This window comes from Pristiophorus japonicus, chromosome 10 (assembly GCF_044704955.1).
Source record: "Pristiophorus japonicus isolate sPriJap1 chromosome 10, sPriJap1.hap1, whole genome shotgun sequence".
Classification (NCBI taxonomy): Eukaryota; Metazoa; Chordata; class Chondrichthyes; family Pristiophoridae; genus Pristiophorus; species Pristiophorus japonicus.
In genome coordinates, this window is record NC_091986.1 from 211,114,171 (window position 1) to 211,186,259 (window position 72,089).

A 72,089-nucleotide genomic window follows, 5' to 3' on the forward strand; every position below is an offset into this window, starting at 1 on the left:
CCACCCCGAAAGTGGCACTGGGCGGACCTTCAGGAGGAATGTCGGCGGCAGTCGGCGGCAGCCGGCGGTGGGCTGATCAATTTCGTCCCCCAAAAGTTATCATGAAACTGTATAAAACACTGGTTCGGCCTCAACTGGAGTATTGTGTCCAATTCTGGGCATCGCACTTTAGGAAGGATGTGAAGGCTTTAGAGGGGGGGGTGCATAAAAGATTTACGAGAATGATTCCAGGGATGAGGGACTTCAGCTACGCGGATAGACTGGAGAGGCTGGAGTTGTTCTCCTTAGAGCAAAGAAGGTTTGATCGAGGTGTTCAAAATCATGAGGGGTCTGGACAGAGTAGACAGAGAGAAACTGTTCCTATTGATAGAAGGATCGAGAACCAGAGGACACAGATTTAAGGTGATTGGCAGAAGAACCAAAGGCGACATGAGGAAAAACGTTTTTACACAACCAGTGGTTAGGATCTGGAATGCGCTGCCTGAGAGGGTGGTGGAGGCAGACTCAATTGTGGCTTTCAAAAGGGAATCAGATAAGTACACTGAAGGAAAAGAAATTGCAGGGCTACGGGGAAAGGGCGGGGGGAGTGGGACTAGCTGAGGTGCTGTTGCAGAGAGCCGGCACGGGCTCGAGGGGCCGAATGGCCTCCTTCTGTGCTGTAACCCATTCTATGATTCTATAACAGCGTCAAAAGATGACTAAAAAGTCAGAGAGGGATCCCAGGCGGGCGCGTCAAGAGTTCGTGAGCAGGAACCCCGCGGAATAATTCCGGAGGCCAGGCAAGCGGCTTTTACCCAAACCAAGGAGATCCTCTCCCAAAATGGTTTGCCCCTGCAGCCACAAAACTTAGCAGCTGGACCCTGAGTGTGGGGCGGGGTGCTGAGGGAGGCGTTGCACACCTCTCTCGGGGCACTAGGCCAACTTAGCGACTGAAAATCCCGAGCGAAAGAAGCCGGCCTTGGAGCGGCCTAACAGAGGCTTCCCTGGGGGGAAAAAAATTGCCACAAAATACACAAAAAAGCATTCCCAATACCTTTGCGTTCAAAAAAAAGAACTTGGGGGAAGTCAAGGAAAAAAATCCCAACTTTGAAAGAAAGAAATGACTTTCACAAAGACGTGCGATTGGCAGAAAGAGAATAGTTTTGTTTATTTAACGTGTTTACAAATGACGTGCGCGTGTGTGCGTGAGTGTGATCGGTCTCTGACTGTAATCACATTTTGTCCTTGGTTGGTGTCAGTTTAATCCATTTCACAGCGTGATGTGACAGGAGCCAACTGCACTAGCAAGCTGGGGCGCCTGGCTCTGCAAATCATCATCATACTCTTTGATATCAGCGGTATTTATTTTTTGTTTCTATTTGGGAGGGAGCTGTGATTATGTTCGTCTTCTGGGCAAAAGCCACGCTGCTCCACAAGCGTGATGCTGAGCAGAAGGCTTCTTCGGCTGGAGACAGAAGGAAAGTGAACGGTGCTGTAATTTTTGACAGCTGTACCATTGCACGGTGATGACATTCGGGAAGCGTTTCAAAATAGGAAATGAGAACTGATGAAGAATGAGTTGAGTGGGTTCGCTGTATAAACTGTGCCGGAAGCGCTTGATGGAATGCAGGAACCTTGATGGACTTTCTTATTTTGGCTTATTGTTCCGTGTGCTTCGCTGTCCACAAGATCCTGCGAATCCCCTGGGAGGACAGACGCACCAACGGCAGTGTTCTCGATCAGGCCAACATCCCCAGCATCGAAGCACTGAACACACTCGACCAGCTCCGTTGGGCGGGCCACATAGTTCGCATGCCCGACACGAGACTCCCAAAGCAAGCGCTCTACTCGGAACTCCTTCACGGCAAGCAAGCCCCAGGTGGGCAGAGGAAACATTTCAAGGACACCCTCAAAGCCTCCCTGATAAAGTGCAACATCCCCACCCGACACCTGGGAGTCCCTGGCCAAAGACCGCCCTAAGTGCAGGAAGAGCATCCGGGAGAGCGCTTAGCACCTCGAGTCTCATCGCCGAGAACATGCAGAAATCAAGCGCAGGCAGCGGAAGGAGCGTGCGGCAAACCAGACTCCCCACCCACCCTTTCCTTCAACCACTGTCTGTCCCACCTGTGACAGAGACTGTAATTCCCGTATTGGACTGTTCAGTCACTTGCGAACTCACTTTTGGAGTGGAAGCAAGTCTTCCTCGATTTTGAGGGTCTGCCTATGATGATGATGGTGATGCTGAAGAGACTTTGTCACCCTCCCCCTCTCACCCCCCCCACTCAACACGCTGCTATCATTAAGACAGCTGATTTTAGAATCATAGAATCATAGAAATTTACAGCACCGAAAGAGGCCATTTCGGCCCATCGTATCCACGCCAGCCGACCGACCAAGAGCTATCCAGCCTAATCTCACTTTCCAGCTCTTGGTCCGTAGCCCTGTCGGTTATGGCACTTAAATGTGGTGAGGGTTTCTGCCTCTACCACCCTTTCAGGCAGTGAGTTCCAGACCCCCACCACCCTCTGGGTGAAGACATTTCCCCTCATATCTCCTCTAAACTTCCCCCCAACTACTTTAAAGCTATGCCCCCTGGTTGTTGAGCCCTCTGCCAAGGGAAACGGGTCCTCCCTATCCACTCTATCCACTCTTAACCAACTATTTACGGCTCGTAAAAATTCACAGGAGAACTAAGGCCCCTCTTCGTCGGACCGACAAGGTTGGTATGGTCATGCTCTCTCAGTCAGAATCAGGAGGTTGTGGGTTCAAGACCCATTCCGGAGTCTTGAGCGCATCATCTAAGCTTGAGCGGAGTACTGAGGGAGTGCTACGCTGTCAGAGGTGCCGTCTTTAGGATGGGACGTGAAAACTGAGCCTCCGTCTGCTCTCTCAAGTGAACGTAAAAGATCCCATCATGCTATTCAAAGTGGAGCAGGGGAGTTCACCCAGGTGTCCTGGCCAACAATTATGCCTTAACTATCACTGGTACAACTGATTATCTGGTCACTTATTGCGTTGGTCATTGTGGGAGCTTGCTGTGCGCAAATTGACTGCTGGTGTTTCCAGTACAAACGTGACTACACTTCAAAACCACCTCATTGTCTGTGATAAGAACAGAAAATGTTGGAAACACTCAGCAGGTCAGGCAGCATCTGTGGAGAGAGAAAGAGAGTTAACGTTTCGAGTCGATGACCTCTCATCAGAACTGGAAACGGTTAGAGATGTTAGAGGTTTTAAGCAAGTGCAGGGGCAGGGAAAGCGGGGAGGGAAGGAAAGAACAGGGGGAAGGTCTGTGATGGGGTGGAAGGCAGGAGAGATTAGAGAGACAAAAGGTGTGATGGTGCGAGGCAAAAGGAGCTGGTAATGGGACAAGTAAAGGAACAAGAGATGGGCCTAGAGGAGGTGTAAGTGGGAATGGGGCAGAGGTTATGGGCTGTTTCTTTATTGGTCCCATTACCATCTCCTTTTGCTTCTGCTCTTCTTTGAAATAATGCCTTGGGAACTTTTACGTCCACCTAAGCGGGCTTGGTGTAACAATCAAAAAACGTCAACACCGACAGTGCAGCACTCCATCAGCACTGCACTGGGAGTGTCAGCCTAGATGTTTAAGCTAGAAACAGAAAATGCTGGCAGTCACAACGGGTCAGGCAGCACCTGTGGGGAGAAACAGAGTTAACGTTTCAGGTCGATGACACTTCGCCAGAACTGGAAAATGTTTGCAATGAACAGATTCTTAAGGGGCACTGAAAGGGGGAGGGGAAGAAAGAACAAAAGGGAAGGCCTGTGATAGGGTGGAAGACAGGAGAGATTAGAGAGACAAAAGGCCGACTTAAAATGTTAATGGCAGAAGTTAGAAAAGGGTTATTCTAGATAGGGTGTGAATGGCAGAATAATTACCAGCTGCCATGGGAAACAGAGAAAAAAATACATAAGATCTGGGGATGTGGGGTGGGTGGGGGGAGGAAAGAGAACCAAATAGGGGCAGAGGTTACGCTCTGAAATTGTTGAACTCGATGTTGAGTCCAGAAGGCTATAAAGTACCTAAACGAAAGATGAGGTGCTGTTCCTCGAGCTTGCGTTGAGCTTCGTTGGAACAGTGTAAGAGGCCAACGACTGAGAAGACAGAATGGGAGTGGAATGGAGAATTAAAGTGAGAGGCGACCGGAAGCTCGGGGTCACACTTATGGACTGAACGGAGGTGTTCCACAAAGCGATCACCCAATCTACGCTTGGTCTCCCCAATGTAGAGGAGACCCACATCGTCAGCAGCGAATACAGTGTGCTAAATTGAAAGAAGTACAAGTAAATCGCTGTTTCACCTGGATAGTGGGAAGGAAGGAGGTGAAAAGGGCAGGTGTTGCATCTCATGCGCTTGCACGGGACGGTGCCATGGGAAAGGGAGGGGGTGCGGAATGGCGGAGGGAGCAGTCCCTGAGAGGGGAGGGGAGAAGAAGATGTGATTGGTGATGGGATCACACTGGAGGTGGCGGAAATGGCGGAGGATGAACTGTTAACTGTGGAGGCTGGTGGGGTGTGTAGTGGAGTATTTAAAATAGACACTCGACACCAGGTCTGTGTTTGAAGACTCGAGCAGTCTTTATTCGCACCAGCTATGGGTCTAGCCAGGTCATGGCCCAACGATACGTAGTTCAAACAACCTTTCATACACTTAAATGTACAAGCTCAACCTCCTTTGGCACAATTTGATTAGTTTAAAGGCAGCGTGCACAGTGACTGATTGGATCATTTCCTTCCGCATCACATAATCACTTGCAAGGTCAGCGACCATTTTCGGTCGGCAGTACATCTGTTCAAAGTTCGCATGAAGTTTGTGGTGTGTACATTCAAAGCCGTTATTGCTTTTGGACTAAGCTGTTTACAAACCACATCCCGTGATCGCGCTCAGACGTTATTTCAGGGGATTTACTTTAGCTAAAGCGTGTCTGCGGTTTATGCGTTTGTGCTGTCTCAGCTAGAGTGCTGGTTGCATTGTTAACCCCTTATTTCCTGAAGGACGCGAAGTCCCGCTTCAGGTGAAAGGTGAGGACAAGGGGAATTCTGTCATGGTTCTGAGAGGGAGGGGAAGGGGTGAGAGTAGAGGTGTGGGAAATAGAATGGACACGGTCGAGGGCCATGTTAACCAAGGCGGAGGGAAATCCTCGATTGAGGAAAAGGGAAGACATATCAGAGGCACTAGTGTGAAAGGTGGCGTCATCAGAGCAGATGAGATGGAGAGGGGAGAAACTGGGAGAATGGAATGGAGTCCTTACAGGATGAGGGGAGGGAGGAAGTGTAGACCAGGTATCTGTGGGAGTCAGTGGGCTTGTAGTGGATACTGGTCGAAAATCTATCCACAGAGATGGAGACAGAGAAATCGAGGAAGGGAAGGGAAGGATCGGAGATGGACCGTAAAGGGAAGGGTGGAAATTGGATGCAAAGTGAAGGACATTTTCTAGTTCAGGGCGAGAGCAGGAAATAGCACCGATACAGTCATCAATGTACTGGAAAAAGAGGTGAGGGAGGGGACCCGAGAAGGAGAGGAATTTTGAGCTCAAGTCTCTGGAGTGGGACTTGAACCCACAACCTTCTGACTCAGAGCCGAGAATGCTGCCCACTGTGTATGTGATTTTCTGATACATGCTAGCTGTAAAAGAGAAGGACTGCTGGCAGTATGGAAATTAACAACATTCACCCATGTATCTGTACGGTAAAACCTTTTATACTTCCCCACCCTTCCCCTTTGCTTCCACCAATATCGCAGGCAACACACTGAGGTGGAGTTTTCCCCCTTGTGAATTTGCCAATTTATCTCACGGTACTTCCAAGCAGTAGTCGATGGTCTAGAAATATGTTTAGGCCTCAACTGGGGTATTGTGTCCGATTCTGGGCAATACACTTTAGGAAGGGTATCCAGAACTTGCAAAGGAGAGTTACCAGAATGCTGCGAGGGATAAGGATTTCAGTTATGTGGAAAGACGAGATAATCTGGGACTGTTCTCCTTCGGAGAAGGTTAAGGGGTGATATAATAGAGGTGTTCAAAACTAGAAAGGGTTTTGATAGAGTAAATAAGGAGGCAGTAGGCTTATAGTGTTTCCACTGGAGGCCGTTCAGAGAAGGTTCACTCGGTTGATTCATGAGATGAAGGGGTTGCCTTATGAAGAAAGGTTGAGCAGGTTGAGCCTATACTCATTGGAGTTTAGAAGAATGAGAGGTGATCATATTGAAACATATAATATTCTGAGGGAGCTTGACAGGGTAGATGCAGAGAGGATGTTTCCCCTCGTGGGGGAATCTAGAACATGGTTTCAGAATAAGGAGTCACCCATTTAAAACAGAGATGAGGAGGAATTTCTTCTCTGAATCTTTGGAATTCTCTACCCCAGAGAGCTGTGGAGGCTGGGTCATTGAATACATTCAAGGTGGAGATAGACAAATTTTTGAGCAATAAGGGAGTAAAGGGTTATGGGAAACGGGCAGGGAAGTGGAACTGAGTCCATGATCAGATCAGCCATGATCTTATTGAATGGCGGAGCAGGCTCGAGGGGCCAAATGGCCTACTCCTGCTCCTATTTCTTATGTTCTTATGTTCTTATCTTCTTATGAAGGTCGGTAACCAGAGGACACCGACTTAAGGAAATTGGCCAAAAGAACCGGAGGGGGAGATGAGGAGAATATTATTTTTTACGCAGCGAGTTGTTATGATCTGAAACGCGCTGCCTGAAAGGGTGGTGGAAGCAGATTCAATGGCAACTTTCGAAAGAGAATTGTTAAATACTTGAAAAGGAAAATTTTGTAAGGCTATGGGGAAAGAGCAGTGGGGGTAACTGGGTAGCTCTTTCAAAGTGATGGCACAGGCACAAAGGGCCAAGTGGCCTCCTTCTGTGCCATAAAATGCTGCGATTTGTGGAAACACGACATAATAAAAGCAAAGAGGCAACGCCTTTCTATTCAAGCTCTGTAATTAACATTACTCATTCGTCGATACTGTTGGTTTAGTTTTGGTTCACATCTGTTAAGAGGTAAGACTTAATTTCAAACATTGCATCGCTAACCCTGCGAGGATACAGAGGAGTTGGGAGTATGAAACGGAGCTTCGCAAGTTGTCTCGCTATTAGTGGCAGGCTGTATGTGTCTGTGTTATTGCGCTGCATAATAATGAATGTTCCTCAGCTTCGCTACCTCAGGGTGTCAAGGGCAAAGCATAATCAACATATTTCTTAATAGCTTTCTTACCAGGAGGAAAATATATTTTCAGTCACAAAAATGGGGGCAGGCCTGTTATCCGTAGGGTCAAAGGTGGATGGCAAAGGCACTTATATTCATCTCACTAATTAACAGAATGAATATAGTGGCAGATGCATCCTGTTTTCTTCATAGCAACAACAGGTTGAAGAGTTTTTTCCAGCAATTTAAGTCCGTAGATCTTGGCTTTGAAGGACTCTTTCATAGAATCATGGAACCACAGAAACTAACAGCACGGACGGAGGCCATTTCAGCCCATCGTGTCCGCGCCGACCGACCAAGAGCTACCCAGCCTAATCTCACTTTCCAGCTCTTGCTCCGTAGCCCTGCAGGTTACGGCACTTCAGGTGCACATCCAAGTACTTTTTAAATGTGGTGAGGGTTTCTGCCTCCATCACCCTTTCAGGCAGCGAGTTCCAGACCCCCACCACCCTCTGGGTTTCAAGTCCAGCCATGCTAGGATTGATAAAATATCTACTTACAGGCGTGCCACTGGAGCTTCCTAATGACCGGCTTGCAATTATGCATGCAAAGCGTGTGTGGTAATATTATACAGCGCAAAAATCTAGGCTGACACTGCCAGTGCAGTACTGAGGGAGTGCTACACTGTTGGAAGTGCTGTCCTTTGGATGAGACGATAATCCGAGACCCTCTTCTGCCCTCTCTCAGTTGGACGCAAAATCTCTCACAGCCACTACTTGAAGAAGAGCAGTGGAGTTCTCCCCGGGTGTCCTGCTTATCTGCTCATTACCACATTGCTGTCTGTGGGATCTTGCTGTGCGCAAATTGCCTGCAGCATTTCCCACATTACAACAGTGACTACACTTCAAAAAATGTATAGGGTGGATTCTGATAGGTCCTTACGATACAGTATAAATGCACACGAGGCCCATGCTTGAGAGGTCAGTCTGTGACCTGTCCTTTATTCCTTAGCACTCAAGTGCAGGGTGGAGCTTCCCCTTTCATATCTGAAGGTCCAGGTTAGGAGTGTCTCCCACAAGTTCACCACCTAGTGGTCATTGTTCTCACAGTGTACAACTTAGGTCAGATTATACATGGGTTACATTGCTGGTTGAATTCATGACATCACCTCCCCCCCCAAAGTCTTATTGGGATCACAGGTTGAGTCTCTCTGGTGGTTTACGCTCCCTTGTAGAGCGCCTGAGTTGGGGCTCCAGTTGTTGGGTGCTGGCCTGAGTGTTTGCTGTTTGCGGTGCCTCAGGCCTGTCCGGACTGCCCACAGTGACTGAGCTCTCCTCCCTTTGGTCCCTGTGTTGGAGGAGTGAACTCTATATTGTGTTCTTCCTCTGCTTCTTCTATGGGGTTGCTGAACCTCCTTTTTGTTTGATCCACATGTTTGCGGCAGATTTGTCCATTGGTAAGTTTAACTACCAGAATCCTATTTCCCTGTTTGGCAATCACAGTGCCTGCGAGCCATTTGGACCCTGCAGCATAGTTGAGGACAAAAACAGGGTCATTTACATCAATACATCGCGCCCTCACATTCCTGTCATGGTAGTCATATTATGACTGGCGCCTGCTCTCGGCAATTTCTTTCATGGTGGGGTGTATATGGGATAACCAGGTTTTGAGCGTCTTTTTCATTAGCAGCTTTGCGGGTGGAACCCCTGTAAGCGAGTGTGGTCGGGATCTGTAGGCCAACAGGAAGCATGATAAGCGGCATTGTAGGGAACCCCCTTGGATTCTGAGCATCCCCTGTTTGATTATCTGCACTGCTCGTTCTGCCTGGCCGTTTGAGGCCGGTTTGAACGGTGCTGTTCTGACATGGTTAATTCCATTGCCTGCCATGAAGTCCTGGAATTCAGTGCTTGTGAAGCACGGGCCATTGTCGCTGACCAAGATGTCCGGTAGACCGTGGGTGGCGAACATTGCCCGTAGATTTTTCTATTAGTGGCAGAGGACGTGCTTGAATTTAAAATGTCACACTCGATCCATTTGGAGTAGGCGTCTACTACAACCAAAAACATTTTTCCCATGAAAGGACCTGCATAGTCCAAGGCTTGGCGAGCCATGGCCAAGGGCTAAGGGGGGCTTCCCTGGGCGCATTGCCCAGCTGGGCACACGTGTTGCACCTGCGAACGCAAAGTTCCAGATCTGCGTCTATCCCTGGCCACCAAACATGTGACCTGGCAATTGCCTTCATTATAACAATGCCCGGGTGCTCATTGTGAAGTTCTCTGATGAACACCTCTCTGCCCATCTGGGGCATGACTACGCGGTTTCCCCACAGCAGGAATCGAGAGTTAATTCCTGTGCCCGTGAAATGGTTTAAATTCCTCAGGGCATGCCCCATACGTGGCTACCCAGTCCCCATTCAGGACACATTTCTTGACTAGAGACAATAGTGGGTCTCTATTTGTCCAGACTTTAATCTGACGGGCTGTCACGGGTGAGCCTTTACTTCAGAAAGCTTCAACAGCCATGACCATCTCAGCAGCATGCTCGGTAGCCCCCCTCAGTGGTGGCTAGTGGGAACCTGCTGAGTGCATTGGCGCAGTTTTCGGTGCCCGGTCTGTGCCGAATTGTATAGTCATCGGCGGCTAATGTGAGTGCCCACCTCTGTATGCGGGCCGATGCGTTTGCATTTATGTCCTTGTTGTCGGCCAAAAGGGACGATAGGGGTTTGTGATCTGTCTCCAGCTCGAAATTGCCTGCCAAATAGGTACTGGTGCATTTTCTTTACTGCATATACACATGTGAGCGCCTCCTTTTCTACCATCCCGTAGCCCCTTTCTGCCTGGGACAGACTTCTGGAGGCATAAGCTACCGGCTGTAACTGACCCTTGGCATTGACATGCTGCAACACACACCCAACACCATAGGACGACGCATCGCAAGTTAACACAAGTTTCTTACATGGGTCATATAGCGTTAACAGATTGTTGGAACATAACAAATTGCGTGCTCTATTAAAAGCCCTTTCCTGGCTGTCCCCCCAGACCCATTCGCGACCTTTGCGTAGGAGCACGTGTAGCGGCTCTTGCAGCGTGCTCAATTTGGGAAGAAAGTTACCAAAATAGGTCAGGAGCCCCAGGAACGAATACAGCTCCGTCGTGTTACGGGGTCTGGGTGCTCTCTGGATCGCTTCCGTCTTGGACGCAGTAGGGCTGATCCCGTCTGCTGCTACCCTCCTCCCCAGGAATTCTACCTCTGGAGCTAGGAAGACACACTTTGCCTTTTTCAGTCGCAGCCCTACCCGGTCCAGTCTGCGTAGCACCTCCTCCAGGTTGTGGGGGTATTCTTCAGTATCGTAACCCGTGATAGGATGTCGTCCTGAAAAACCACCGTCCCTGGAATCGACTTGAGGAGGCTTTCCATATTTCATTGGAAGATCGCGGCGGCCGAGCGAATCCCGAACGGACATCTGTTATAGGCAAACAACCTCTTGTGTGTCGTGATGGTGGTCAGCTTCTTCGACTCACTCGCCAGCTCCTGGGTCATTTTAGCTGAGGTCAGATCCAATTTTGAAAAAAGTTTGCCACCAGATAGCGTCGCAAAGAGGTCCTCCGCTCTCGGTAGTGGGTACTGGTCTTGGAGTGACATCCGATTGATGGTGGCCTTGTAATCACCACATATCCTGACCGACCCATCCCCCTTGAGTACCGGGTGCACAATCGGGCTCGCCCAGTCACTGAATTCGACTGGCAAGATGATGCCTTCCCTCAGCAGGCGGTCCAATTCGCCTTCTGTCTTTTCCCGCATCACGTACGGCACCGCTCTGGCCTTGTGGTGTACTGGCCTGGCGTCCGGGTTTATGTGAATCATTATCTTGGCCCCCATGAAAGTGCCAATGCCGGGTTGAAATAATGAGTCAAATTTGTCCAGGATCTGTGAGCATGATACTAGCTCCACAGAGGAAATTGCATTTCATGACAGCAAGCCAATTCTTTCCCAGTAGTGCGGGACCATCCCCCGGGACAACCCAGAGTGGCAACCTGTTCTCCGAATCTTTGTGGGTCACGACTACCGTGACGCTGCCTAGCACCGGACTGATCTCCTTTGTGTATGTCCGTAGCTGTGCGTCAATCGGCGATAATTTTGGCCTCCTGGCCTTGGATGCCCACAACTTTTCGAACTGTTTGATACCCATTAGAGACTGGCTGGCCCCCTTGTCTAGCTCCATTAATACTGGGATGCCATTGAGGAGCACTTTCATCATTATCGGTGGCGTCCTGGTGTATGAACTGTATACGTGCTCCACATGAACTCGCTGAACTTCAGCTTCCAGCGATTTCCCCCAGCGTTCATTTCTGCAATTTCTGCGGGTATTTTGCTCATCTCTGCAAACTCCGGCTGAGTGTGTGCCTCCACGCCCCCAACATGAGCTGCTGTTTGAAACAAAAGGTCCCTTGCCAGTCGATCGTCCCTGACTGCCCCTGTTATTGTCCTTGAGTGCGTCATTAACAGGTGTTGATGGCCTCATTACTGGCCGCATTGTCCCTTGCAATGGCGTGAATCGCCGTTCAGCTTGCCATTTTCTCTGTCGAACTCTCCCTCTGGGTTCGACTACATGTTGGGGCATGTCCGATTGCCCTTGTCTGCCTGGAGAACTGTGTGCTGCTTTAACAATGTTGAATCTCTGTCCCAACCATTCCTTAACACAGTACCTCTCGTCTGTTCTGCTAGTGGCCATGCTCGCGTGGTTTAAATCCCAGTTTCTTGTCGCCATTGATAGGTCCTTACTATACAGTATAAATGCACACGAGGCCCATGCTTGAGAGAAGGTCAGTTTGTGACCTGTCCTTTATTCCTTAGCACTCAAGTGCAGGAAGTGGGTGGAGCTTCCCCTTTTATATCTGAAGGTCCAGGTTAGGGGTGTCTCCCACAAGTTCACCACCTAGTGGTCATTGTTCTCACAGTGTACAACTTAGGTCAGATTATACATGGGTTACATTGCTGGTTGAATACATGACAGATTCAAAGAGGATGTTTCCACTGATGGGCGGGACTCGAACTAGAGGGCATGATCTTGAATAAGGGGCCGCCCATTTAAAACAGAGATGAGGAGAAATTTCTTCTCTCAGAGGGTTGTGAATCTGTGGAATTCGCTGCCTCAGAGAGCTGTGGAAGCTGGGACATTGAATAAATTTAAGACAGAAAGTGAAGGTTTCTTAATCGATAAGGGGATAAGAGGATATGGGGAGTGGGCAGGGAAGTGGAGCTGAGTCCATGATCAAATCAGCCATGATATTATTGAATGGTGGAGCAGACTCGAGGGGCCGTATGGCCTACTCCTGTTTCTATTTCTTATGTTCTTATGTTCTTATATGAGGAAGAAATTTCTTCACCCAGAGGTTGGTGGGAGTCTGGAACTCACTGTCTGAAAGGGTGATAGAGGCAGAAACACCACATTTAAAAAGTACTTGGATGTGCACTTGAAGTGCAGTAACCTACAGGGCTACGGACCGAGAGCTGGAAAGTGGGATTAGGCTGGATAGCTCCTTGATGGCCGGCGCGGACACGATGGACCAAATGGCCTACTTCCGTGCTGTAAATTTCTATGGTTCTATGATTCTATGAAAAAGTATTACATTGGCTGTGATGTACTTTGGGACATCCTGATTTTGTGAAAGGTGCAAAACTTTCTTTCTTTACACATATATATATATATAGTCCCCATCACTTACCCCATCCCCACTTATCCTGGACAGCTGCCTATATTGAGAAAATGGTGCTAACCATTTGTCATCAACATTGTTGTATATTTGCTCCATGGGTTCTTTGCTTAAGACTTCACAGCTGCACATTTGCTGTAAAGAACTAGTTGGTATATTAACATCATGCCAACCCTTTTATCGATCTTCCTCACTGCAATGCTTCATCTCACACTCACAAGCTCCCCACTGGAGTGGAACTAAACTATAGAACCAGTGGCAACCTGTTCAAACTTCGTTGCCTCCAGGCTAGATCCAAGGCCGTCCCATCCTCTTTTGTCGAACGACAGTACGTGGATGGCACTTACGTCTGCACACATTCAGAGGCTGAACTCCAAGCCATTGTCAACATCTTCACCGAGACGTACAAGAGCATGGGCCTTACACTAAACATCCGTAAGACAAAGGTCCTCCACCAACCTGACCTCGCCACACAGCACTGTGCCCGGTCATCACAATCTACGGTGCAGCCTTGGACAACATGGACCACTTTCCATACCTCAGGAAACTACTATCAGCAAGGGCAGACATTGATGACGAGGACCAACACTGCCTCCAGTGCACCAACACAACCTTTGTTCACCTGAGGAAGAGAGTGTTCAAGGATCAGGCCCTCAAATCTGGCACCAAGCTCATGGTCTACAGGGCTGTAGTGATACCCGCCCTCCTGTATGGCTCAGAGACATGGACCATGTACAGTAGACACCTCAAATCACTGAAGAAATGCCACCAACGACGTCTCCGAAAGATCCTACAAATCCCCTGGGAGGACAGATGCACCGACGTCAGTGTTCTCGATCAGGCCAACATCCCCAGCATCGAAGCACTGACCACACTCGACCAGCTCCATTGGGCGGGCCACATTGTCCGCATGCCCGACACAAGACTCCCAAAGCAAACGCTCTATTCGGAATTCCTACATGGCAAGCGAGCCGCAGGTGGCAGAGGAAACATTTCAAGTACACCCTCAAAGCCTCCTTGATAAAGTGTAACATCTCCACCGACACCTGGGAATCCCTGGCCAAAGACCGCCCTAAGTGGAGGAAGAGCATCCGGGAGCGTGCTGAGCACCTCGAGTCTCGTCGCCGAGAGCATGCAGAAACCAAGCGCAGGCAGCGGAAGGAGTGTGCGGCAAAACAGACTCCCCACCCACCCTTTCCTTCAACCAATGTCTGTCCCACCTGTGACAGAGACTGTAATTCCCGTATTGGACTGTTCAGTCACCTGAGAACTCACTTCAGGAGTGGAAGCAAGTCTTCCTCAATTTCGGGGGCCCCCGATGATGATGATGGTTTGTTAGCAAAGTTTTAACAATCAAACTGAACCCTACCAGTTCATCGGCCAGGCTCACAGCTGCATGCATCATCGTGTAGAATCTGAACTCAATTAGCTGGGGTTTTATTGAATTTTGTGAACATCACATGTCACATGACTGGTTAAGCCACTCATGGTCCAACAGCTCCACATCTATTTTATAAAAACTTTTAAATCAAGTGTCCCTTTTCTAAGAGCACAATCAACAGGTCTACAACTATTTTAGTTGAGACCATCAATCGAATGCCCCCTTATTAGAGGGGGCTCTAAAACCGACAAATAAACAAATTAAATTTTGGCTATCAACTTAATTCAAATTAAAATTTGGTTGCCGGGGGTGATGATGCATCCCAGTCCCACCGGCGCCCACCGCTCGCAGAAGGCCGCTAGGGCAAGAGCTCCACAATCCTGTGAGCATACTTACAGTGCCTACATTACAACCGTCGGCATCTATGACAAAGGCACAGCTTATAAAAAAACCCAGATAGACTTGCAGTTATATAATGCCTTACACGACCTGAGGACGTCTGAAAGCGCTTTGCTTTTGAAGTGCAGTGACTACCATGCCACAACCCATTGCACACAGCAAGCTCCCTCAGACAGCAATTTGATAGTCGCCAGATAAAAATGTTTCTTAGTGATGTTGATTGAAGGATGAATATTTCCACCTGAGAGAGCAGATGGGGCCTCGGTTTAGCGTCTCATCCGAAAGTTGGCACCTCCGACAGTGCAGCACTCCCTCAGCACTGCACTGCAGTATCAGCCTGGATTTTTGTGCTCAAGTCGCTGGAGTGGTGCTTGAACCCACTACCTTCTGACTCAGGGGTGAATATTAAGCGCATGGAATATTTTGTGCAGTTCAGTACTTACCGATTTCGGGCAAAGTCAGGTCTTCAGGAAACTTCAGTCGGCTGTTAGCACTGTTACTAATTACAAGAGGCAGTCAGAAAGCGGAGACTTCGTGCAGCGTCATTCAGATAGTTTTTCCATCCATCGCGTATAGCGGGAAAATCGGGTTAGCACAAACGCGCTCACTACACTGTATGTCGTTATTCGCACATCAAAGATCCAAGGTCAGGACTTGTCCTCAAATATTTTTTATTTGTTCCTGGGATGTGGGCATCACTGCCAAGGCTAAGATCATGCGTAACTGACCTGACAGGGGAGTAACCATGACCCCAAAGTGGTTCTCCCTGGATCAGGAAGGTGGTTCTCCTATGCTTTTTGGAAATAGGAGGTGGATGGGGTGGCTTGACCCATCCAACCTCCACGGAGGTGTGTGGGGGGGCCTGACCCATCCACCTCCATGGCACGAACCTGGGATTGCAGTACTTCCAGGAACGGTGCAGTGGCTCTCGGCCTTTTGGCTAAGAGCATTGGTGCAGAGTGATCCTTGATGTGTGCAAGGTGACTTCTGGTGTTTGTGATTTGACAAAGAATTGGAAAGATTGGCTACGAATTAAAAAAAAAAAAATCACTGCCAAGGCCAGTGTTCATTGCCCATCCCTAATTGCCCACAAGAAGGTGGTGATGAACAATACAACCAGTGCATCCACAATCCCTGCCACTACTTCTCTTAAGACCCTCGGATGCAAGCCATCACATCCAAGGGATTTATCTGCCTTTAGTCCCATTATCTTACTGAGTACGATCTCCTTAGTGATGGTACTCAGTAATTTCCTCCCCCCCTATAGCCCTTTGGCTATCCACTGTTGGAATATTGTTAGTGCCCTTTACCGTAAAGACTAATACAAAATATTTGTTCAGAGTTTCTGCCATCTCCATGTTCCCCATTACTAATTCCCCGGTCTCGTCCTCTAAGGAACCAACATTTACTTTAGCCACCCTTTTCCTTTTTATAAACCTATCAAAACTCTTGCTATCTGTTTTTATATTTTGTGCTAGTTTACTTTCATAGTCTATCTTCCCTTTTTTAATCATTTTTTTAGTCATTCTTTGCTGGCTTTTAAAAGCTTCTCAGTCTTCTGTCCTCCCACTAGTTTTAGCCACTTTGTATGCCCTTGTTTTTAATTGGATACCGACCTTTATTTCTTTAGTTAGCTACGGATGGTTATCTTTTCTCTTACACCCGTTCCTCCTCACTGGAATATATTTTTCTTGAGCGTTGTGAAATATCTCCTTAAATGTACACCACTGTTCATCAACCGTCCTACACTTTAATCTATTTTCCCAGTCCACTTTACCCAACTCTGCCCTCATACCTTCATAGTCTCCTTTATTTAAGCTTAGTACATTGGTTAGAGATCCAACTTTCTCAACCTCCAACTGAATTTGAAATTCAATCATGCTATGGTCACTCACTCCAAGGGGATCCTTTACTAGGAGATTGTTTATTAATCCTGTCTCATTACACAGGACCAGATCTAAGAGAGCGTGCCCCTGGTTGGTTCCGTTACATACTGCTTAAGGAACCTGTCCCTTATGCACTTTATGAACTCCTCCTCAATGCTACCCTGACCAATTTGATTTGTCCAATCAATATGGAGGTTAAAATCACCCATGAATATTACTGTTCCCTTTTTACAACCTTCCACTAATTCCTGGTTTATGTTTTGACCAACAGAGTTGCTACTGTTAGGGGGCCTATATACTATGCCCACCAGTGACTTTTTCCCCTTATTGTTCCTTATCCCCACCCAAACTGTTTCAACCTCCTTATCATTTGAGCCAATATTGCTTCTTACTATTGCAGTGATTCCATCCTTTATCAATAAAGCTACCCCACCTCCTTTTTCCTTCTGTCTGTCCTTCCAGAATGTCAAATACCCCTGAATATTTAATTCCCAGTCCTGGTCACCTTGCAACCATGTCTCTGTAATGGCTATCAGATCATACCTATTTGTCACAATTTGTGCCGTCAACTCATCTATGTTGTTACAAATGCTACGTGCATTTAGACAAAGTGCCTTTAAGTTTTTTTTTTTACCCTTTTTTCCTGCTGGTTTCCTCTCTCCTTCAAACTCACTTTCTTTATTTTTGCTTTCTAATTTCAGCTTTACTCCCCTCCCTACTGAATCTAATTTCAGTTTCCCATCCCCCTGACAATGTGATAATGACCAGATAATCTGTTTTTGTTATGTTGATGGAGAAATAAATATTGGCCAGGGCAGTGGGGATAGCTCCCCTGCTCTCCTTCGAAATAATGCCCGTGGGATCTTTTACATCCACCTGAGAGAGCAGATGGGGCCTCGGTTTAACGTCCCATCCGAAAGACAGCACCTCTGACAGTGTAGCACTCCCTCAGCACTGCACTGGGGTTGGACTTGAACCCAGGAAGGGCAGATCCAGTTTTCTCACGATATCCTCTGGGCATACCGATTAATAGTAATGGACAGTGCAGCACTCCGTCAGTACTGCATTGGGTGGATCAGTCGAGATGTTATAAAGTCTCTGGAGTGGAAATTGAACCCACAATCTTAAACCTACTGAGCTGCAACTGACACCTATGATTTAGCAATAAGAAAAGTGAGAAAAAGCTGACCTAAGATGATTATTTCGGCAGTAAGTGCACATAGAATCATAGATTTATAGAATGGTTACAGCACAGAAGGAGGCCATTCGGCCCGCCGAGCCTGTGCCGGTTAGGTATACTTTTTCTTTAATCTATTAGAGATATTTTTTACAACAAAGTAAGAACGCAAGAACTTGCATTTCTATAGCACCGTTCACGACCTCAGGGTTCCAAAGCATGCTTTACAGCCAGTGAAGTACTTTTGGAGTGTAGTAACTGTTGTAATGTAGGAAACACGTCAGCCATTTGCGCACAGCAAGCTCCCACAAACAGTTCTTATGCACTGCTGACTCTTTGTGTAGAACTCTGGGCCAAACTAATTGGAATCAATCTGCTGATTAGCAATTCTTTACCCTTCTCCTTCAACAACTGGGCATATCAAACTTGAGCTAAATCTCTTCAGAAAGCTGCAGGTAAAACACTTTGATTTGAATGGACCAGGCTAATAAATAACCATGAGAGAGTTTCTGGGGCTTCATCAAATTTAAATAACTGCCAGTTCATTTAAAAGAAGCGGCACATTTGTGCTCGAGTTGAGTGGCCCTCAAGCAGATAATCTGACTCATCATTGAGACATTGTATTGAATTAAATTGTGACATGATTTCTGTGAGTGAAGTGGGTTTCTAATTTCTCATGGACCGTGACTGAAATAAAAGAATCATAGAATCATAGAATGGTTACAGCACGGAAGGAGGCCATTGGGCCTGTCGAGTCCGTGCCGGCTCTCTGCAAGAGCACTGCAGCCCAGTCCCACTCCCCCCGCCCTTTCCCCGTAGCCCGGCAAATTCTTTTCCTTCAGGTACTTATCCAATTCCCTTTTGAAAGCCACGATTGAGTCTGCCTCCACCACCCTTTCAGGCAGCGCATTCCAGATCCTAACCACTTGCTGCGTAAAAAAAGTTTTTCCTCATGTCGCCTTTGGTTCTTCTGCCAATCACCTTAAATCTGTGTCCTCTGGTTCTCGACCCAGTTTCTCTCTATCTACTCTGTCCAGACCTCTCATGATTTTGAACATTTTGAGCAAATCTCCTCTCAATCTTCTCTGCTCGAAGGAGAACAACCCCAGCTTCTCTAATCTGTCCATGTAACTCTAGGTCCTCATCCCTGGAAGCATTCTCGTAAATCCTTTCTACACCGTCGCTAAGGCCTTCATATCCTTGATAAAATGCAATGTCCAGAATTGGACACAGTACTCCAGTTGGGGCCGAACCAGTATTTTATAAAGGTTCATCATAATTTCCTTGCTTTTGTACTCGATGCTTCTATTTATGAAGACCAGGATCCTGAAAGCTTTTTTAATTGCTTTCTCAACCTGCCCTGCCACCTTCAGTGATTTGTGCACATATACATAGAAACATTGAAAATAGGTGCAGGAGCAGGCCATTCGGTCCTTCGAGCCTGCACCACCGTTCAATATGATCATGGCTGATCATGGCTGATCATGCAACTTCAGTACTCCACCCCTGCTTTCTCTCCATACCCCTTGATCCCTTTAGCTGTAAGGGCCACATCTAACTCCCTTTTGAATATATCTAACGAACTGGCCTCAACAACTTTCTGTGGTAGAGAATTCCACATTTATATTTCCTCTCCTCATTCTTTCTACCAAAATGTATCACTTCGCACTTTTCTGTGTTAAATTTCATCTGCCACGTGTCCGCCCATCCCACCAGCCTGTCTATGTCCTCTTGAAGTCTATCACTATCCCCTCACTGTTCACAATACTTCCAAGTTTTGCATCATCTGCAAATTTTAAAATTATGCCCTGTACATCCACATCCAGGTCATTAATATATATCAAGAAAAGCAGTGACCCCTGTATACCTTCCTCCAGTCCGAAAAACCATTCACCACTACTCTGTTTCCTATATACAGCAGACACCTCAAAGCGCTGGAGAAGTACCAGCAGCATTGCCTCTGCAAGACCCTGCAAATCCGTTGACAGGAAAGATGCACCAACATCAGTGATCTTGCTTCGGGCAACATTCCCAGCATCGAAGCACTGTCCACGCTCGAGCAGCTCCATTGGGTGGGCTACATTGTCCACATGCCCGACACGATACTTCCAAGGCAAACGCTCTATGTGGAACTTCGACGCGTCAAGCGAGCCCCAAGTGGGCAGAGGAAACGTTTCAAGCACAATTCAAATAAACGCTTCAATTCTGCAAAAGGACAGACAGTCTAAGTGAGTGGGCAAAAATTTGGCAAAATGAGTATGATGTTGGAAAGTGTGAGGTCATGCACTTTGGCAGAAAAAAATCAAAGAGCAAGTTATTATTTAAATGGAGAAAGATTGCAAAGTGCTGCAGTACAGCAGGACCTGGGGGTACTTGTGCATGAAACACAAATGGATAGTATGCAGGTACAGCAAGTGATCAGGAAGCCCAATGAAATCTTGGCCTTTATTGCAAAGTGGATGGAGTATAAAAGCAGGGAAGTCTTGCTACAGTTGTACAGGGTATTGGTAAGGCCACAGCTGGAATACTGCATGCAGTATATACTTGCTTTGGAGGCAGTTCAGAGAAGGTTCACAAGGTTGATTCCGGAGATGAGGGGGTTGATTTATGAGGAAAGGTTGAGTAGGTTGGGCCTCTACTCATTGGAATTCAGAAGAATGAGAGGTGATCTTATCGAAATGTATAAGATTATGAGGGGGCTTGACAAGGTGGATGCAGAGAGGATGTTTCCACTGATGGGGAGACTAGAACTAAGGGGCATAATCTTAGAATAAAGAGCCGCCCATTTAAAACTGAGATGAGGAGAAATTTCTTCTCTCAGAGGGTTGTGGATCTGTGGAATTCGCTGCCTCAGAGAGCTGTGGAAGCTGGAACATTGAATAAATTTAAGACAGAAATAGACAGTTTCTTCAATGATAAGAGAATAAGGGGTTATGGAGAGCGGGCAGGGAAGTGGACCTGAGTCCATGATCGGATCAGCCATGATCGTATTAAATGGCGGAGCAGTGTTGAGGGGCCGTATGGCTTTCTCCTGCTCCTATTTATTATGTTCTTACGTCCTCATGACACCAGCCCCAGCTCCTGCAGCCCCACAATCCCCCGAGATATCTGCATTCCTCCACTTCTGCCCTCCTGAGCATTCCGGATAATAATCGCTCAACCATTGGTGGCCATGCCTTCTGTTGCCTAGGACCCAAGCTCTGGAAGTCCCTCCCTAAACCTCTCCCCCTCTCTACCTTTCTTTCCTCCTTCAAGACACTTCTTAAAACCTACCTCTTTGACCAAGCTTTTGATCACCTGCGCTAACTTCTACGTATGTGGCTCAGTGTCAAGTTTTTATCACATTATACTTCTGTGAAGCGCCTTGGAATGTTTCACTGGGTTAAAAGGTGCTATATACATATAAGTTGTTGTTGTTGTAGGCCTGAATGGATAATGTCCGAAGCATTCGGGACTCAGTGCCCCATCATCGTCGAACAGGCGGGCTTCAAATACTTAACAGGAATCCCCAGGCAGCTTGGCAGAGACGAGGCCTCAAGGGTGAGGCTGCTGCATCCCTGAGGCATGTCCTTAAAGGTGACCCATAAAGGGTTGCCAGATCGGCAGACGGGAGCTGCCGGGAAGGGGGACCAATGGAAAGGGCGGGTGGTGGGGTGGTGGGGGCGGGGGGGGGGGCACAGTGACCAGCAAACGTGGCGATGGGGAGAGGAGGCCACTGGGAAGCAGGTGACGATCGGAAGGGTGTGCCAATCGGCAGTGGGGGGGGGCAGAGAGATTGGATGGGAGGGCAGCGGTGGCAATCGGGGAGAGGACGAGCTCGGGGTCGGAAAGCAGCCTGTTGTTTTCACCTCCCACTCCCGCTCCGACAGTTACGCGAAGAAGCCGGGGTCCTTCTCCTTGGAGCAGAGAAGGCTAAGAGGAGATTCGATTGAGGCGTTTGAAATCATGAGGGGTTCAGGTAGAGTAAATAAAGAGAAAGTGTATCCGATGGTTTAAGGTGCGCAAACCAGAGGGCACAGGTTTAAGCTTATTGGCAAAAGAACCAGAGGTGACATGAGGAAATATCTTTTTACTCAGCGAGTGGGTAGGATTTGGAATGCACTGCCTGATAGGGCGGTGGATATAGAGTCAATTGTAGCCTTCAAAAGGGAATTTGATAAATACTTGAAGGAGAAAGAATTGCAGGGCGATGGGGAAGGAGCGGGTGACCTGGACTGACTGGGTTGCCCTTCGAAAGAGCCAGCGCAGACTCGATGGGCCGAATGGCCTCCTTCACTGCTGTATTACTCTATGATTCTATGGTTCCTCCTTGCCCCACATTCAGGTAATTATTTTTTTACACACTTGCCTTTTTGGAGATGGCCCTTTAAGCTGTCAACTCAGCCCATATCTGAACCGATCACAGGGCACGCTTGTCGTTGAATTGAGTGACTTGGCTGCTCCTGAATGCCAATTGCCCAGTTAACTTCAAACGTGATCTCTGCGAGTGGCTCTTTGTATATTTTAACAAAATTAAACAAAGCAGTAAATATCAGGCTAAATCTTAAACAAAAATGTTTGATTTTTGTCACACACACATCCTACCTATCGCAATCTCCCACTTCAGGGGCAAAGCCAATAGAACAAAAAATAAATGGTGGAAATTATTAGAAAATGAGTGAGATAGATAGTTTTTATTTTAAGAACATAAGAAATAGGAGCAGGAGTAGGCCATTTGGCACCTCGAGCCTGCTCCGCTATTTAATAAGATCATGGCTGATCTGATCATGGGCTCAGCTCCACTTCCCTGCCCGCTCCCCATAACCCTTTATTCCCTTATCGCTTAAAAATCTGTCTATCTCCGCCTTAAATATATTCAATGACCCAGCCTCCACAGCTCTCTGGGGCAGAGAATTCCACAGATTTACAACTCTCTGAAAGAAGAATTCCATAGAATTGGCTGAGATTTTTCACTAGAACGCAAGAACATGCTGAGTGCAAAAAGTTTCTGTCGTGTATTTGCTTCATGGGTTCTTTGCTTAAGAATTCACAGCAACACTTTGCTATTAATAACTAATTGGTTTACTACCACAGCTTGAACAATCACACTACACATTACCAGTTCATCCACTAGGCTCACAACTGCATACCTCATCATGGATGACCTGGACCCAATTGGCTGGGGTTTTATTGACTCTTGTGAACATCACATGACTGCCTAAGCCACTCACAATGCAATAGCTCTACAAACCTGTGAGCATACTCACCGGTGCATACATTACAGTTTCCAATATGTGCATCATATTGAAGAAGTACATGTATTGCTTTAAAAGAAATGGCCAATCTTGAGAAAGGAGACATTTGTTTTTATCGTGGCAATTTTCATGATGACAGAGAATCATTTGAAGTTAATTAATCTGCAGCTAAAGCGAATTAATATGATTTGCAAAGCAACCACCGCTAATCTGAAATAATATACTTGTCTATAAAAATTTTAAAAATAAGGAATTCAGTAATACATTAAATAAGGCACTGAGACAAAAGCATAAAGGCTGGATAATACACCAATTACAGGATAATTCTGGGTTTAATTCCCTCTGCCTGTTATGTTTAATGCATCTTTTGACACAATCAGAAAAAAAGAAACAGGCTCGGGGTGGGGTGGGGTGGGGTGGAAGGGAGCCAAATATGGGCAGAGGTTATGGTCTGAAATTGTTGAACTCGATGTTGAGTCCAGAAGGCTGTAAAGTGCCTAATCGAAAGATGAGGTGATGTTCCTCCAACTTGCGTTGAGCTTCATTGGAACAGTGTAGGAGACCAAGGACAGAGATATCAGAGTGGGAGTGGAACGCAGAATTAAAGTGACAGGCGACCGGAAGCTCAGAGTCACACTTGCGGACTGAACAGAGGTGTTCCGCAAAGCAGTCATCCAATCTACGCTTGGTCTCCCCAATGTAGAGGAGACCACATCGTCAGCAGCGAATACAGTATACTAAATTGAAAGAAGTACAAGTAACTCGCTGTTTCACCTGGAAGGAGTATTTAGGGCCCTGGACAGTGGGAAGGGAGGAGGTAAAAGGGCAGGTGTTGCATCTCCTGCGCCTGCACGGGAAGGGGAGGGGGAGCTGGGGGTGACTGTGGAATGGACCAGGGTGTCGCGGAGTGAGCGGTCCCTTTGGATTGGCGGAGGATGATCCGTTGAACATGGAGGCTGGTGGGGTGTGTAGTGGAATGTTCTTTTTTTCTCCTTGTCTCTAATGGCAGTTGGTCATTATCCCACCATTCACACCCTATCTTGACTAATGTTTTTCCAACTCCTGGCATTACCATTTGAATTTGGCCCATCATCCCCTGTGTGTCTTTAATCTCTCCTGTCTTCCACCCTATCATAGACCTTCCCTTTTGTTCTTTCTTCCCCTCCCCCTTTCAGTGCTGGTTAAGAATCCGTTCTTTCCGAACACTCTCCAGTTCTGACGAAGGGTCATCGACCCGAAACTTTAACTCTGCTTCCTCTCCACAAGTTTCATAAACTTGACTTGCAATCCCTTGAGTGTAGAAGATTGGGGGGGGGGGGGGTCTGATTGAGGTTTTTAAACTGTTAAAAGGATTTGATAGGGTAGATACAGAGAAACTATTTCCTCTAGCAGGAGGAACCAGGGACAAAATGACATAAAATTAAAATTGGAGCCTGGTTATTCAGGAGCATAATCAGGGCGTACATTTTCACACAGTGGGCAGTAGAAATCTGGAACTCTCTCCACCAAAAGGTTGTTGAGGCTGGGTCAGTTGGCGCTTTCAAAAGTAAGATAGATAAGAGTTTTGTTAGATGTGGTAGAAGCCACTATCTTCAGCCCAGTTTCTCTCAGATGTTTTCCAAGTTGCCACGAATCCCCTCTTTTTCTTTCCGACCAGCTCACGTGAGTTAATCCTCTCTTCATTTTGTGGCTCTTTTATCAGAACATTAGGAGGCCATTCAGCCCCTCAAGCCTGTTCCTCCATTCAATTAGATCATGGCTGATCTGTACCTCAACTCCATTTACCTGCCTTTGCTACATAGCCCTGATACCGTTACCGAACAAAAATCTATCGATCTCAGTCAAGGAAGGAAGAAGAAGGAAGGAAGGAGTCAGTGAGATGAGTTGGTAAGTAGCTCTTTTTTTCTCTATTTTTTTTCAATTAGATTTTAAACTAGATAAGGCTAACTAGAGGGATTGCAGTGCAGCTCAGTCCAGTGGAGTGCACATCCTGTGGTATGTGGCACGTCCTGGACGCTTCGTGCAGCCTAGACAACCCTGTGTGCAGGAGGTGCCTCCAGCTTCAACTGCTCGAGCTCCGCATTTTGGAGCTGGAGCAGCGGCTGGAGTCAGTACGGTGCGTCCGTGAGGCTGAGATCTATGTGGATAGCATGTTTCAGGAGGTGGTCACCCTGCAGCTTAAAGGCGTGCAGGTAGAGGGGAAGTGGGTGACCACCAGACATAGTAAGTGTGCGAGGCAGATAGCGCAGGAGTCACCCCCGTGAGTCCATCTCACTTTCAAACCGATATTCACTTCTGAGTATCAGTAAGGACGATAGTGCCTCTGGGGAATGCAGCCAGAGCCAATTCCAAGGCACCACGGGTGGCTCAACTGTACAGGGGGGAGGGATGAAGAGCAAAAGAGCCCGAGTGATAGGGAACGCTATAGTTAGGGGAACAGACAGGTGTTGCTGCGGCCATAGACATGACTCCCAAATGGTTTTGTGCCTCCCTAGTGCCAGGGTCAAGGATGTCACAGAGCGGACGCAGGGCATCCTAGCGGGGGGGGGGGGGAGGGTAAACAGCTAGAGGTCGTGGTCCATATCAGGACCAATGACATAAGTAAATTGAGCGATGAGGTCCTACGGGAAGAATTCAGGGAGCTAGGAAGAAAATGAAAGGTTAGGACCTCAAAGGTAGTAATCTCCAGGTTACTACCAGTGCCACGTGTTAATGAATATAAGAATAGAAGGATAGAGAGGATGAACATGTGGCTGGAAAGTTGGTGCAGGAGGGAGGGATTTAAATTCTTCAGGTATTGGGACTGCTTCTGGGGGAGATGGGACTTGGATAAACCGGACGGGTTGCACCTCAACAGCGCCGGGACCAATATCCTCACGGGGAGTTTTGCTAGTGCTGTTGAGGAGCGTTTAAACTAGCTTGGCAGGGGGATAGGAACCTGAGAACTAATTCAAAAGGGAAGGAAGTAAAGCAGAAATTGGATAGCAAGAATCTAGAAAGCGAATCTGTAAGACAGAGGAAACAGGGCTTAGTATGTAGTAAGCAAGGAGGTCTTCCTGTGCTGAATATTACATACTTTAATGCAAGGAGTGTAGCGAATAAGGCGGATGAGCTGAGAGCATAGGTAGACACTTGGGAGTATGACATTATAGCCATTACAGAAACATGGCTGAAAGAGGGGCAGGTTTGGCAGATCAGTCGAGGAGGCGGGAGCTCGGAGCAGCGCGAGTCCGGGGTCGGCGAGAGGCCTATAAAGGCCAGCGGGAGTCGAGCAGTTCGAGCAGTCAGTCGAGGAGGCGGGAGCTCGGAGCAGCGCGAGTCCGGGGTCGGCGAGAGGCGTGCCGGTGCAGCTACAGGGAGAAGGCAAAAAAACAAAGGTGACGTCACAGCCTAGGGGGTAAGTGATTGGCTGGTGATTGGTGAGTAGTTTTTCTTTTTCTTCTTATATTGGTCAGTAACTTTTAACATTGTTATTACCAGTTTAAGTGTATCTAAGGGTTAAGACATGGCAGGAGAGCTCGGTCGGGTGTTATGCTCCTCCTGTACCATGTGGGAACTCGGGGACACTTCCGGTGTCCCTGACGACTACGTGTGCGGGAAGTGTATCCGCCTCCAGCTCCTGACGGTCCGCGTTACGGAATTGGAGCTGAGGGTGGATTTACTCTGGAGCATCCACGATGCTGAGAATGACGTGAGTATCACGTGTAGTGAGTTGGTCTTACCGCAGGGAAAGGGTCCACAGCCAGATAGGGAATGGAAGACCAGCAGGAAGAGTAGAGCAAGGAAGGTAGTGCAGGGGTCCCCTGCGGTCATCCCCCTGCAAAACAGATACACCGCTTTGGGTACTGTTGAGGGGAATGACTCATCAGGGGAGGGCAGCAGCAGCCAAGTTCATGGCACCGTGGCTGGCTCTGCTGCACAGGAGGGCAAGAAAAAGAGTGGGAGAGCGATAGTGATAGGGGATTCAATTGTGAGGGGAATAGATAGGCGTTTCTGCGGCCGCAACCGAGACTCCAGGATGGTATGTTGCCTCCCTGGTGCAAGGGTCAAGGATGTCTCGGAGCGGGTGCAGGACATTCTGAAATGGGAGGGAGAACAGCCAGTTGTCGTGGTGCACATTGGTACCAACGACATAGGCAAAAAAAGGGATGAGGTCCTACGAAACGAATTTAAGGAGCTAGGAGCTAAATTAAAAAGTAGGACCTCAAAAGTAGTAATCTCGGGATTGCTTGACCCTTGTCTTTCCTAACTATTGCATTAATCTCCTCTTTAATCTCCTCGGCAGTGCCACGTGATAGTCAGAGTAGGAATCGCAGGATAGCGCAGATGAATACGTGGCTTGAGCAGTGGTGCAGCAGGGAGGGATTCAAATTCCTGGGGCATTGGGACCGGTTCTGGGGGAGGTGGGACCAGTACAAACCGGACGGTCTGCACCTGGGCAGGACTGGAACCAATGTCCTAGGGGGAGTGTTTGCTAGTGCTGTTGGGGAGGATTTAAACTAATATGGCAGGGGGATGGGAACCAATGCAGGGAGACAGAGGGAAACAAAAAGGAGCCAAAAGCAAAAGACAGAAAGGAGATGAGGAAAAGTGGAGGGCAGAGAAACCCAAGGCAAAGAACAAAAAGGGCCACTGTACAGCAAAATTCTAAAAGGACAAAGGGTGTTAATAAAACAAGCCTGAAGGCTTTGTGTCTTAATGCAAGGAGTATCCGCAATAAGGTGGATGAATTAATTGTGCAAATAGATGTTAACAAATATGATGTGATTGGGATTACGGAGACGTGGCTCCAGGATGATCAGGGCTGGGAACTCAACATTCAGGGGTATTCAACATTCAGGAAGGATAGAATAAAAGGAAAAGGAGGTGGGGTAGCATTGCTGGTTAAAGAGGAGATTAATGCAATAGTTAGGAAAGACATTAGCTTGGATGATGTGGAATCTATATGGGTAGAGCTGCAGAACACCAAAGGGCAAAAAACGTTAGTAGGAGTTGTGTACAGACCTCCAAACAGTAATAGGGATGTTGGGGAGGGCATCAAACAGGAAATTAGGGGTGCATGCAATAAAGGTGCAGCAGTTATAATGGGTGACTTTAATATGCACATAGATTGGGCTAGCCAAACTGGAAGCAATACGGTGGAGGAGGATTTCCTGGAGTGCATAAGGGATGGTTTTCTAGACCAATATGTTGAGGAACCAACTAGGGGGGAGGCCATCTTAGACTGGGTGTTGTGTAATGAGAGAGGATTAATTAGCAATCTCATTGTGCGAGGCCCCTTTGGGAAGAGTGACCATAATATGGTGGAATTCTGCATTAGGATGGAGAATGAAACAGTAATTTCAGAGACCATGGTCCAGAACTTAAAGAAGGGTAACTTTGAAGGTATGAGGCGTGAATTGGCTAGGATAGATTGGCGAATGATACTTAGGGGGTTGACTGTGGATGGGCAATGGCAGACATTTAGAGACCGCATGGATGAAGTACAACAATTGTACATTCCTGTCTGGCGTAAAAATAAAAAGGGGAAGGTGGCTCAACCGTGGCTATCTAGGGAAATCAGGGATAGTATTAAAGCCAAGGAAGTGGCATACAAATTGGCCAGAAATAGCAGCGAACCTGGGGACTGGGAGAAATTTAGAACTCAGCAGAGGAGGACAAAGGGTTTGATTAGGACAGGGAAAATGGAGTACGAGAAGAAGCTTGCAGGGAACATTAAGGCGGATTGCAAAAGTTTCTATAGGTATGTAAAGAGAAAAAGGTTGGTGAAGACAAACGTAGGTCCCCTGCAGTCAGAATCAGGGGAAGTCATAACGGGGAGCAAAGAAATGGCGGATCAATTGAACAAGTACTTTGGTTCGGTATTCACTAAGGAGGATACAAACAACCTTCCGGATATAAAAGGGGTCAGAGGGTCTAGTAAGGAAGAGGAACTGAGGGAAATCTTTATTAGTCGGGAAATTGTGTTGGGGAAATTGATGGGATTGAAGGCCGATAAATCCCCAGGGCCTGATGGACTGCATCCTAGAGTACTTAAGGAGGTGGCCTTGGAAATAGCGGATGCATTGACAGTCATTTTCCAACATTCCATTGACTCTGGATCAGTTCCTATGGAGTGGAGGGTAGCCAATGTAACCCCACTTTTTAAAAAAGGAGGGAGAGAGAAAACAGGGAATTATAGACCGGTCAGCCTGACCTCAGTAGTGGGTAAAGTGATGGAATCAATTATTAAGGATGTCATAGCAGTGCATCTGGAAAATGGTGACATGATAGGTCCAAGTCAGCATGGATTTGTGAAAGGGAAATCATGCTTGACAAATCTTCTGGAATTTTTTGAGGATGTTTCCAGTAAAGTGGACAAGGGAGAACCAGTTGATGTGGTATATTTGGACTTTCAGAAGGCTTTCGACAAGGTCCCACACAAGAGATTAATGTGCAAAGTTAAAGCACATGGGATTGGGGGTAGTGTGCTGACGTGGATTGAGAACTGGTTGTCAGACAGGAAGCAAAGAGTAGGAGTAAACGGGTACTTTTCAGAATGGCAGGCAGTGACTAGTGGAGTGCCGCAAGGTTCTGTGCTGGGGCCCCAGCTGTTTACATTGTACATTAATGATTTAGACGAGGGGATTAAATGCAGTATCTCCAAATTTGCGGATGATACTAAGTTGGGTGGCAGTGTGAGCTGCGAGGAGGATGCTATTAGGCTGCAGAGTGACTTGGATAGGTTAGGTGAGTGGGCAAATGCATGGCAGATGAAGTATAATGTGGATAAATGTGAGGTTATCCACTTTGGTGGTAAAAACAGAGAGACAGACTATTATCTGAATGGTGACAGATTAGGAAAAGGGAAGGTGCAACGAGACCTGGGTTTCATGGTACATCAGTCATTGAAGGTTGGCATGCAGGTACAGCAGGCGGTTAAGAAAGCAAATGGCATGTTGGCCTTCATAGCGAGGGGATTTGAATACAGGGGCAGGGAGGTGTTGCTACAGTTGTACAGGGCCTTGGTGAGGCCACACCTGGAGTATTGTGTACAGTTTTGGTCTCCTAACTTGAGGAAGGACATTCTTGCTATTGAGGGAGTGCAGCGAAGGTTCACCAGACTGATTCCCGGGATGGCGGGACTGACCTATCAAGAAAGATTGGATCAATTGGGATTGTATTCACTGGAGTTCAGAAGAATGAGACGGGACCTCATAGAAACGTTTAAAATTCTGACGGGTTTAGACAGGTTAGATGCAGAAAGAATGTTCCCAATGTTGGGGAAGTCCAGAACCAGGGGTCACAGTCTGAGGATAAGGGGTAAGCCATTTAGGACCGAGATGAGGAGAAACTTCTTCACCCAGAGAGTGGTGAACCTGTGGAATTCTCTACCACAGAAAGTAGTTGAGGCCAATTCACTAAATATATTCAAAAGGGAGTTAGATGAAGTCCTTACTACTCGGGGGATCAAGGGTTATGGCGAGAAAGCAGGAAGGGGGTACTGAAGTTTCATGTTCAGCCATGAACTCATTGAATGGCGGTGCAGGCTAGAAGGGCTGAATGGCCTGCTCCTGCACCTATTTTCTATGTTTCTATGTTTCTATCAATATTCCTGGCTACAGGATTTTTAGACAAGATAGAGAGGAGCGTATAAAGGGGAGAGGGTTTGCGGTACTGATTAAAGCAACTATTACAGCAGTGAGGGATCATCAAATAAGGTCATATGGATCGAATTGAAAAATAAAAAAGGGGCGGTCACACTGCTGGGCATGTATTATAGACCCCCAAATAGTGGGAGGGAGATAGAGGAGTAAATATGTAGGCAAATTGCTCTGAAGTCTAAAAACCATAGGGTAGTAATAGGAGGAGATTTTAAATATCCAAATATTGATTGGGACAAATTTAGTGTGAAGGGTATAGAGGGTGCGGAATTCTTGAAATGCATTCAAGAGAACTTTTTTAGTCAGAATATAGCAAGCCCAACACGAGAGGAGGCGGTCTTAGATTTAATTTTGAGGAATGAAGCTGGGCAGGTTGAAGGGGTATTAGTGGGGGAGCACTTGGATGCCAGTGACCATAATTCAGTCAGATTCAAGTTGGTTATGGATAAGGACTAGCATAGGCCTGGAATAAAAGTTCCAAATTGGGGAAAAGCTAATTTTGCTAAGTTAAGGAGTGATTTGGCCATAGTGGACTGGGAGCAGCTACTTGTGGGTAAATTAGTGTTGGAACAGTGGGAGGCATTTAAGGAGGAGATCCGGAAGGCTCAGGCCAAACATGTGTCCTTAAAGAAAAAGGCTGGGAAAAATAATTCTAGAGCCCCCTGGATGTTTAGGGATTTACAGGGGAGGATTAAGTAAAAAAGGGACGCTTATGTCATATACGAATGGCTAAATATTATAGAATCTTTAAAAGAATATAGAAAGTTAAGAGGCAACATTAAAAAGGATATTAGGAATGCCAAGATACGAAAAATTCTTGGCCAGTAAAATTAAGGAAAGATGTTCTATAAATATATTAAGAGTAAGAGGGTAACTAAAGAAATGGTAGGGCCTATTAGAGACCATGAGGGTAATCTTTGTGTGGAGGCGGAAGATGTTGGTAGGGTTCTTGACGAATACTTTGCATCTGTTTTCACAAAGGAAAGGGGCAATGCAGATACTGCTATTAAGGAGGAGTGTGATATTCTGGATGAAATAAATATAGTGAGAGAGGAAGTATTTATGGGTTTAGCAGCTATGAAAATAGATAAGTCCCCAGGCCCGGATGAAATGCATCCCAGGCTGTTGAGCAAAGTAAAGGAGGAAATAGCAGAGGCCTTGACCATAATTTTCCAATCCTCTTTGGATCTGGGCATGTTGCTGGAGGATTGGAGGACTGCTAATGTAGTACCCTTGCTTAAGAAGGAAGAAAGGGATAGGCCGAGTAATTACAGGCCTGTCAGCCTAACCTCAGTAGTGGGAAAATTATTAGAAAAAATCCTGAATGACAAGATAAATCTGCATTTGGAAAGGCAAGGATTAATTAGGGACAATCAGCACGGATTTGTTAAGGGAAGATCGTGTTTGATTAACCTGATTGAATTTTTTGAGGAGGTAACCAAGAGGGTCGATGAGGGTAGTGCATACGACGTAGTGTATATGGACTTTAACAAGGCTTTTGATAAGGTCCCACATGGTAGACAGGTCATGAAGGTTAAAGCCCATGGGATACAGGGTAAAGTGGCAAGTTGGATCCAAAATTGGCTTGGAGGTAGGAAGCAAAGGGTAATGATTGATGGATATTTTTGTGACTGGAAGGATGTTTCCAGTGGGGTTCCGCAGGGCTCAGTACTGGGACCCTTGCTTTTTGTGGTATATATCAACAATTTAGATTTGAATATAGGGAGTATGATTAAAAAGTTTGCAGCTGACACTAAAATTGGCTGTGTGGTTGATAATGAAGAGGAAAGTCATGGGATGCAGGAGGCTATCAATCTACTGGTCAGGTGGGTAGAGCAGTGGCAAATGGAATTTAATTCAGAGAAGTGTGAGATGATGCACTTTGGGAGGGCTAATAAGGAAAGGATATACACATTTAGCGGTAGGCCACTTAATAGTGTAGATGACCAAAGGGACCTTGGAGTGTTTGTCTACAGATCCCTGAAAGTAGCAGGCCAGGTGGATAAGGTGGTCAAGAAGGCATACGGAATGGCCGAGGCATTGAATATAAGAGCAGGGAGGTTATGCTTAAATTGTATAATACTTTGGTTAGGTCACAGCTGGAGTACTGCGGCAGTTCTGGTTGCTTATTATAGGAAGGACGTGATTGCACTAGAGGGTGCAGAGGAGATTTACTAGGATGCTGCCTGGAATGGAAAATCTTAGCTATGAGGACAGATTGATAGGCTGGGTTTGTTCTCATTGGAACAGTGGAGGTTGAAAGGAGATCTCATCGAGGTGTACAAAATATTGAGGGGTCTGGACATCGTGGATAATAAGGGCCTATTTCCATTGGTGGAGGGGTCTATTACAAGGGAGCATAGTTTTAAGGTAGTTGGTGTAAGGTTTAGAGGGGATTTGAGGGAGGGCTTCTTTACGCAGAGGATTGTGGGGATGTGGAACTCGCTGCCTGGAAGAGTGATGGATGCAGAAACCCTCACCACTTTTAAAAGATGGTTAGATGGGCACTTAAAGTGTAGCAACCTGCAGGGTTACAGACCTAGAGCTGGTAATTGGGATTAAACTGGATGATCTTTTCTTGGACGGCGCAGATATAATGGTAAGTATTGCAGGGAATAAAAATACCGCCAGGGTGAACTCCTGGACTAGTGTCGATCGCCTGGATGGGTCGGAGAGGAATTTTCCCAGATTTTTCTCCCTAAATTGGCCTGGGTTTTTATCTGGTTTTTGCCTCTCCCAGGAGATCACATGGCTCCAGTTGGGATGGAGTGTAGATGTTTTCAGTATAAGGGATGTCGCAGTTGTGTGAGGCAGACAATTTGGGCTGGGTGCTCTTTACCTTTCCGTCATTGTTCATTGTTCATAGATTTATATGTAACCTTTAGGTCTGCTGACCGAGGGCCGTGCGACTCTTTGTCGGCCGGCGCGGACACGATGGGCCAAAATGGCTGCCTTCTGCGCTGTAAATTTCTATGTTTCCATTTCTCTAAGAAAGAAAGATTTGCATTTATTTAGTGCCTTTCATGACCACCGGATGTCCCAAAGCGCTTTACAGCCAATTAATTAATTTTCGAAGTGCAGTCACTGTTGTAATGTAGCAAACTGGGAAAGCTCCAAATTGTCGCAGTATTCACAGTCCGGTTGCAGTTGGAGCAAAGATTGCAGAGTCTAGCTGTTATTTTTAAACAAATGTAACTAAGTCGGGACCTGTAAAATAATATACGATAACTTTTTTTGAAACCTTGCACAAAATAACTTTTCTGGGTGCCTATTTTGGGAGCAGGTCTCAGAATGATTCTTGGTAGCTCTCTGCTAATTGGCACTGGAACTATATATAGATGGGCTATTGTCAGCGTCTGACTGTGATGGAAGAGGCAACAGACTATCACCGTGTTGTGTGACATGCCACACGATGCATATTTATATTGACACAATCTCCGTGTTGTTTGCCTTTATGACGGGTAGAGCGGACTCCAGCTTCATGATTCATGTGACAGGTTGCTACCTTAAAGGATTGAAAAGATTGATTGGTTTCCTCCACACTCATCGCTGTTATCCACAGTTCGACTCGGGCAACAGAATTTTCAGAGCCACACGAGTCAAAACGACTTCTTACCCAGTGCTTGTTTCCTGCACTCTCAAGTAATCTTATTGCCAATTACTTACAATTAGGCGCATCACTGCTACAGCATTTTCATTCATCGGGGAACCTCTTCTGATAAATGCATAGTCATAAGGGCTGTTTATTTCAAGTGTACAATTTTTCAGAATCCACCCCTGCATTTCATGGTCCCCACTGCAAGCACTAATGCAGGAACTGCTCATCTCTACGCTATAAAGTCCAGTCAATGTTATTCACCAAGCCGTCTCCTTATGCAGTGCTGAAAATGTCACGTTGCCTGTACTTGACTCAAATGTTTTGATTCGCTCATTAAAATCTCCAGAAATAGGAATGAGATGGCAGGGGCGGTTCGGCAGTTATTATTCATAATTGATAGTGCCGTGACACCGACGCAATCTGTCCACATGTGCTGGAAGAGTCCTGTCACTTTCCTCTTTTCTCCCTTGCTGCTCCTCCAGCTAGTGCCATTTGCCAATGTACAGTACAGCAGGCTGAGCAACAGCCGGTCCCCAGTGCATCCCCAAGTAGTGGTTATTCCTGGATGGACCTAAGTCATCTTCATAGGCAGTCTCTCGGAGTCGAGGAAGACTTGCTTCCACTCTAAAAGTGAGCTCTCAGGTGGCTGTACAGTCCAATGCGGGAATTACAGTCTCTGTCACAGGTGGGACAGACAGTGGCTGAAGGAAAGGGTGAGTGGGGGGTCTGGTTTGCCGTACGATCCTTCCGTTGCCTGCGCTTGATTTCTGCACGCTCTCGGCGACGAGACTCGAGGTGCTCAGCGCCCTCCCGGATGGACTTCCTCCACTTTGGGCGGTCTTTGGCCAGGGATTCCCAGGTGTCAGTGGGGATGTTGCCTTTTATCAAGGAGGCTTTGAGGGTATCTTTGAAACGTTTCCTCTGCCCACCTGGGGCTCGCTTGCCATGTAGGAGTTCTGAGTAGAGAGCTTGCTTTGGGAGTCTCGTGTCGGGCATGCGGACAATGTGGCCCACCCAACGGAGCTGGTCGAGTGTGTTCAGTGCTTCGATGCTGGGGATGTTGGCCTGATCGAGGACACTAATGTTGGTGCGTCTGTCCTCCCAGGGGATTTGCAGGATCTTGCAGATGAAGTATGAAGAAAGATTTGCATTCAATGTTCGCTGTAGTTTTTTGGGGGGCCGCATGGCCCCTTTAACGGACTGCGTGGGCCATTCAAAATTCCGTGCATGCGTGGTTTTCCTAGTTAAAAGCCAGCTCACTGGCTGCACGGGACCTTCAGAGTGCTGCCCGACCATGCAACTTAAAGGAAACTTTGCTTGCAATTATAGAGTGCCTTTCACAATCTCAGGGTATCCCAAATGCTTTACAGCCAAATAAGCACTTTTTAAGTGTAATCATTGTTGTAATGTGGAAACGTGGCAGCCAATTTGTGCACAGCAAGCTCCCACTAACAGCAATGACATAATAATGTGTTTTACTGATGTTGGTTGAGAGAGAAATATTTGCCAGCACACTGGATAAAACTCCCCTGCTCTTCGAATAATGCCATGGGATCCTGAAAATCCCCTGGGAGGACCGACGAACCAACGTTAGTGTTCTCGATCAGGCCAACATCCCTAGCACTGAAGCACTGACCACCAACTTCGCTGTGCGGGCCACATTGTCCGCATGCCCAACACAAGACATCCTAAGCAAGCGCTCTACTCGGAACTCCTCCACGGCAAGCAAGCCCCAGGTGGGCAGAGGAAACTTTACAAGGGCACCCTTAAAGCCTCCTTGATATCATGCAACATTCCCACCGACACCTGTGAGTCCCTGGCCCAAGACCGCCCTAAGTGGAGGAAGAGCATCCGGGAGTGCACTGAGCACTTTGAGTCTCATCACCGAGAGCATGCAGAAACCAAGTGCAGGCAGTGGAAGGAGCGCATGGCAAACCAGACTCCCCACCCACCCTTTCCTTCAACCACTGTCTGTCCCACCTGTGACAGAGACTATAATCCCTGTATTGGACTGTACAGTCACCTGAGAACTCATCTTTAGAGTGGAAGCAAGTCTTCCTCGATTTCGAGGGACTGCCTATGATGATGATATGACGATGATTGGATCTTTTACATCCACCTGAAAGTGAAGTCGAATGCCTCGGTTTAATATCTCAACCGACAGTGCCGCACTCCTGCAGTAATGTACTGAGTGTCAGGCTAGATTTTGTGCTCAAGTCCCTGGAATGGGTATTGAACCCACACCCTGCTGACTTAAAGAAGGCAGTACTACGCACTGAGCCAAGGCTGAGTAGTGAGTATTTGCAGGTTATTTGACTGTGAAGGGCATCTCAGTCAAGCTCAATACCAGTGCAACATCAGCATGGTCACAGGATAGCAATTATAGCTGGGAACCCCGACTGACTTTTCCCCTCCTTTAGCCCAAGGGCTTTTGAATCCAATTGTAGCACCTCAAGGTCTGCCCGGCTAACAGCTCAAAATCTAGGATCTCCTGGTCTACGTGGCTTAACATTACACCACTGAATCATGCTTTCTGTTGATCTCAAAGAAATTCAAATGGTTTTTATAACCGGCGCTGATCTGCTGTGGCAATTTTACATACAGGCAGTAAGTTGAAAGTTTACGACTCTAGCCCTTGCAAATGGAGCTGTCACAAGATCACTGGTCAGTGGCAATGTTGATAGGTCTAACTCAGCCTAACTATCCTGAAGTGAACCTTTCATAATGCACCCAAATAATCCTTCTTCACAATTGTAATGTATTTGCTTCATGGGTTCTTTGCTTAAGAATTCATAGCAACACATTGCTATTAAGAACTTGTTGGTATATTAGCAAAGGTTTAACAATCACACTACACATTACCAGTTCATCCACCAGGCTCACAACTGCATAGGATCCCCTAAACTCAACTGGCTGGGGTTTTATTGAGTCACGACATCATCATCATAGGCAGTCCCTCGAAATCGAGGAAGACTTGCTTCCGCTCTAAAAGTGAGTTCTCAGGTGAATGAACAGTCCAATACGGGAATTACAGTCTCTGTCACAGGTGGGACAGACAGTGGTTGAAGGAAAGGGTGGGTGGGGAGTCTGGTTTGCCGCACTTTCCTTCCGCTGTCTGCGCTTGCTTTCTGCATGCTCTCGGCGATGAGACTCGAGGTGCTCAGCACCCGCCCGGATGCTCTTCCTGCACTTAGGGCGGTCTTTGGCCAGAGACTCCCAGGTGTCGATGGGGATGTTGCATTTTATCAAGGTAGCATTGAGGGTGTCCTTGAAATGTTTCCTCTACCCACCTGGGGCTCGCTTGCCGTGTAGGAGTTCCGAGTAGAGTGCTTGCTTTGGGAGTCTTGTGGCAAGCATGCGAACAATGTGGTCTGCTCAATGGAGCTGGTTGAGTGTGGTCAGTGCTTTGATGCTGGGGAGACGAGTAATCGTGACCATCTTTAAAAAAGGGGACAAGTCCGACTGCGGCAACTACAAAGAAATCTCCCTGTTATCAGCCACTGGGAAAGTCGTCGCTAGAATTCTCCTCAACTGACTTCTCCCTGTGGCTGAGGAGCTCCTCCCGGAGTCACAGTGTGGATTTCGTCCACTATGAGGTAAAACGGACATGATCTTTATGGTGCAACAACTGCAAGAAAAATGCAGGGAGCAGCACACCCTTGTACATGGCCTTCTTTGAACATACAAAGGCCTTTGACACCGTTAACCGCGAGGGTTTATGATGCGTCCTCCTCCGTTTCGGCTGGCCCCAAATGTTTGTCACCATCCTCTGTCTGCTCCACGACGACATCCAAGCCGTGATCCTAACCAATGGATCCATCACAGACTCAACGCACATCCGGACCGGGGTCAAGCAGGGCTGTGTCATTGCACCAACTCTCTTCTTGAGTCTTGTGAACATCATGTGACTGACTAAGCCACTCCCAACTCAACAGCTCTATAAAGCTGTGAGCATACTCACAGGTCCATACTTTACAATTGCCATCTTACATCATGTGTGATGGTGAGAGAGTGGGCTTCAGTCCAATCATCTAATCTCCTCGGAGCAAGGGTCATCATAGAGCAATTGGAGTCAGAATTACAAATGGGCAATATTTCCCAGGCTCAAATCAGTGAAGCTAAAAGGGTTGGGGACATAAGAACATAAGAAATAGGAGCAGGAGTAGGCCATACAGCCCTTCGAGCCTGCTCCGCCATTCGACAAGATCATGGCTGATCTTCGACCTCAACCCCACTTTCCTGCACTGTCCCCATATCCCTCGATTTCCTAGAGTCAAAAAATCTATCTATCTCAGCCTTGAATATGCTCAAACGACTTAGTATACACAGCCTTCTGGAGCAGAGAATTCCAAAGATTCACAACCCTCTGAGTGAAGAAATTCCACCTCATCTCAGTCCTAAATGGCCGACCCCTTATCCTGAGACTGTGCCCCCTGGTTCTAGACTCTCCAGCCCGGGGACACATCCTCCCTGCATCTACCCTGTCAATCGCCCTCAGAATCTTGTATGTTTCAATGAGATCACCTCTGATTCTTCTGAACCTCCAGAGAAAACAGGCCGAGTCCATTCAATTTCTGTTCACGGGACAACCCTCTTATCTCAGGGATCAATCTCGTGAACTCACACTGCACCACCTCTAAGGGAAGCATGTCATGGACGTGGTGCTCAGTATGATATGCTACACACACCTACTCACTGGAGAATTGAGCAATGCTTTATTCAGTGTATCGCACAGTGGTTTTCTTGAAGATTTATCTCAGCAATCCGCGCACAGACTGATTGCGCATAGCACCAAACCTCACTTTATTTACAAGAAAAACCAATCTATCATCACAGACGAGTTAATTTGAATGATCAAAGAGACACAGGTGCATGATAGTCAGGTCTATTGCAGTTTACATACGCATTGAATTGCCGCATATTTATTTAAGCCGGCCGCGATAGAAATGGGTTATCTTCTTTTGCAGTCGATAGAAATCTTGAGTGAAAGAAAACTAATTCATTACAAGACTTCCAGGTCAAACCAGTTATACAGTTAATACGATTCATGTGTATCAAGAGCACGGGCCCAGGAGGTTTAATTGGTAAGAATAATTGCTGTGTGTTTAAGGAAATAACCCTGGCATACATTTACTTTAACTCAATGGAGGATTTTTTTTTAAATCAAAAGAATAAAAAACTGCAAATGCTGGACATCTGAATGTAAAAACAATTTTGTGACATACCTAGCAGGTCGATCAACCTCTGACAAGAGAATGACAAGTTAATGTTTTCATGGAATCAGAATGGTTGCAGCACAGAAGGAGGCTATTTGGTCTGTCGAGCCCGTGCCGCGGTTTTGAGTCTTAATGATTTATCCGATTTGGAAATCGGAAGATAAGCAAGCTAATTATTCGAATTAAATGAGGAGGAGAGGGTGGGGAGGGGGGGAAACAAGGCCGAGGTGTCAGCCATGGCTCAGTAGCAGCATTCTCGCCTCTGAGCGAGAAGGTTGTGGGTACAAGCCCCACTCCAGAGAGAGTGCCGCACTCCCGGAAGGTGCTGACTTAGGAACATAAGAAATAGGAGCAGGAGTAGGCATTCAACCCCTCGAGCCAGCTGATCTTCTACCTCAACTCCACTTTTCCGCCCGATCCCCCTATCCCTTAATATCTAAAAATCTATCAATCTATCGCTCCTAAGTCCAATGAAAAGGAAATTCAGGCATGGTGTATCACAGGCGGCTAATTCGATATCGTTCATGTTGTATCATCACCTAAAGTTAAAATTGCCCCAATTGCTTCTATCCAGCAGGGAGGGACGGACTGGGGGGTCTTACCTTCCTGCGGAGAGTGCTGTGCAGCAGGGACATCTGTTTCCTCCAGAAGTCAGGGAACCCATATAATCAGTTACACCGAAACTTTAAGTCCCCCTCCAAACCCATTGCAACGAGAAACACGCTGATCCTTGTGAGTAACGGGGCCTCGGGATACGGTTTCTGTCCCAATTAAGTCGGATCTATGCAGAGACAGCAAAGCGCATGCATCTGTTTCTCCTGCGCTTTGCCGGCCAAAAAAGCCCCTCGGCTTTATCACCAAGCTCATGGGAATCTAATTGTGGGATCGGTACAGAAGGGATCTTCCCATCGGAATGAGAGCTCGGTGAATTTCTGAAGCTTAGTCACTTTTCGACTGTTACTCCAAGTAATGGGTCTATACTTGCTTGGGTTTTTCCTACATTACAACAGTGACTGCGCTTCAAACAATACTTCATGGCCTGTGAAGCGCCTTGGGACGCTCCGAGGTCGTGAAAGATGCTATATAAATGCAAGTCTTGCTTTTCTGGAGCCAAGAACCCCTTTCACCTTTGCCGTCCCAGAGCAATTGTTACCACAGAAATATTCCCCTCACAGGGCAAGTGGAACATTCACGGGATAGGGGAATTACCCTCCGCCCCGTTTCGGGCATATACTTCAAATTATGTCTCTCTCTCCATTCATTCATTCATTTATTCATTCATTCATTCTCTCTCTCTCTCTCTCTAACTCTCTCATTTATTTATTAATTCATTCATTATTTGAATTATTACCACCTGGCTGGAGCGGTGAAAGAGACCGGAAATTGGGCTCTTTCAAACAAAAAATGCCTTCCAGCACTTTCGGGCGCTGTTGGAGGTGGTAGCGGGGCGGGAGCGGGGCGGGTGTCCCGCAGCACCACGCTGATAATGTCGCAGCGTCCCTCCCCTTCACTTACAGAGGAGGGACACTGCGTGGCCCAGTGAGGCCCCGTGGTGCCCAGTGGGTCACCGGGGAGGGGGGGTTCAGCCAGGCCCCGAGAGAGGGTGGCAGGTTGCCAGCTGGCGGCCCGTCGAAGCCAGCAGCCGCCATTGTCGGGCCAACTCAGGAGTCAGCCAACAAGTAAAGCAAAATGGCGGCCGCGGCGATACGCCCTTCCCTTTCAGGGCGGACGTGGCACCCAGCCACCGGCAGCAGCTTCCGGCCCGCGTAGCTGTCGGGGGACCACGACCGCCATCAATCAAGACCCCGCGGGGGCTGTAAAAGGGGTCTGCGCTGGGCGGGAAGGGGTCGCGCGCCGGGCGGGGTGAGAAAGACTGGGCGCGGCAGAAACCCGAGGCGATAAAAAAAAAGGGGGCAATTAATGTTTTATTCAATACCAGAGAAGCGCTAATCCGAGATTTCGTTACCCAGAGGGTGGTGAGAATGTGGAACTCGCTACCACAGGGAGTGGTTGAGACAAACAGCACAGATGCTTTCAAAAGGACTTTCAAATGTACTTTCACGAGTACATGAGATAGAAAAGGAAATAGAAAGATATGCTGAAAGGCTGAAATGAGGGGCCTCGTGTGGAGAATAAACACCAGTTGGGTCGAATGGCCAGTGACTATGCTGTATGTAATTCTATCTAAGAGCAGCCATGAAGTGGTTGAATTGTTAAAGTCCAGCAAGAAGTTACTCATCCGTCACTGGAACATGATCTGGCTGCACTATCAGACGTCTTCGAGCTATTGTTGGGGAATGGTTAGCAGAGCCTGGAGAAAGTGGATACATTCAGAAAGACATCATGTTAAACAATCTTTGAGCTCCTCCCAGACTGCAATGGTTTTGGTCTCCTTATCTAAGGCGGGATATACTTGCCGCAGAGACGGGGCAACAAAAGTTGACTAGATTGATTGCTGGGATGAGAGGGTTGTCTTATGAGGAGATATTGAGTAGATTGGGCCTATACTCTCTGGAGTTTAGAAGAATGAGAGGTGATCTCATTGAAGTGTACAAAATTCTGAGGGGGATTGACAGGGCAGATTCTGAGAGGTAGTTTCCCCCTGGCTGGAGAGTCTAGAATTAGAGGGCACAGTCTCAGGTTAAGGGGCCGGCCATTTAAGACAGAGATGAAGAGGAATTTGTTCACTCAGAGGGTTGTGAATCTTTGGAATTGTCTGCCCCCACAGGGCTGTGGATGCTGAATCGATGAGTATATTCTAGGCTGAGATCGATAGATTTTTGGACTCGAGGGGAATCAAGGGATATGGGGATCGGGCGGGAAAGTGGAGTTGAGGTCGAAGATCGGCCGTGATCTGATTGACTGGTGGATCAGGCTCAAGAGGCCGAATGGTCTACTCCTGCTCCTGTTTCTTATGTTCTTGTGTGATGCAAGGTTTGCCGAATGACTGATGGTTGAGTTTGATGGCCCAGAAATGTCTAGACTGCGGGAAGAATATCTTCACACAGTATTGAACACTTGTAATGCACTCTGGGTGGAGGCAAAAAGAAGAATCATTCAGGAAGCCAGTTTTTTGGGGAGGGAGCAGATTAGGTAAAATGGCAAATGGCCTTCCTTTCTTTGTATTTACCTTGTGACCTCTGGGGTCAAAAAAGTAAAAATTTACATTCCTATAGTGCCTTTCACTACCTCAAGTCGCCCCAAATCGCTTTACAGCCAGTGAAATACTTTTCGAAGTTCAGTCACTGTTGTAATGTATGAAACATGGCAGCCAATTTGGGCACAGCAAGTTCCCACAAACAGCAATGAGATAAAGGCCAGATAATCTGTTTTAGTGATACTGGTTGAGGGATAAATATCGACTACTGGGAAGAGCTCTCCTTGCCCTTTTTCAAAATAGTGCGGTGGGATCTTTTGTATATACCCAAGAGGGTAGACGGGGCTGCGGTTTGACGTCTCGTCCAAAATACAGCAGAACTCCCTCAGCACTGCACTGGAGCGCCAGCCTAGATTTTGTGCAAAGGTCTCTGGAGTGGGACCTGAACCCACAATCCTCTGATCCAGGGACAAGGGTGCTGCAAGTCTTTTCTTGTTATTCATTATTGCCCATCTCTAATTGCCCTTGAGAAGGTGATGGTGAGCTGCCTTCTTGAATCGCTGCGGTCCCATGTGGTGAAGGTGCCCCCACAGTGCTGTTAGGGAGGGAGTTCCAGGATTTTGACCCAGCGTCAATGAAGAAACGGCCGATATATTTCTGGTGTGTGACTTGGAGGGTAACTTGGAGGTGATAGTGCTCCCATGCGCCTGCTGCCCTTGCCCTTCTAGGTGGTAGAGGTCGCAGGTTTGGCCAAAGAAGCCTTGGCGAGTTGCTGCAGTGCGACTTGTAGATGGTACACACTGCAGCCACGGTGCGCCGGTGGTGGACAAGAACTGAGTCACGGCTGACACTAAGATGGGCATCACCTGGTTAGAGCAGGTAGTGAGGAAAAGCAGCGGATATATCTTTGCCATTAAAAATGGGAGCTTCGCTAGTTGGACCGAACGCACTAACTAGAGTAGTTTGTTTGCATGTGGGAAGAGATCCTGATTACTAGCAGCTTTAGCCATGAGCTGCAAGGTGCAATTAATTATGGCACATTTAAGTTGCTGCCCCATTTGATAAGAGGAGGAGTGGAAGTCATAGCCATTCAATCACAGGCATTGTGCTGCGTTAAAATGTACCTCTAGGGGATCGGTTAAATCAATATGTTCTTTAAGGGCTTTTTAAAATTTGATTGGGTTGGTTCAGTCCTCTCATGCTGAGAGAGACAACTTTAATGAATGCCATAATGATAGTGATAGGCAAGATATTGATGGAGTTTCTGAAGCATGGAGTGGAAAAAAAGAGGGAGAAAAGCAAAGGTGATAGATTATCCTAAGTAGGCTGATGCTAAAGAATGTAACGCAGTGGAGCAGGATACCGAGAAAGGAAATTAGTATGCAGGTACAGCAAGTAATCAGGAAGGAAAATGGAATGTTGGCCTTTATTGCAAGGGAGATAAGAGTATAAAAGCAGAGAAGTTCTGCTACAACTGTACAGGGTATTGGTGAGGCCACACCTGGAGTACTGCAAAAAGTTTTGGTCTCCGTATTTAAGGAAGGATATACTTGCATTGGAGGCTGTTCAGAGAAGGTTCACTAGGTTAATTCCGGAGATGAGGGGTTTGACTTATGAAGATAGGTTGAGTAGGTTGGGCCTATACACATTGGAATTCAGAAGAATGAGAGGTGATCTTATCGAAACTTAGAAGATAATGAGGGGTCTTGACAAGGTGGATGCAGAGAGGATATTTCCATTCATAGGGGAAACTAAAACTAGGGAGCATAGTCTCAGAATAAGGGGCCATCCATTTAAAATGAGATTTGAGATGAGGAGAAATTTCTTCTCTCAGGGGGTTGTAAATCTGTGGGATTCTCTGCCCCAGAGAGCTGTGGAGGCTGGGTCATTAAATATATTTAAGGTGGAGATAGACAGATTTTTGAGCGATAAGGGAGTAAAGGGTTATGGGGAGCGGGCAGGGAAGTGGAGCTGAGTCCATGATCAGATCAGCCGTGATCTTATTGAATGGCAGAGTAGACTCTAGGGGCTAGGTGGCCTAATCCTGCTCTTATTTCTTATGTTCTTATGAAGTCCATTACCTGCACTAGACACAGTGATAACATTGGAAAAAATACATACTGAGATAATCTCAGCTCGATACATGGGCATGTTGATCCCACACCCAATAATTACATTCTGGTTCCATGCAATAGTACTGCTCAGTCTCCTTACTGATTTTATGGAGCTTTCTTCTCTGATTACTTCACACCGAGGATGTTCTGGCATCTCAATTTATTCACTGCACAGACATCATTGGCAAATGTAACATGGACCTTGCAATCTCTTCGCTATATTCCCAAATTGATCTCCAATTTGCTAGGCCTAGTATTTCCACTGCTTCATCACATAATTCCTGGGGGCAGGGTGGAAGAGTCCTGGTGAGACCACACCTGGAGTACTGTGTCTAGTTTTGGTCTCCTTACCTAAGGAAGGATATACTTGCCGTAGAGGGAGTGTAACGAAGGTCCAGCAGATTGATTCCTGGGTTGGGGGGATTGTCCTATGAGGAGAGATTGAGTAGACTAGGACTATATTCTCTAGGGTTTAGAAGAATGAGAGGTGATCTCATTGAAACATACAAAATTCTTACAGGGTTTGACAGGCTAGATGCAGGGAGGATGTTTTCTCTGGCTGGGGAGTCTAGAACCTGGGGTCACAGTCTCAGAATAAGGGGTCGACCATTTAGGACTAAGATGAGGAGAAATTTCTTTACTCAGATGGTGGTGAATCTTTGGAATTCTCTACCCCAGAGGGCTGTGAAGGCTCATTCGTTGAGTATATTCGAGACAGAGAGTGATATATTTTTGGATATTAAGGGAATCAAGCGATATGGGTGTTGTAGGGCATTAGGCACTTGCTGAATATATAAATATATGTATGTTTAAAATGTTAGCCAAATATAAAATGGCTGCCAGGGGACTTAGCAAAGCATGATGGCGGCTCGGTTAGCCAAGTTAGCTAAAGCTGCTGACTGAGCACTGACCCTGCAGAGCCTGGTCTCAGGAATGTCTTGAATCAACAGCTTGAGACAAGATAGTATATAGAACACTGCAGTACCTAGTACGGAATGTCCTCAAGTCAGTGACCCCCATATAGGGTGCCTAGCAACCATAGAGATAAGGAGCTAGGCACCGGCAGAATCCATGAGCAACAAAGTTAAGGGGGGCCTGGAGAGCATCACATGGATAGGGATCCGCCCCCAACTGTTACAAACTGATCATGCAGCCCCCTGATGTACCAGGGTTAATTTTATTAGCCCATTTAAACCTATATGTAATCTATAATCATTATGATTGGATTGTGTCCAGCCGAAGTGGGCTGAGTAACTGTAATGAACTATTGTAAAACATATAAATATCGATGAATTTCTTTGTTCAGTGGAGTGGAGTGCCTGGAGTTGGACCAGAGGCTCTCTCTCCGCCGGCGTAATAAAAGCCGTTTTGGCGTTGGAACCGATCTAGAGTGTCGAGTGATTCTTGCAGGAAAACATTCGCGCTAACAGTGGCGTCATGAATAGGATTTCCCGGAGTCGCTGGACACCCTTGGAAAAATCCGGGTGAGTATAAAAAATGTTTAATTATAAAGGGTGCAGAAGGTGGAAGCTGGTTGATCGACACGAGGAGACGGTCTAATATCTCAAACGCCTAGCCTGAGCCTGAATTTAGAGGACTTTAGTCCCACGTGACGGCCAGGAACTAAGTAGGCATAGGGAACACACTTAGACCGTGGGATCGTGATACCGAGCGACATATCCCGGACTCAAACCTGTGAACAGGGTCGGACCGACAGACAAAACGGTGGTAGGTAGTCGTTAAGGAGGCATGGGGCACTGCGGGAATTGCTTAAACGCGTTTTAAGAATTGTATAAGTTTGTGCAACAGCAGAACTGTGACCTGACAGTAGCCAGGAGACGGTCTACTACAAGTTACACTAGGTAGAAAGCGGACCTCTGAGAGTAGATTCCTAATAGTTCTAGTCCTACCCAGGAATGGCCAATAAAGCAAATAACCTTGAGTGGGGACCACCTGGTGGAAAAACAAAAGAAACTAATTGAGAAGATGATTAAGTCAGGATGGGACCCCCAGGACCCGCCAGCAAATCAGCGGGAATGGTGGGAGAAGGAAAGGAAAGATAAAGATGGGAAAGCCGTGGTCTTGATTCTCCGAGCCCACGTAAAATTAACAGAGGAAGTTAATCAATATGTAAGAAATTTAAAAAAAAACTGATAGTGTCTATCTTCAGTGACATATGGATCCAAAAATAGAACCGGCCAAAAAATTAATAAGCTTGGTTGAATGAAGAGAGACGTTTGTTAATGTCTGTCGTGAAGTGAGAGTCCTTGTGTGATTTTTTGACTGCGGAATGAATTGTTCATGTTTCTGAAAGCCTGTTTGGAAAAATAGTGCAGCTCCACCCACTTTTCCAAACAGAGTGAAAGTTTTTTTTAAACCTTTGTAGTGTGGGAAGTTTTAAGACATTTTAAGTTAGAAACGCAGGTGTGGATTTATTTGGTTGATAAGTTACGGAGCTAGGAAATGCACAAAGGATAGGTTTGTTGAGCAAAAGATAAAAAATACATGGTCCCGGTGGTTAAAAAAAAAAGAATTTATTTGACACGCTCACTTACTTGTCGAAAGAAAACACGCAATCATTGATTACATTGGGTTGAAAGACATAAATTTAGTCTAGGAATGAGATAAAGAATGCCTTTTTAAAAAAAGGCCTGTGAGGATCTCTCGTGGCTGCAGGCTGGGGAAGTACACTCCCATTTTCCTTTGTGTAAAACCTTGATGCAAAAGCTTCTAGCTCAGTAAAAAAAAGAGTTTTAAATAAAGATTAAAATTACAAAATTTGAATTGGGATTTTGAGATATTAAGAGAAGGCACAGCAAAATACTGAGATGGATTCAACTAAAAAAAAAACATTTAATTATTAAATTAAATCTCTTAAAGAAGAAAGAAGGAAATAAAACTAAAAGGTTTGGAAACAATCTAGAAATACCTTCACGGATCAGATCAAACTCCTGGGTGAGTGGCGAGCTATCTGCGAAGGTGTAAAAGGGACTTTTGAAAAATGTTAAAACAGCAAGCTTTAGCAGTTTAGAAAAAACATTGTAATGACCTTGAAACTGGAATTTGAGATAACGAAAAGCAGCCCTCAAAGCCTATGTGCTAGACTCCGTTCTAGTTATGGAGAAAAGAAAAAGATAAAGACGCCACTTTGAAAGTAAACAAATTGAACAAATTTGAAAGAAAAAGTGTCTTCGATTGTCTGATGATTTTAAATAAATAAATTTACGGAGTCACGAGCCCAGCGTGTAAAATACTATTTGAAGAAAGGTGATCTGAAAAAAAGACGTAACGGACTAATTAGGTGTTGAAAAAAAAGGGGTGTTTGTGATGGAAAAAGACATAACTTACTAAATACTAGTTGATATTGACTGTGAAAAAGATATTGGTTTAATTGGAAAAAAAAAATTGGAGGAGGTAAAAGACACTCTACATTGATAATGATTTTAAATTACGAGAAAGTTTCACTGCAGTTTGAAAAGATTTCCAGAATAGACGGTGTTTATCAAGAAAAATCCCGAACAGTCTAAACAAGGAGGGTTTTGAAAATAACCGTTAAAAAAAAACGAAATGTTGGAATGTATGCAGCTTGTGTGAAAATTGGATTTCAGTCTCATTTAAAAAAAAATCTTTGGCAAGTACTTGAATTAGAAGTTTAGAAAATTTGGAGTTTAATCTAAAATGCTGTCTTTCCCAATGAGAAGATTTTTATTATGACCACTTTACTAATGATTTCTGCTGTTTTAACGGATTCCTAATTTCTAAGCAAGTTTTGAAGGCACAAAGATTTGGATGATTACACGAAGTCACGTAATGACATCAGGCCTTCTTACAAACCTGTAAAGGAGTTAACCCTTTCCATTGACAGCTGTTTTACACTGGACCTTACTAATTTGAATTTGTTACGAAAATAAAGAAGACTCACCTGACAGACAGAGGAAATGGTGGGATAGTCAGAATAAAAATAAAACAGAACTAGCTGGTCAAGAATTAAAAGTTAAGATAAACAGGCTGGAAGAGATTTTTTAAAAACGGGACCAGACGGATAGTGCAGTGTGCAGCCATAGCACCATCACCTATGGTAGGTGTAGTCCACAAACCCAACCTAACAGTAAAGCAGACTGAGATGTTTGGAGGAATAGTGGTGGCATTGGTGTTGATTGGAGTTTGGATAATATTTAGATGGGTCATCGTGCAGGCTCGAGCACAGCAGGCTCAAATACAAAACCGACAGCAGCCCAGACAGGGACATGAAGTGATAGAGATGGTACGACTATAAAGAATATGGTTAACCTAATCCTTACCTCCGATTCCACAGAGTGACCGCGACACAAGTAGACCAGAACCTAACACCTGGTGACGACCAGGCTGTCTGTTTAAAATTGCAGATAAAACTCACCGAGATGGGACCGCGGCAACTGATTCAACTCATAATATTGGGAACCTTAAGACTCACGCAAACACTGGATGATACCAACGGATTGCAGCGCACTCAGGAAATAAACAACTACATGAACTATGGAGTCTTGTTTAATTTAACGGATGGAATGTGCATGCTTAACGGAAGGACTGGAGCAAGGACAGGACTTATTTTAATGCATGGCTGCAAGTGAACCTGAATAAGGACAAAATATGCGTGCAATGCTCCACGGGTACACGGAGCAGTTGCATTGGGCGAAGGGAGGTCAGGGGGCTCGATAAATGTATTTGGGATAATTTGTGCACCCCCTGCCCAACCACAACCGTTAGTCACCCACAAAAAGGGGGTGGGGCTGTGTGGATACTACGAGGAGGTAGAGGCTGCCGCAATATCGTTGTATGTATGCTTCTCACCCCCTCCGACACCGCGCCCCATTAGAACCACCACACAGCCTGAGGAACTGCCTTGTCCAACAAATACCAAGGGGCCAGAAAATGGGATCGTACTGTTCAACGAAGGGGAATTATTGTATGATAATTTTAAACATGAAATTGTGCCTGTCCTGATCAATATTTCAGGCATCCAGATGTCGGAATATTGTACAGAACAGTCAAGGAAAATGTACAATGTATTCAGTAAAGTTGTAATGCAGCAGGCTGCCGATGCAATGGGTGCCAGTAGATTCCGAGGACAGGAGTCAGCCCCCAGAATAAAGAGGGGAATAGTTAATGATGTTGTTACCGGCTTCAATGCAGGAACCTCCGTAGTAAACTCGCTAGACATACAAGGGTTAAACGAAAGGGTGGAACAGCTTAAAGGGGTGATGAAGGGGTTATTAGAAAGAGTGGAGCAAAACCAGGAAGACCAAGCCAACCTAGAAAAGGAGGGTGCCGAAATCCAGCTGGATGGCATCTCAGTCATGGAAGCTCACGCCAAAACCATCAATCACCTCATTTATAGAGAAAGAGAAGATACCGGAAAGCAAAGACAGGGGCAACTCTGTCACGCTTATGGCCTGTGGATGGTGGGACAGATCCGCTACAATCTCGATCAGATCCAAAGCGGGGAGGTACCCGATTGGATAGAAAGTTCACATTTGGCTCAGTTGGCCAACCAGAGGGGGACACTGGATAATTGTACTCTGAAGGGACTGACCCGAGTATACTCAGCGATTCCAGATTGCCAGATGGGTAGTAATACTGGGATAGGGATAGTCCTGATGATTCCTATAGCCACGCCGGACTCAGGGCCGTTCCCCCTATACCAACTAGAGAATATCGGGGTAATACGGGGAAATGTCTCCATCCGTTACTATCTGACCACCACCTGTGCCGTTCGCCGAAACGACATACTTACCGGGATTTCCCTAGCAGGATGCAAGCAAAGGGGGGAGATCACAGTATGTCCTCACCCGGTGGGCCGAGGGGAGCTAGACGAGTGCGGGTTTAACTGAACCAACAGATGTGTACTAGAAATAGTGCCCGCACACAGTCACTTTGCGAGAGCAGGCTACGGAGGGAAGGGAAGAAACTGCGTCTCTACTACCGAGCGTTCATACCGGTATAATGACCTGCAGTGCCCGATACCACAGCCGAATTTTTGCTTTACACCGCTACGACTTGTCACGATTGGGCAAGCGCATATCACCCAGGTTAGGCGCCGGAAGCCCGAAGGTATCAATGTAACCGATCAGCTCAACGATCATTTGCAGGATTATGACGAGCCAGACCAGGTCCCCATCCCACATCTAACCGAGGTATTATGGGAATTAAGGCTCAGGGTGGGTCAATCCGTAAAGTTCTACCACCAACGGCAAACTAAAATTAGACTTACAAAATCAGAGTTGGTGGAGAAAGGTCTGGGACTGTGGAATGAATGTGAACATCCATCCTTGGATTCGAATAATTTCACACATACTGGCCGGGGTCCAATTGATCTTAGCAGTAACATGGGGTATAATGGCGTGCAGGCACCACGCACAACAAAGAAGGATCCATGCCAGGTCCCTGGGAATTAATAAAGCCTGTCTAACAGAGGGGCAGGAGGATTTAGCCTTCATCAATTTGATCTAAGCAACCGGGACTCCTGAAACTGCGTGACTGGCCAGCACATTGGGGCAGTGAATACCGGGCCGTGCACAAAATCTATTAGGAATGGAGATCGGACGGTCGGTTAAAGGAGGACTAGGACTAGTCACTTTACCGAAAAGGGGGAATTGTTGTAGGGCATTAGGCACCTGCTGATTATATATAAATATATGTATGTTTAAAATGTTAGCCAAATATAAAATGGCTGCCAGGGGGCTCAGCAAAGCATGATGGGGGCTCGGTTAGCCAAGTTAGCTAAAGCTGCTGACTGAGCACTGACCCTGCAGAGCCTGATCTCAGGAATGTCTTGAATCAACAGCTTGAGACAAGATAGTATATAGAACACTGCGGTACCTAGTACGGAATGTCCTCAAGTCAGTGACCCCCATATAGGGTGCCTAGCAACCATAGAGATAAGGAGCTAGGCATCGGCAGAATCCATGAGCAACAAAGTTAAGGGGGGCCTGGAGAGCATTACATGGATAGGGATCCGCCCCCAACTGTCACAAACTGATCATGCAGCCCCCTGATGTACCAGGGTTAATTCTATTGGCCCATTTAAACCTATATGTAATCTATAATCATTATGATTGGATTGTGTCCAGCCGAAGTGGGCTGAGTAACTGTAATGAACTATTGTAAAACATATAAATATCGATGAATTTCTTTGTTCTGTGGAGTGGAGTGTCTGGAGTTGGACCAGAGGCTCTCTCCCCGCCAGCGTAATAAAAGCCGTTTTGCCATTGGAACCGACCCAGAGTGTCGAGTGATTCTTGCAGGAAAACATTCGCGCTAACATGGGGATAGTGCAGGAAAGTTGAGTTGAGTTAGAAGATCAGCCACAATCTCATTGAATGGCGGAGCAGGCTTGAGGAGCCGAATGGCCTACTCCTGCTTCTAATTCTTATGTTCTTATTCTAACTTTGGCCAATAGTGCCAAATAGACGATATCGAATCAAACGCCGGTTATACATCTCTCCAGAGTTTCATTTCCATTGAAGTTCTGCACTGTCAGCGAAAGTCAAAACCCATCGAATATCTGAAGGAGTAGGGCTGGAGTCAAGAAGAAGCCCTCATCAATAATGGGAGAAAATGGAGGGAAGCAGCCCATCTTTTATTCTTCCAACTGCAAGGGATAACCCACTGAAGAAAAAAAAGCAAAGATAAATTTCACTTATATAGATTTCTTTCAGAAAATAACAATTTGTGATAGAATAGTGTATAATTTGGGACTTGGAAAGCCAGCCCAGTGCGGCACCCATGAGACCCTCCATATACTTTTGGAGGGAGTCACAACACAATGGGTGGAAGAGACCTCCCCAGGACACCAACGCAGCCTGGTTGCACATTGCACAGGGGGGCACAAGCAGGGATGTTGTCAGGAGGACCAGGTTGCATTGTTGCAAACCTTTCAATGATCTCAGTAGATCACGAAACGTTACTGCAAAGTCACACTCAACCTCATTCTGCTGTGCCACTCATCATATCCCCATCACTCTGCCTTCCCTACCCTACTCCTGCACATCCTTACTCACACCAATTTACCTTGCACCGGCATCCATCCCTCTGTCTCTATCCACATTATCACATCCCCATTTCACTGGCCACTCTCACTCCAACCTCGCAGCAGGCTCGAGGGGCCGTAGGGCTTACTCCTGCTCCTATTTCTTATGTTCTTATATTCAATCACCCTCATCCTCATCCAATCATACCAATTATTTTATGTCCTTTGCAATGTTCATGTAAAGTTTCTGTTAATGTGATGTCAGACATTGAAACCTTTATTTTGAACACTTTGCATTCTTGGACAGACGTGTGTGAACATTTGGAAGTGGCTTAGTCAGTGGCAGTGAACGTTGAGACATAAGGTTACCCCCTGCAATGGTGTTGTTTGAAAGGAATAGTTTGGGCATTGTAGGGATGCTTTGTGGTGTTGGTGTGGGGTGGTGCCAACCTGATGCGTCATGTGGCAGCCAGGGTGTACAGCGTCAAGTGAAGTAAATCTAGCCATGGTGAGGCCATCCCTGGCCTCCCGGGCAGCAATGAGTTGCTGATGCCCTGTGTCCTGTGCAGCATCAGTTGATTCTGGAGAAGGTTGGTGTTGTTGTTGGTGCTGCTGCTGTGTCTGATGGTGCTGGTGTTGGGGCTGATCGTGGCGGTATTCTGAGAACCAAGGTGAGATAGTTTCAAGATACTGATGTAATAAATGGCAGGTAAATGTGAGATGACAGAAGCGATCTGTCAATGATGAGAGAGGTTGTTCCAATGAGGTGACACTGGATAGCGAGTTTGATCCAAACACTTGCAACCTGCATAATGCTCACTTTGCCTTACAAATTCAGTAAACAACAGCTTCTAAGCTTGGAGAGTGAACAGCTGTGAGATGGGAGCTTTTATAGCACATTTGCAACTGTCAAGTAACAGATGATTCCATGGTCATCAAACTCCCGCCCTGCTTACCTGATGTGATCCCCAAGCAGCGTGGACCCCGAGGGTGATCTACTAAAATCTAAAGATGAGCTCAAAATACTTCTTAATAGGCTGCTAACAAGATCATAATGACCTGAATTACCTCCCCAGCTGCTTCGTGTTGGGTCTGTTCAGCACTGACAGACCCGACATTTGGAAAAGGCACATAGCTGGCAAAAAAATGTTTTCCCACCTGACCGGCCACTGAACCCGCCCGCTGACTCGCCCAAAAATTCCCCCCTTGATGTATGGTGAGTGCAGCAATGCTTTGGAGGAACAGATGACTTTGGACCTATGAGACTAGACTTTCGCCTTCATTGTCGGCGATTTTCTCGGCAGTACAGCTGTTTTTCCGCCCGACCAGAGTTTCCACGTAAGTTTTTGCCTTGGTATCACCCACATCTGAAGTCGCTCGCCGGGACCAAACCACCCACGTGGTGACAGAACAACCGCTAGGGCGTAAATTTGGGCTCAACCGCCAATGTCCAGATCACCGAGAGACTCGCCCTGTAAAAGTTGCTTAAACAGGGCGGTAAGGGGGGACCCTGCAAAGAAAGCTAAGTTAAAGGTTCTTTATTTATTTTTAAATTTTAAAACGCCGATTAAGTTTAAAACTGTCTTGGGAATGCTTTGTATGCTTTTATTTTTTTTATTGAACAATGTTTTTAATGTTTTCACCCCTCCCTAGGCCCAACCGCAGCCGCGGACTAAATTTTAGGAATTACCGTCCATTCCGGTAACGACCGCCCATGTTACTAACTTTCTACTTAATTGCCGAGAAAACCGCCAACAATGAATGTACAACGCTCATTTTCTCGCCAGTCGATTAGTTTTAATTACTTTAAACATAAAAATGGAAATTCTCGCCAGCGTTACTCACCGAGAGTTAGCGGTTTTTCTCAGTGGGCAATCGGGCGTTGAGGGCCTTTCGGGAAAGTCTAGCCCATGGTTCCTAAAGTTCTCCAACACTGGGGGTTTCCTCGCCTCGTGTCTGAGTCTGTTGTAGCCGCGTTGATAGAGACTGATCACTATGATTGGCCAACAACTCCATTATCATTGTATCTTGCGAGTACCATTATGATTGGCCAACAACACCATTATGTTGTATCTTGCGACTACCACTATGATTGGCCAACAACTTCATTATCATTGTATCTTGCGACTACCATTATGATTGGCCAACAACTCCATTATCGTTGTATCTTGCGACTACCACTATGATTGGCCAACAACTCCATTATCATTGTATCTTGCGACTACCACTATGATTGACCAACAACTCCATTATGTTGTATCTTGTGACTACCACAATGATTGGCCAACAACTTCATTATCATTGTATCTTGCGACTACCATTATGATTGGCCAACAACTCCATTATCATTGTATCTTGCGACTACCACTATGATTGGCCAACAACTCCATTATCGTTGTATCTTGCGACTACCACGAGGGGAGAAAGCGAGCTAGATGACCTTGGTCTTTCTACATCTCGCAATGTCCCCAAGATTGCATGAAGTGAGCAGAAAAAGTATCGAATTTCACATTATTCTTTCTGGAAAGATAACTTGATCGGCAATTTGTTGCAGAGGTTTATCCTGCCCACCTTTGTAAAAGGAAAGGAAACTATTCCTATAGAATCATAGAATCATAGAAGTTTTCAGCACGGAAGGAGGCCATTTTGGCCCATCGTGTCCCTGCCGGCTGACCAAGAGCCATCCAGCCTAATCCCACTTTCCGGCTCTTGATCCATAGCCCTGTAGGTTACGGCACTTCAATGCACATCTAACTACTTTTTAAATGTGGTGAGGGTTTCTGCCTCTACCACCCTTTCAGGCAGTGAGTTCCAGACCCCCACCACCTTCTGTCTAAAATAATTTCCTCTCAAATCCCTTCTAAACCTTGTACCAATGAAGGTACCTTTCTCTCACGTACACAGCTGAGAGCTCTGTGAAACCAGGGAGATTATCTAATCATGTGGAAAAGCTGCCTCTCTGTGCAAGGCTGCAAGATCGGTAGTTGGTTGGACCGTGGTTGTAATGTCTAAGTATATTGGGATGAAAAGGACTGAAGTATCAACTCAGTAGGCAAGTCACGCAATGTTGTTGAATTATTAATAGGAATTGGACTGCAGACAAGGAGGAGCACGCAAGTAAATCCGAGATATTGGTCATGTATTAGTTATTAGTGATTTGATGAAATATAATCTAATCCTACATATGGATCAATGTAGCTGGCTTTATGTTATTTGATTCTCCTCTCATTGTTTGTGAGCCCTCTCCCAATACGTCAGTACAAGGTAATGAATTTAGCTCTCTATTTTCATTAGAAAGAATCATTTACTTAAAGTTTGCTTCACATCTTCACATAAGCGAATCAAGGGATTTGGGGACAGGGTGGGAAAGTGGAGTTGAAATTGAAGATCAACAATGGCAACAACAACAACTTGCATTTATATAGCGCCTTTAACATAGTGAAACGTCCCAAGGCGCTTCACAGGAGTATTATGAGATTCAAATTTGAAACCGAGCCGCATGAGTAGAAATTAGCACAGATGACCAAAAGCTTGGTCAAAAGTTATGTTTTAATGAGTGTCTTGAAGGAGGAAAGAGAGGTCAAGAGGCTGAGAGGTTTAGGCAGGGAGTTCCAGAGCTTGGGGCCCAGGCAGCTGAAGGCACGGCCACCGATGGTTGAGCGATTATAACCCGGGATGCTCAAGAGGGCAGAATTAGAGGAGGGCAGACATCTCGGTGGGTGGTGGGGCTGGAGGAGATTACAGAGATAGGGAAGGGGCAAGGCCATGGAAGGATTTAGAAACAAGGATGAGAATTTTGAAATTGAAACGTTGCTTAACCTGGAGCCAATGTAGGTCAGCGAGCACAGGGGGTGATGGGTGAGTGGGACATGGGTGAGTTAGGACACAGGCAGCCGAATGTTGGATCACCTCTAGCTTACATAAGAAGATAAGAACATAAGAAATAGGAACAGGAGTAGGCCATATGGCCTCTCAAGACTGCTCCGCCATTCAATAAGATCATGGCTGATCTGATCATGGACTCAGCTCCACTTCCCTGCCTGTTCCCCATAACCCTTTACTCCCTTATCGCTCAAAAATCTGTCTATCTCCGCCTTAAATATATTCAATGACCCAGCCTCCACAGCTCTCTGGGGCAGAGAATTCCATAGATTTACAACCCTCTGAGAGAAGAAATTTCTCCTCATAGATTTAAATGGGCAGCCCCTTATTCTGAAACTATGTCCCCTAGTTGTACTTTCCCCTATGAGTGGAAATATCCTCTCTGCATCCACCTTGTTGAACCCCCTCATTATCTTACAATTTTCAATAAGATCACCTCTCATTCTTCTGAACTCCAATGTATGTAGGCCCAACCTACTCAACCTATCCTCATAAGTCAACCCTCTCATCTCCGGAATAACCTAGTGAACCTTCTCTGAACATCCTCCAATGCAAGTATGGGCTAAAGCACACACACATTCAAATAATATTCATTTTCATTTTAGTGTAAAGTTGACAAAGTCTCATTCTATATGCTCATCCCTCTCCCTTCATTTCAGTGAGATTTGAAAATAAGGATGAGAATCAGCACTGATCTTATTGAATGCTGGGCAGGCTAGTGCCAAGAGCTACTCCTGCTCCTAATTTGTATGTGCTTACATTCAGCAAGATAGGTGAGAAGGATATATCTGCTCACTGTATGGAGCAGTACAATAAGTGAGTTCATGAATATTTCCTCTCAGCATTGCATGAAAGGTGCTCTATAAGTCCGTTGTATTAGTTCATTTTACCAATGTCAAATTTATCTGTTTTGTCTTATAACACTGCTGTGAAGCACCTTGGGATGTTTTACCAGGTCAAAGGCGCTATATAAATACAAGTTGGTGATGTTATTACAGCTTGAACCTCCCTTATCCGGAACCCTCGGGACCTGGACTGTTCTGGATAAGGGATTTTTCTGGACGAGGGGAGGTCACGTTAAATTGGATGGTACAGGTACTGAGCAAGGGGATATCGGGGCTGGTTGGCTTGGGGCTGGGAGTGCGGCAGAGAGAACATTGGGGGGGGGGGGCGCTGGATCGCGGGGTCAGGCCAGCGATTGCGGGAGTCGGCAGCAAGGAAGGACTTCAATTTGTTCAATTTGTTCATGTCGGAGTTCTGCGCATGCGCCACCCGGTGGCTGGGAATGGTTCTGGACGAGGGGTGGTTCCGGATAAGGGAGTTCTGGATAAGGGAGGTTCAACCTGTATTGGAGTAGATTCAGAGAGCAATGACAACAAGGGTGATTCTGCAGAGAGGCTCGCTGAACTGAACATGTTCTCATCTAAGAAAAGGTTTGAACAGAAAACATAAGTGTGATATATGTATACTTGTGGCAGCCACCAGAGGGCTCATCCCCTGGAGTCCCAAGGGATCCCATAATCCCTTGGGAGCACAGGTATTTAAGGAGACTTCACAGGTTGGAGAGGCACTCTGGAGACATGCAATAAAAGACTAAGGTCACATTTTACTTTGAGCTCACAGTGTTCAGTCTGACTCTTTCTCCATGCACAACAACTGGCGGCGAGATACAGATGGCGAACCCAAAGATGCAGAAAACAGTGGGCATCCTGGAGAAATTCTCGGAGGGAGATGATTGGGAAACCTTCGTGGAGCGACTGGACTAATACTTCGAGGCCAACGAGCTAGATGGGGAAGAGAGCATTGCCAAATGAAGGGCGATCCTCCTCACCATCGGTGGGGCAGCAACATATGGCCTCATGAAGAATCTGCTCACTCCAGCGAAACCCATGGAAAAATCATACAACGATTTGTGCACACTGGTCCGAGAGCATTTGAACTCGAAGGAAAGTGTTCTGATGGCGAGGTACCACAAAAGGTCTGAAGGCCAGGAAGTGGCGAGTTATGTCGGCGAGCTAAGACGTCTTGCAGGACATTGCAAATTTGAAGGACATTTGGAGCACATCCTCAGAGACATTTTTGTACTTGGCATTGGCCATGAAACCATACTTCACAAACTTTTGACTGTCGAGACCCCAACCTTGATTAAAGCCATAGAGATAGTCCAGGTGTTCATTGCCACCAGTGACAATACGAAGCAAATCTCTCAGCACACAAGTGCTGCTACAAGCACTGTGAACAAAGTGATGTTGTTTTCAAATCGTAACATACAGGGCAGGTCACATATACCTGCAGCTACACGTCCGCAGATGTCTCAGAGTCCACCATCAAGGGTGATGAATGCAAGGCCATTAACACCTTGTTGGCGCTGTGGGGGTGATCAGCGTTTCCATTCATGTCGATTCAAAGAGAACGTTTGCAATGCCGTGGAACAATGGGATACCTCCAACGAGTGTGCAGATGAGCTGTAAAGCCTGTTAAACCTGCAAACCACCGTTGTAGAGGAGGACAGATCCACGGAGGATCACGACGAAGCAGAGCATCAGATCGAGGAGGCAGAGGTACATGGGGTGCACACATTCACCGCAAATTGTCCCCCGATAATGCTGAATGTTGACCTAAATGGACTCCCAGTGTCAATAGAGCTGGACATGGGTGTGAGCCAGTCCATCATGGACAAAACGGTTTTCAAAAGGTTGTGGTGCAACAAGGCCACAAGGCCAGTCTTAACTCCAGTTCGCCCGAAACTACGTACTTACACTAAAGAACTGACTCCTGTAATCGGCAGTGCTGCCGTAAAGGTCTCCTACGATGGAGCGGTGCACAAGCTACCACTCTGGGTGGTACCGGGCGATGGTCCCACGCTGCTCGGCAGGAGCTGGCTGGGAAAGATACGCTGGAACTGGGTCACCGTCCGAGTGCTATCGCCCGCTGACGACACTTCGTGTGCCCAGGTCTTAAACAAATTTCCTTCGCTGTTCGAACCAGGCATCGGGAAATTCCAACGAGCAAAAGTGCTAATTCTAGGGGCGCGACCCATCCATCACAAGGCGAGAACAATACCATTCATGATGAGAGAAAGGGTAGAGATCAAGCTAGACAGGCTGCAAAGAGAGAGCATCATTTCCCCAATTGAGTTCAACGAGTGGGCCAGTCCTATCATCCCAGTCCTCAAGGGAGACGCCACTGTCAGAATCTGTGGCGATTACAAAGTAACTATCAATCATTTCTCGCTGCAGGACCAATACCCACTACCAAAGGCCGACGGCCTCTTTGCTACGCTGGCGGGAAGAAAGACTTTCACAAAGCTGGCTCTGACTTCAGCCTACATGACGCAGGAATTGGAGGAATCATCGAAGGCCCTCACCTGTATCAACACGTACAAAGGTCTTTTTGTTTATAACAGATGCCCGTTTGGAATCCGATCGGTCGTGGCGATATTCCAGAGAAACATGGAAAGCTTACTGAAGTCGGTCCCGCACACTGTGGTCTTCCAGGACGACATCTTGGTCACAGGTTGGAACACAGTCGAGCACCTGCAGAACCTGGAGGAGGTTCTTAGTCGATTCAACCGCGTGGGGCTCAGGTTAAAATGCTCGAAGTGCGTTTTCCTGGCACCTGAAGTGGAGTTCCTGGGAAGGAGGATTGCAGTGGACAGCATCAGGCCCACCAACGCGAAGACGGAGGCAATCAAGAATGCACCAAGGCCACAGAACGTGACGGAGCTGCGGTCGTTTCTGGGACGCCTGAACAACTTTGGTAACTTCTTATCGGGTCTCAGAACACTGTTTGAACCACTGTATATCTTACTACAAAAAGGGGACAAATGGATTTGGGGCAAAAGCCAAGAAAATGCCTTTGTAAAAGCGAGCAAATTGTTATGCTCAAACAAATTGCTTGTGTTGTATGATCCATGTAAGCGTTTGATACTAGCATGTGATGCGTCGGGTGTGTATTGCAACAAGCTAATGATTTGGGAAACTGCAACCGGTTGCTTATGCATTCAGGAGTCTATCTAAGGCTGAGAGAGCCTTCAGTATGATTGAGAAAGAAGCGTTAGCGTGTATCTATGAGATAAAAGTGCATCAATACCTGTTCGGGCTAAAATTCAAATTGGAAACTGACCATAAGCCACTTAGATCCCTTTCTCCAAGAGTAAAGGGATAAATACCAATGCATCGGCTCGCATGAAGAGATGGGCGCTCATGTTGTCCGCATACAACTACGCCATCTGCCACAGGCCAGGCACAGAAAACTGCGCCGATGCTCTCAGTCGGCTGCCATTGCCCACCACAGGGTTGGAAATGGCGCAGCCCACAGATCTAGCCATGGTTATGGAAGCATTTGAGAATGAGCAATCACTCGTCACTGCCCAGCAGATCAAAACCTGGATGAGCCAGGACCCTTATTATCTCTAGTCAAAAGCTGCGTGCTTCACTGGAGCTGGTTTAGTGTCCCAGTGGAAATGCAGGAAGAGATAAAGCCGTTCCAGCGTCACAAAGATGAAATGTCTATACAGCCAGATTGCCTTCTATGGGGCAACTGAGTAGTGGTCCCCAAGAAGGGCAGCGACACCTTCATCAATGACCTCCACAGTACCCACCCAGGCATCGTAATGATGAAAGCGATAGCCAGATTCCACGTGTGGTGGCCCGGTATCGATGCGGAATTAGAGTCCTGCATTCACAGATATAATACGTGCTCGCAGTTAAGCAATGTACCCAGGGAGGCGCCGCTAAGTTTGTGGTCTTTGTTGTGTCTCTGCACCTTGTTACAAACTTACACGAGGCATGGATATATCAGACACGGTCACTCTGTGACCTTCACTTTATTCCCAGGAGGAAAGAGTGTTGATCCTGGGTGGGACCTCCCCTTTTATACCTGGAAGCCCAGGTGAGGAGCTCACTCCCCATGGTCAGGGTGTGCATTACAAGGGTACAGGTACAGTATGCATGAGTTGCAGTTATATACTTATAGTCATTGCAAGATGGTGAATTACATGACATCACCTCTCCCCTTAGGTCTTTTAGTTTCAGAGGTTAAGTCTTCCGGGTGGTGAGAGCGCCGCAGTTGTGGCTCTGGTGGCTGAGCCTCAGCACCCGTCTCTGTCACTTGAGGTGATTCCGGGCTGGCCGCAGGGACTGTGCATGCTGAGGGCTGTCTTTGTTGCTCGTGCGCTGGCAGTGGTGTGGGTGCTATCTCATCATGCTCTTCTTCCAGTTCCTCCGTGTCTGCACTGAACCTTGTCTTTACTTGGTCCAAGTGTCTGCGGCATATCTGCCCATTATTTAGTCTGACCACCATGACCCTGTTTCCTTCTTTGCCAATTACAGTGCCCTCAAGTCATTTGGGTCCCAAAGCATGGTTAAGAACAAATACCGGGTCATCTATTTCTATCCACCTCCCCCTTGAACCTCGATCATGGAGCTCGGTTTGGGACTGGCGCTTGCCCTCAACAATGTCTGCCAGGGCTGGGTGAATGAGAGACAGCCGCGTCTTGAGCGTGCGTTTCATGAGGAGTTCCGCTGGCAGGACTCCCGTGAGCGAGTGCGGGCGGGACCTGTAGGCCAGCAGGAGGCGCGATAGGCAGTACTGAAGGGAGGGTCCTTGGATGTGTAGCATGCCCTGCTTTATGACTTGGATCGCCCGTACCACCTGGCCATTGGAGGCCGTCTTGAACGGTGCTGTCCGGATGTGCTTGATCCCATTGCCCGGCATAAACTCCTGGAATTCATGGCTGGTAAAACACGGGCCATTATCGCTGACCAGGATGTCCGGCAAGCCATGGGTCGCGAAAACCTTACGCAGACTCTCCACAGTGATGGATGTCGTGCACGAGTTTAATATGATGCACTCGATCCACTTCGAGTATGCATCGACAACGATCAGGAACATTTTTCCCATGAACGGGCCTGCATAGTCCACGTGAATCCGTGACCATAGTCTGATGGGCCAGGGCCACGGGCTGAGTGGGGCCTCCCTGGGGGCATTGCCCAGCTGGGCACACGTCATGCATCTGCGAACCGAGTGTTCCAAGTCTGAGTCAATCCCCGGCCACCATACATGTGACCAGGCAATGGCCTTCATTAACACGATGCCAGGGTGGTCGCTATGGAGTTCCCTGATGAATGCTTCCCTTCCTTTCTGAGGCATGACTACCCGGCTGCCCCATAACAGGCAGTCGGCTTGGACGGAGAGTTTATCCATCTGTCTCTGAAACGGCCTGACTTCCTCGAGGCATGCTCTGTGTGCGGGCGCCCAGTCCCTAGTCAGGACACATTTCTTTATCATGGATAGGAGGGGGTCCCTGTTGGTCCAGAGTTTGATCTGGTGGGCTGTGATGGGGGAGCCCGCGGTGTCAAAAGCCTCAACGGCCATGACCATCTCGGTGCTCTGCTCCGACGCCCCCTCGGTGGTGGCCAGTGGGAACCTGCTGAGCACGTCAGCACAATTTTCAGTGCCTGGCCGGTGCCGTATGGTGTAGTCATACGCAGCCAGCGTGAGAGGTCATCGCTGTATGCGAGCTGACGCATTAGCATTGACAGCTTTGCTGTCTGACAACAGGGATGTTAACGGCTTGTGGTCCGTCTCTTGCTCGAACCGTCTACCGAAAAGGTACTGGTGCATCTTTTTCACACCGTACACACACACACGAGTGCCTCCTTCTTGACCTTGCCATATCCACACTCTGCCTGGGAGAGCGACCTGGAGGCGTAAGCCGTCATCGTTACCCTATTGCAAAACACACCCAACCCCGTAGGATGACGCATCGCATGTTAAAACCAGTTTTTTACAGGTGTCATACAAAGTCAACAGTTTGTTGGAACACAGTAGGTTCCTCGCCTTATTGAAAGCCCGTTCTTGACAATCCCCCCAAGACCATTCACAACCTTTACGGAGGAGCATGTGTAACGGCTCCAACAATATGCTTAAGTTCGGCAGGAAGTTCCCAAAATAGTTCAAGAGTCCCAGGAATGATCGCAACTCCGACGTGTTGCCGGGTCTGGACGCCCGGTGAATCGCCTCAGTTTTTGATTCTGTGGGCCGGATCCCGTCTGCAGCAACCCTCCTGCCCATGAACTCAACCTCTGGGGCCAAAAACATACACTTGGCCTTTTTCAGCCGCAGGCCTACCCGTTCCAATCGGCATAGCACCTCCTCCAGGTTGCGGAGGTGTTCCTCAGTGTCTCGACCCGTTATAAGGATGTCGTCTTGGAGCACGATCGTTCCAGGGATGGACTTGAGCAAGCTTTCCATGTTTCGCTGAAAGATAGCCGCTGCCGAACGAATGCCAAACGGGCACCTATTGTAAACAAATAATCCTTTGTGCGTCGTGATGGTGGTCAGAAACTTGGATTCCTCAGCCAGTTCCTGAGTCATGTAGGCCGAAGTGAGGTCCAGCTTCGTGAACAGCTTACCACCTGCCAACGTGGCAAAAAGGTCCTCCGCTCTCGGGAGCAGGTATTGGTCTTGTAGCGACAATCGGTTGATGGTGGCTTTGTAGTCGCCACAAATCCTGACCGAGTCATCTGCTTTGAGAACAGGAATTTCAGCGGGCGAAATTATGCCCTCTCTGAGCAGCCTGCCCAGTTCACTTTCAATTTTTTCACGCATCACGTACGGCACCGCTCTGGCTTTGTGGTGCACTGGTCTGGCGTCCGGAGTGATGTGTATCACTACTTTGGTGCCCTTGAATGTTCCGACACCGGGTTGAAAGAGTGACTCGAATTTTTGCATGAACTTCGCTCCACGGATGAAATGGCGTGCACATCCCTCCCATTTCCAATTCATCTCAGCTAGCCAACTCCTCCCCAAGAGCACGGGGCCATTTCCCGGAACAATACAGAGTGGCAGCCGGTTCTGTGATCCATTATGCGTTACCACCAAGTTTGCACAGCCCAGCACTGGGATGATCTCTTTGGTGTATGTTCGTAGCTTTGTCTCAATGCGTTCCAATTTGGGCCTGCTAGCTCTGTGTGGCCATAGTCTTGCAAATTGTTGGGCGCTCATGAGTGACTAGCTAGCTCCGGTATCCAGCTCCATGTGCACCGGGATGCCATTCAGTAATACTTTCATCATCATGGGTGGCGTTTTAGTGTATGAGCTGTGGACGTCAGCCACATGAACTCTCTGAACTTCAGCATCCATGGTTGTTCCCCAGGCCTCATCCTGCATTTCAGACCCCTCGTCTGGTTCGTCTGTCTCGCAGACTAGCCTCGCTACTGCCTTTTTGCACATCCTGGCCAGGTGTCTATTGACATTACAAATCCTACAGGTGTAAAGTTGGAACCTGCAGATTTTTGCAGTGTGTCTGCTCCCACATCTCCAACATGAGCTGAGATTGCTGTTAACAAAAGGACTATTCCCAGGCATTCCTCTCTGATGGCCCTTTTGGCTGTTTCTAAGCACTCTGATGGGGGATGTTAATTGTCCCATCACAGGATGTATTGTTCCTCGTGATGACGTGAATTGCCTATCCCCTTTCCATTGTCCCTGTTGCCAGGAGCTTGTTGCTACCTGGGTGGTGTCGAATTGCCCCTTGCCTGCCTGCCTGGACGGTGTCGAATTGCCCTTGCCTGCCTGTGGGGTTCTGTGTCATTTTTATAACATTGATTCCCTGGTTCAACGCAACTTTAAAACCAGGGCTGTGTGCGTAGATTAGCTTGGTCTCCTCTTCCCCTTCCATAAAGGTCTGAACTATCAACGCCGCCCCTTCTAAAGTCAAATCCTTAGTCTTTATGAGCTTCCTGAAAATGCCGGCATGAGTAATGCCCTCGATGAAAAAGTCCCTTAACATCTCCCCCTTGCAGGCATCGGAGAACTTACAGAGAATGGGCAAACGCCGCAGTTCCGCCACGAAGACCGAGATGTTTTGACCCTCCCAACGTCGGTGAGAGTAGAACCAGTGCCGGGCCATGTGTACGCTACTTGCCGGCTTGAGATGCTCACTGATCAGCTGGCTGAGCTCTTCAAAGGACTTGTCCGCTGGCTTTTGGGGTGCGAGCAGGTCTTTCATTAGCGCATACGTCTGTGGACCACAGCTGGTGAGTAGATGCGTCAGTCAGCCGCTGCCTCTTTCAGCCAGTCCTTTGTGACAAAGCTTTGCTGGAGTCTTTCCACAAAGTCGTCCCAGTCCTCACCCACACAGTAACGTTCCTCTGTGCTGCCGGTGGCCATCCTCATGGTTCGGTGATTCCTGTTTCTCGTCGCCAGATGTTGTGTCTCTGCACCTTGTTACAAACTCACACACGGCATGGATATATCAGACACAGTCACTCTGTGACCTTCACTTTATTCCCAGGACCAAAGAGTGCTGATTCTGGGTGGGACCTTCCCTTTTATACCTGGAAGCCCAGGTGAGGAGCTCACTCCCTGTGGCCAGGGTGTGCATTACAAGGGTACAGGTACAGTATGCATGAGTGATAGTTACATACTTATAGTCATTGCAAGATGGTGAAATACATGACAGTCTTGGCCCTACAAACCGTGGTCTAGGGTACACGTCGACTGTACAGGCCCGTTCTTGGGTAAAATGTTTCTTGTGGTTGTAGACACGTACTCCAAGTGAGATAATGTCGGCTAGCATGTCCGCTGCCATTACTGAAAGCCTGCGGCCCGTGTTTGCCACACACGGCCTACCCGCTGTCCTGGTGAGCGACAACAGGCCTTGTTTTACCAGTGCCGAGTTCAAAGAATTCATGACCCAAAGCAGGATCAAACATGTCACATCTGTCCCGTTTAAACCAGCATCCAATGGTCAGGCAGAGAGAGCAGTGCAAACCATCAAGCAAGGCTTGAAGAGGGTAACTTAAGGCTCAATGCAGACTCGCCTATCCCGAGTCCTGCTTAGCTACCGCACAAGGCCACACTCACTCACTGGGATCCCACCTGCTGAACTGCTCATGAAAAGAGCACTTAAGACAAGGCTCTCGTTAGTTCACCCTGATGTACTTGAACAGGCGGCTTCAACAAAGCGCAAATCTGTCACTTGAGATTGAAATCAATGATCCTGTACTTGTATTAAATTATGGATAAGGTCCCAAGTGGCTTCCCGGCACTGTCGTGGCCAAAGAGGGGAGCAGGGTGTTTCGGGTCAAACTTTCAAATGGACTCATTCACCGGAAACACTTGGACCAAATTAAACTCCGATTCACGGACTATCCTGAGCAACCCACCTTGGACCCTACCGTTTTTGATCCCCCAACATACACACCAGTGGCAACCGGCACCACAGTTGACCACGTAGCAGAACCCATTGTCCACAGCAGCCCTGCAGAGCCCAACACACCAGGCAGCCAGCAAGGCCAGCTGCACAGCAGCCCAGGGAGGGCCCAACAAATGATTCAACAACACCAGCTTTCACACCGAGACAATCAACCAGGGCAAGAAGGGCCCCAGAGCGACTCACATTGTAAACAGTTACACGATTGACTTTTGGAGGGAGTGTTGTTGTCGATGTATACTTGTATTTACTCTGTACAGCCACCAGAGGGCTCATCCCCTGGCGTCCCAAGGGATCCCATAACAGGTATTTAAGGCGGCTTCACAGGTTGGAGAGGTACTCTGGAGACCTGCAATAAAAGACTAAGGTCACAGTTTACTTTGAGCTCACAGTGTTCAGTCTGACTCTTTCTCCATACACAACAATTTGAACATTAGGTATAGGAGCAGGAGTAGACCATACGGCCCCTCGAGCGTGCTCCGTCATTCAATACAATCATGGCTAATCGGATCATGGACTCAAGTCCACTTCCCTGACCGCCCCCCATAACCCCTTATTCCCTTATTGTTTAAGAATCTCTCTATTTCTGTCTTAAATTTAATCGATGTCCCAGCTTCCACAGCTCGCTGAGGCAGCAAATTCCACAGATTTACAACCCTCTGAGAGAAGAAATTTCTCCTCATCTCTGTTTTAAATGGGCAGCCCTTTATTCTAAGATCATGCCCTCTAGTTCTAGTCTCCCCCATCAGTTGAAACATCCTCTCTGCATCTACCTTGTCAAGCCCCCTCATAATCTTATACGTTTCAATAAGATCACCTCTCATTCTTCTAAATTCCAATTAGTAGAGGCCCAACCTCCTCAACTTTTCCTCATAGGTCAACCTCCTCATCCACGGAATCAACCTAGTGAACCTTCTCTGAGCTGCCTCCAAAGCTAGTATATCCTTTCGGAAATATGGAAACCAAAACTGCACGCAGTATTCCAGGTGTGGCCTCACCAATACCCTGTACAGCTGTAGCAAGATGGCCCTGCTTTTATACTCCATCCCCTTTGCAATAAAGACCAAGATTCCATTGGCCTTCCTAACCATTATCTGGTGCTGACAGGATTTAGCTATCAGTGGAAGCAAGCAGGTTTGTTTACCTCAGATCAAATGCATAGAATGAAATGAAGAGAATTACTTCTTTTTAAAACGTCAAAAAGTCTGGTGATGACAAAGAATTTGGCCAAGACATTCGATTTGTACCCAAAGTGGATACAATGAAGCACAACATTTTTATTGTATTCATTTGTGTCCTTCGAGCCATAAAAGCCGACGCATTTAATGTTGTTGCTGCTGTGGCTTCTATAAGAACATAAGAACATAAGAAATAGGAGCAGGAGTAGGCCTTTTGGCCTCTCGATCCTGCTCTGCCATTTAATAAGATCACGGCTGATCTGATCATGGACTCAGCTCCACTTCCCTGCCCGCTCCCCATAACCCTTCACTCCCTTGTCACTCAAAAATCTGTCTCTCTCAGCCTTAATATATTCAATGACCCAGCCTTGGGTCTCGACAAAGTAGACGCAGAGAGGATGTTTCCACTCGTGGGGGAATCTAGAACTAGGGGGCATAGTTTAAGAACAAGGGGTCGACCATTTAGGACTGAGATGAGGAGGAATTTCTTCTCTAAGAGGCCGGTGAAGCTTTGGAGTTCTCTACCCCAGAGTGCTGTGGAGGCTCAGTCTTTGACAGGGACAGAGATCGATAGATTTCTTTGATATTAAGGGAATCAAGGGATATCGGGAGAGTGCAGGCACACGGAGGTGAGGTCGAAGGTCAGCCATGATCTCACTGAATGGTGGAGCAGGCTCAAGGGGCCAAATGGCCTACTCCGCTATACTTCTATGTTTTTATGTTCTAACCCCAATATGATGACCCCTCAGCAAAATGCTTCCAATCCCACACTGACTCAACCAGGGGGTTACTGCACATGCCCTGCACACCTCCCACCCATGTGACATTCACGCCATGGGCCCTGAAGTTTGGCAGGGTTCTCCCAATCTACTGCTGTTGTTTTGGTGGAACCCCTCGAGAAATGTTCTGTTTTCTAGTAGTTGATGTGCTATTCTCTACAAAAGAGAAGGCCTAGGTGTGACCTGATAGAGGTCTTTAAGATTACGAAAGAGTTTGATAGGATAGGCGTAGAGAAAATGTCTCCACTTGTGGGGGTTCCAAATTTAGGAGACATATTAAAAAAGATAGTCAGTAATAAATCTTAAAGGGAATTCAAGGGAGTTGTTCTCCTTAGTTCAACGAAGGTTGAGATGAGACTTCATAGAGCTATTCAAATTCATGAGGTTCTGGACAGAGTAGACAGAGAGAAACTGTTTCCATTGTCAGAAAGATCGAGTGCTCTTGCAGAGAGCCAGCCCAGGTTCGATGGGCCGAATGGCCTCCTTCTCTGCTGTAACCATTCTATGATTCAAGGGGGCCAAAATTCATCAACTCACCGCCCGCTGCCGCTGTCTGCCGCCCGCTGCCACCGACATTCCTCCCGAAGATCCGCCCAGTGCCACTTTCAAGGTGGCCTAGAGCGGACGGGAGGGGAGAGCCGCCGGGAAGCGCCCGCTGATGTCAGCGGACAGCCGAGTGGTGCAACTGACCTCCCGCCCGCCGATTTCCCAGATTCCTGAGGGCGGGAGTTGGCGGCAGAATGGAGATGGACCGCTGCAAGGAGGTCTGTCTCCGACGGTAAATGTGAAGATCATTGAAAAAAGGTCGGTTAACATTTTTTAATTGGCTTTTCCACAGCTGTTACATATGTGGACTTGTATTTACACTGCACAGCCACCAGAGGGCTCATTCCCCGGAATCCCAAGGGATCCCATAATCCCTTGGGAGCACAGAAGTTTAAGAAGGCTTCACAGGCTGGAGAGGCACTCTGGAGACCTGCAATAGAAGACTAAGGTCACACTTTACTTTGAGCTCACAGTGTTCAGTCTGACTCTTTCTCCATACACAACAACTGGCGATGAGATACAGATAGCGAACCCAAAGATGCAGAGAACAGTGGGCATTCTGGAGACATTTGTGGAGGGAGATGATTGGGAAACATTTTGGAGCGACTCGACCAATACTTTGTGGCCAACGAGCTAGATGGGGAAGAGAGCGCTGCCAAATGTAGAGTGATCCTCCTCACCGTCTGTGGGGCACCAACGTATGGCCTCATGAAGAATCTGCTCACTCCAGCGAAACCCACAGAGAAATCGTACGATGATTTGTGCACACTGGTCCGAGAGCATTTGAATCCGCACCTACAAAAGCTCTGAAGGCCAGGAGGTGGCAAGTTATGTCACCGAGCTGAGATGCCTTGCAGGACATTGCGAATTTGAAGGACATTTGGAACATGTGCTCGGAGACATTTTTGTACTTGGTATTGGCCACGAAACCATACTTCGCAAGCTTTTGACTGTAGAGACCCCAATCTTGAGTAAGGCCATAGCGATAGTCCAGGCGGTCATTGCCACCAGTGACAATACGAAGCAAATCTCTCAGCACACAAGCGCTGCTACAAGTACTGTGAACAAAGTGATGTTTTTGAATCGTAACGTACAGGGCAGGTCACACATACCTGCAGCTACACGTCCACAGATATCTCAGAGTCCACCATCAAGGGTGATGAATGCAAGGCCACTGCGGGGGTGATCATCGTTTCCATTCATGCCGATTCAAAGGATACATTTGAAAGGGCTGTGGAACAATGGGAACCTCCAATGAGTGTGCAGGTGAGCTGCTAAGCCTGTTAAACCTGAAAACCACCACGTTGCAGAGGAGGACAGGCTCACGGAGGATCACTATGAACCAGAGCCTCAGATAGAGGAGGCAGAGGTACATGGGGTGCACATATTCACCACGAATTTTCCCCCAGACATGCAGAATGTTGAACTAAATGGACTTCCGGTGTCAGTGGAGCTGGACACGGGCACAAGCCAGTCCATCATGGGCAAAAAGACTTTCGAAAGGTTGTGGTGCAACAAGGCCTCAAGGCCAGTCTTAACTCCAGTTCACACGAGACTAAGAACTTACACGAAAGAACTGATTCCTGTAATTGGCAGTGCTGCTGTATAGGTCTCCTACGATGGAGTGGAGCACAAGCTACCACTCTGGGTGGTACCGGGCGATGGTCCCACGCTGCTCGACAGGAGCTGGCTGGGAAAGATTCGCTGGAACTGGGATGACGTCCGAGCGCTATCGCCTGCTGACGACACTTTGTGTGCCCAGGCCTTAAACAAATTTCCTCCGCTGTTCGAACCAGGCATCGGGAAATTCCAACGAACAAAAGTGCAGATCCACCTAATTCCGGGGGCACGACCCATTCATCACAAGATGAGAGCAGTACCGTACATGATGAGAGAAAGGGTAAAGAACGAGCTAGACCGGCTGCAAAGAGAGGGCATCATTTCACCGATCGGGTTCAGCGAGTGTGCCAGTCCTGTTGTCCCAGTTCTCGAGGGAGACGGCACCGTCAGGATCTGTGGTGATTACAAAGTAACTATCAATCGTTTCTCCCTGCAGGACCAATACCCACTACCAAAAGCCGACAACCTCTTTGCAATGCTGCGGGAGGAAAGACGTTCACGAAACTGGATCTGACTTCAGCCTACATGATGCAGGAACTGGAGGAATCATCGAAGGCCCTCACCTGCATCAATAAGCATAAGGGTCTTTTTGTTTATAATGATGCCCGTTTGGAATCCAATCAGCTGCGGCGATATTCCAGAGAAACATGGAAAGTTTACTGAAGTCGGTCCCGCACACCGTGGTCTTCCAGGACGACATCTTGGTCACAACTCTTTTTTGGTGACAAAAAGTAAATATTAAATCAAGTGCCCCCCGATCTGGGGGACACTCCAAACATTTTTCAAGGCTCTTTTTTGTGGGTTTTTTTTGTATTTTTTTGTAGGTTTTTTTTGTGGATTTTTTTGGGCACTAAAATCATAATTTTTTCAAGTGCCCCCCATAAAAGGGAGGAGCACAGGTCGGAACTCAGTCGAGCACCTGCAGAACCTGGAGGAGGTTCTTGGTCGACTCAACCGTGTGGGGCTCAGGTTAAAACACTCGAAGTGCATTTCCTGGCACCTGAAGTGGAGTTCCTGGGAAGGAGGATTGCTATGGACGGCATCAGGCCCATCAATGCGAAGATGGAGGCAATCGAGAACACACCGAGGCCACACAACATGACAGAGCTGTCGTCGTTTCTGGGACTCTTGAACTACTTTGGTAACTTCTTACCGGATCTCAGCACACTACTATAACCACTACATGTCTTACTACTCAAAGGGGGCGAATGGGTTTGGGGCAAAAGCCAAGAAAATGCCTTTGTAAAAGCG